This window comes from Pinus tabuliformis, chromosome 1_1 (genome assembly GCF_031772625.1).
Source record: "Pinus tabuliformis cultivar Carrire ecotype Pingquan chromosome 1_1, CPIR1, whole genome shotgun sequence".
In the NCBI taxonomy this organism is placed as follows: domain Eukaryota; kingdom Viridiplantae; phylum Streptophyta; class Pinopsida; order Pinales; family Pinaceae; genus Pinus; species Pinus tabuliformis.
The window spans coordinates 494,676,853-494,748,941 of record NC_142297.1 but is presented as its reverse complement, the minus strand read 5'-3'; the positions used below and the strand labels follow the sequence as shown (position 1 = coordinate 494,748,941).

The window sequence follows — 72,089 nt, the reverse complement described above, 5'->3', positions numbered from 1 at the left end:
AAACTTATAAATACATAAAATTACAAATCACATGCCTAGTGCAATACTAGGAATAATACTTTTTCAGATATAGCCCATTTCGGGGCTCCACAAGTGGGATTCCTTGATAGTCCTAAAGTTCATATACACCTTTTGAGAGGGCCGTGGTGATGACATATGGACCAATCCACAATGGTTCAAGCGTTCCTACCCCCAAGAGGTCGTGTTTTTTTATCATAGAGTAGAACAAGATCACCCTCTTGGTAAGAACGAGACTTGACATTTTTTGTCATATTGAAATTTGACTCAACGCTTATGGGATTCGAGGGCCAGTGTGACATCTCGATGAGTCTCATCTAGCCGATTGAGATATAGTAAGTGTTCTTCGTTGGAAGTGGTGTCGGGCAAGAGTTCAATACTGAGTTTTAGTGAAGGAATTTGGAACTCAATAGGTAGTACTGCTTCGAGGCCATAAGCGAGTTGGAATGGTGTAAATCTTATAGCCATTTTGACTGAAGTTCGGTATGCCCACAATGTAGGATATAACATATGGTACCAGTGGGTTTTTTGGTTGCCTACTAATTGACGGATCATGGTGTTTAGGACATCGTTAATGGCTTCCACTTGCCCATTATCTTGGGGGTAGTAGGAGGAAGATTGTTCCTACCTAAAACCGAGCAACGATGTTAAGTCAGACATTATGTGATTCTGAAAGTTAGAACCATGGTCTGTAACGATTGAGCGGGGCACACTGAAACAAAAGATCACCTGATTGAATAGGAATAATGATTTGGTTTCTCCATCAGCACGGAATGTCGGAATTGCTTCAACCCATTTCATAAAGTATTCCACAGTGACAATAATGTAGTTGTGTCCATCAGAGGAAGTGGGGTTACATGTAGCAAAGTCAATGCCTCATTTGGAAAAGGGGTCGATCGAGATAACCAGGTGTAGGGGGGTCGGTGGTACGTGCATTTTCTTTGTAAATATTTGACAAGGGTGACATTGTTGGCTTGCCTTGATACAATCTTTAAACAAGGTCAGCTAGTAATATCCTGCGCGTAGAATTTTTTGGGCAGTATCCATGCCAGAAATATGATCGCCACATGTACCAAAATGGCAGTCATTTAAAACGTGTTCTTCCTCTTCATGAGTGAGGCAACGTTGAAGAACTATATCAATGTCACGATGACATAAAGTATCATTCAACACTAAATAGTGTCGAGCTTGGTGACGGGTGCGACGATGGTCACATAGCGATAGTTCAGGGCAGAATCGTTGCGCTTGGAGGTACATAAGAATGTCACCATACCAAGGGTCATTTGAGTCGATCAGATAGACAGATTCATCCAAAAGAGGATCATGGGCTATCTCATTTGGATCGACAAGGGGAAGATCTGACAATAGTTCTGCGAAGACTAAGGATTTTTTCGACTTGGCAGTGGAAAAAACCAAATCAAATTGCTAGAGGATAACAATCCATTTGGAATATTTTCTTTCGATGACTTGACGAGACAAAATGTGTCTCATGGGATTCTCGAAAGTGATGATGGTACTCTGGCGTAGTAGTATATAGTGTCAGGAGTGATTGATAGCAAAGACAACGGCCAAGGAGAACTTTTCCACATTCGAATATTCGAGTTCGAGCCCAACGAGGCCTTTTAAGAGATAATAGATCACATGCTCACTAATATTGTTATCACTGTAAAAGTTTTTAAAATTCTGGACAACCCGCATGGTTCCTAAGTTTTTGTGTTAGACATGGTCAAGTCATTGTTTATGTTTTAAGAGTTTCAGTTATAGCATTAGAGTCTCATTTCCATCATTAAATAAAATCCATCAGCATTGTCTGGCCCCTTATGGATCCCATATCATGTTTTAAGTTTCATGTGTCTAGTCATTTCAAAAATTTGAACGTGCTACAAAACTGTCTAGTCGTTTTTGTAGCGCAAAGCCCTGAAATTACACTATGTGCGCTATGAAATCGGGGATTCGTAGCTAGTCGTTTTTGTAGCGCAAAACCCCGAATTTACACTAGATGCGCTACGAAATCAGGGATTCATGATCAATATTGTCTAGCTGTCAAATCCACCAGAAACCATTAAATTTTCATCATTAGGTGTCAGTCCATGAACCTTTCCTCTCACATGCAACCATTCATATCCATCATTAGATTCATTAGGGGTCATTTGTCATTAGTCATTTTAATTTCAAAAAAGGTTAGTTGATCTTGGTCATATTCGTGTTGATCTTGGTCATACTCATGCAAGAGACACTTGGTGTTGTTCTTAGTCCGAGTAAACAAGCCCAGGGTGAGCAGAAACTAGAGTTCTTCTACAGGGTTCAAGCGAGGTAGTTCCTTAGTTAAGCAAGGCAGTTTTCTTCCAGGTTTTCTATCTACAGGGATTTCAAAGGAAAAATGTCAGAAGAAAGAAGAAATCACAGGTCAGGTCAATGTCTAAGAACTGAACCTGAAGGCTTAGATGCTCTCACGAAAGATAAATCCATTGAAGAAGCCTTCAAAAAGGTAGGTTGCTGGAGGTTCTGTGAGAAAATATAGGGAGGACATAACCAAGCGACCAAGGAATTTGCTTTAAATTTCACAAGTTCACATACAAAGTTTGGAGTTTTAGATTTGCAAATTTCTCTTGAAATTATATCTTTAGTGATAGAAATTCCTAGAGGTCAAGAAAGGTGGTTTAAGAATTTCAAGTTTGAAATGGCACCCTGCAAGATATTCTTGAAGCCAGAATTTGTAGACACAGATTTAACTAAAGCAGTGCCAAGGGATTATGTCAAAGATACATATGCCAACCTACTCTCATGCATACAAAGGTACTTCACCTGTGAAGGAAGATACCACAAGGTGTATTCTTATCATTTCAAACTCCTATTGCATTTCACTGGGATAATCTCTCTAGATCTACCTTTCTTTCTGTTTCGAAGTTTAGGCAAGATGTCTGATAAAATACAATTGAAGAAAGAGGCATGTGAAACTTCATTGTTCCATCATGGCTTAGTTAAATTAATCATCTTGCATGAACTTCAGAAGGTAGATAGAGAGTGGTCTGCATTTCTCTTTATGTCTGGTTTTAGAGTTGAAACAGGACTTAGCCCTAGGGCTAAGGAAATATCATCACCAGAGACTAGTTACCCTATAGAAACAAGGTCAAGTAGGTTTGTTAAACTGAAGGCTAGAAAGCAAGTTAAGGAGCCAGTGACTGAAACACCATTGACTGTTCAAGATACTCCTCAACATTCACAGAAGAAGAAAGTTCAAATTAAGGAAGCAGCACAAGAATAGTCCATTGGTGAAACAATCCAGAGAAGGGTAACTAGAAGTCAAATAGCCAAAGAAAAGGGTAAAACAGTGGTCACTGATGAAACCCCAGTCTCAAAGGGTAGTTTGAATGATATTCTTCAGGCTATTGACATTGAAGAGTCCCCTCTGGTCCAAGCAGACTTCATTGAATTGGGTGAGGGAAAGTCAAAAAAGATGAAATCCTCAAAAAAGTTACAATTTGATGATCAGGTTTCAGAATTTGTCTTCAAGCCCAGAAGGCATGTGACTAGGCGGTCAAAAATGTTACAAGAGGTAGAGCTGGAGGTAGATGAAACATGGGAGATATCAGGTTTTCTTGAAGAGCCCATAGTTCCAACATCATCCATGCACAAAGATGATAGAAACAGAGTGGTCAACATTCAAGAAGAAGAAAATAACTATGAGGAAGCTAAGAAGAAATTGAAACTTGCCAATCTTGAGATTGCTAAACTTAAGAAAAGGGAAAGGAAACATGTAGCTGAGAAGGCCAATTTCAACAGAATGAAGGCTCTGTGGGAAGCTGAAAAAGCTTCAAAACCTGAAGTAGTTAGCAGAAAGGCTCAATACTTTACCTGGACTGTCCCTGCAATCAAGGAAGCAAGGTATATAAGATGGATCAATGGAAGATTAAGAACTAATATCAGGAGGATGAAAAGACAAATTGAAGACCTTGAAATTCAGCTGAGCAAGTCTGGAGGTCAGCCTCAACACAAATGAACAGGGCAGTAAGTGATGAAACCCTAATACAATTTTGGTTGAAACAAAGACATTACTTTTTGAAGATGTTTCAAGGATGGGGGATGTTAAGTATATATGGCATATGTACATAGTGGAATAGTTGTAAATAATCCTTAGAAAGAAAAACTTTGGAAGAAAACTGTGTAAATTGATTCACACAGCAGTTTCGTAGCGCGCTATGAAACTGCTGTAGGTGCAGTTTTGATGTTTTGATCAATTCTCAAAGGAAAGAAGCGGTTATTTTTTGGAGAATGATGCTGCTGGAGAATGTGAGGAGGTCACTTATGAAAGTTTAAAGCTCAAGCAAGGAAAAAACTCAAAGGATAAATGATATATGTAAAATCAAGGTTCTGCGCTACAAAAACAATAGTTAGTTTCGTAGCACATCCAAATTGACGTTCTTCATGGACCTTCAAGGAGTTTAATTTTTGCACAAGTGAAAGAGTAGGGTTCTATGGATAACTTAACATATGTTACATGATTAAAGGGGCTAGTTTTGTCATCAAAAGATTCGAGGAACATCATTGAAGACCAAGGCTATAGTGCAGGGGACATATTCCTAGTTTTCAGGGTAGATAAAGGAAAAGTTATTAAAGGCCAGCAGGAGGGTCATGGACATTACCAAGGTCGAAGTTAAGGAGGAGCAGCTGTCAAGCATCGAGTTTAATTCCTAGATTAGTTTGTTGTTATCATAATAAGGAGTTGTACTCCTAATTGTATTAGGACTCTAAGACAGGCAGTTAGCTGTTACTTGTAGTTAATAGTTTATTTTAGGTATGAATAGGTGTCAAGATAGGAAATTCGGATTCCCCTCAGGATGGATCAAGGAATCCAAGATTGTAATCATAACTCTATAAAAGAAAAGAGGTGGAATTCCTCAAGGTTGGAAATTTTCAAAAGAAACAAGCACACTGTGTTATTGTATGAGACTGTATGTTTTCATGTTAATACAGAGATATTGGCTTCACTATTCAAGATTCAGAGAGGGTTTTTAATGTTTGATTTTTCTCATGGCTTTCTTCATTTACTTACTTGCAGTGGTATTAGAACTCATTGATAATGCTCTAACTTCCTTCATGTGTTTATAAGTTGTGTTCCTTGCATTATGTCTCTGTTTTGCTGATATATTAAGATTCTTTATGCCCTGACTTCCATGTTAAGTTGATCTTGCTATTGTACTAAAACATACTTTGACTCCATAGCCCAATATATGTTTGTTGATTGGTATTTCAACCATTTGTACATTTTTGTTTGATTTTTCCATATAGTTAGCCATCTAATCTTTAAATTAAAATCTTTAACCTAGTGAGAGAGCCCTCTCAGGTTGAGGAGGCTAAGCCTCAACCAAAAGATTGGTTTGAAATAGTTACCCAAAGTCTCCCTGATCAAGCAGCCTATCAGGGTCCTATTTTGATATAACAAAGATCATCATGGGTTTGAACCAACACCATAGCAATAAAGGATGGTGAGGTTGCCATTGATAGGAGAAAGTCGTGCGAATAGTTGGGAGCACTAAGCAGTGGGGAAGAGATAAGTGTCTATTTCAAGGCATCAAATTATCATTGGGCTTGATCATCCCATAAGTATGGTACTCTCTTCTTCAGTAGGTGCATAAAGCCTTTCATCAACTTGACATAGTTTATGATGAATTGTCATAAGAAGTTCTCTTTCCCTTGAAAACGTTGGAGCTGTAAAATGGATTGTGGCACGCGGAATTTAGTAATTACCTTTACCTTATTGGGATCAACCCTAATCCCGTGTTTGGAGACAATGAAACCAAGTAGGCATCCAGAATTGACAAAGAAAATGCATTTTTGCAGATTCAGATGTATGTTATAGAACTTGCACCTAAGAAAAATTACTTGAAGATGAACTAGGTGTTGGGCTCGCTTCTTGGAATGGGCTAGAAGGTCGTCTAAGTAAAGCTTGAACAATGTGTCTGATATCATGGAATGCATAGTCCATGGCCCATTGAAAGGTTGCTCCAACATTATTTAGACCAAATGGGAGTTTTCTATATGAAAATATTCCCCAAGGGAAAATGAAGGCAGTTTTGTGTTGGTCCATAGTTTTTATGGCGATCTGGTTATAGTCTAAGAAACCATCCATACATGAGAAGGATTTGAAACCGTCATAATCATCGATTATTTGGTTGATGAACGGTGTCAGATAATTACCTTTCGACATACAATGTTCAAATACCAGTAGTTGACATAGACCCAGATGTTACCCTATTTTTTATATACAGGAATGAGATTGGAAACCCATTCCATCAAAGAAATGAGGTAAATGAATCCAGGACGTAATAATAGGAAAGTGCTAGGGTCTTCTGTGGTCAAGCCATGGAAATGAGATAGGGAAGGCACCCTCAACTCTCTCTCTATTCCCTCTGTCATTTCTGTATTCAACCATTGGTTCAGTAGGAATGGATTCTTCTTCTTCTTCTTCCCCTATAGGTTCTTCAAATATGTCAGGTTGCTCACCTAAGGGTTCCTTCAGTTCACAGCCACCAAAGAAGAGGGAAGGTTGGTTGTTTGATGCAATGGGGGTATTTGGCAAAAATTTCCCTAAGTTATCCCTATTCATATGAGGCATGAAAGGAAATGTTTTTGGGTTGGTTTTGTGTTTTTTTTTCAAACTTGGAAAGTACTTTGCATAATTGAAATTTCTGATTAAATGAAAACTACTGATTGAGTGAAAAACTACTTGCTAAATTGAAATCTTGCTTGAAAAATACAAAGGAAAACAAAAAATGTAGAATGAGAAAGGAAGCAACTAAATTACTTTTGCAGAAATAAAATAATGGCAGAATATTAGAGACAAGAAAATAGAATAAAGAAGTAGTATTCACATATTACTTAGACACCTCCCCGGAAACGGTGCCAAAAAGTGATGAGCACCAGTATTGCAGTAAGAATGCTGCAACTCCTAGGATACTAGCTTTACTTTGTCAACCTCGGATTCGTACAAACTTGGAGGTGACAGTGATGTATACACAAGTAAAAGAGATGGTTCTACCTTTTGTCACAGTTTAGCTGGCGAGAGACCACTGGGGTTTTCAAGCCAGACTTCTATGGAGTTAGAAGAAGCTTGGTTTCTTGATGGAAGAAAGGGAAATCTGCTCTAAGGGAGAGCTACTCTACTGCAATAATGGAAAAGACTGAAATTCAATGCTAAATGACTCCATTTCCTAATTAACTGCCAAGAAACTATGCTTTGCAGTAATTCTAAATTAACATGAACCAAATGCTACTATCTAAGCATGGAAGTAATAAGCATCAAACATCAATAATGTGCAAGTAAAAGGGACTGAAATAAATCTGTTTTTGTCTTTTTGTCTTTTCATGCAAAATCAAGTATCATGCAAACTAATTTCTTTTGGTGATGTGGTGGGTGAATTAAGGATGTTGGAGGATGGATGGAAGGGTTAGGAGATCGTTGTATGGTTTGGGAGACCCTTGGGAGGCTTTTGGTGACTTCCTAGAGGTTTCCCCTCAATTCGGCCTCAAAACAGGCCATTTCAGGAAAACCTACAGGATGTACTAGAAACCTACCGGATTCCCTGTAAACATACAAGATACAACCGAGAGAAAAATGGAAGGTGTTGGAGGTGATGGAAGGCTTAGGGAAGGTGGTAGATGGGTGGAATGAAGTGAGGAAAGGTCTATGATCACTCAGAATCCAACAACAAAGATAGAGGATGGTTGGATTCTCTCAATGTGCTTGGAAGAATTTCTGTGAAAAATGATGAAAACTAGTGAAGGAAATGGTGAAAACAAGGAATGATTATGGTGGATGAAGTGGAAGGTGGTTTCTAGCTATGAAGTATTTTTCTACTCCTAAAGCACCTTCTCTACATAAAACATGTATAATTCCCAAAAAGCTATGTAAACCAAAAGCATTCCCATAAGCTAGAAAAGCAGAATTAATGAACTAACCGCCTATATTATGCATGAGGAAAGTTGTTGAAAGGAATGAAAGAATGGATGAGATCTACTGCAAGAGTGAATATAGAAGAGATGGCAATGAAATCCTACTTTAAAAAACTGATCAAATTCTAATTTAAATTCAGTAAACTCTAAAGCTTATGCAAGAAATAGAAATCTGTGTTTTTGGGGTTGCATAAAGGTCCCTTCCTCAAATCATGATCTTGAAGGGATGAAATGAGGCCAACATACCCACTGACAACCTTGTGGCATTCATTTTATCCCTGCTAACCTACTACTGAAGTAAGGCACAAATGGAAGCAAACTAATAAACAACCAATCCAATCTACACTACTTGCAATGAAAACATATCTAAAACATTTTTAACAATGAAGCTATGAGACTCATCTAAACATACAGATACAAGAAAGAGGAGCCTTGGATGCTAGTTTTGGGCCCTAACCCAAGAGCTTCAGCCCTATAAGTTAACTTAGTGATGGCTCAAAACAAAACTCATTCTTATTACCCAAAATAGAAAATTACATGAGTAAAAATTTCACAAGTTTGGAGCTCAAAAATAGCTTAGAGTTTTACAACAAAAATTAGAATCCTAATGAAGCTCTAGGCCTCTCTACTTATACAATTGAAGTCCCCAAAGAATTCCTTAAAATTAGGGAGGCTCGGCTCCCAAAGTCAAGATAAACTGGCTCTTTGTCTCTCACTTGCTCAGCTGCCTTCTAATCCTCATGGTTTGGTTTCTTGCACTCCAAGCTAGTGTGATGGATGGAGGAATATTCGAATGGGGAAGAAGTAAACGAGGAGGATTTACCTCCTACAATCCCTCTCCCTTATCCCATTCGAGTTTTAACCTTAGTATTTGCCAAAATTCCTTGATTTTCTCCTTCAATCCTGCATTCAATTCATATTAGTCCACTAGGCATAATATCCAACTCTAACTCATCTCATAAACAAAATATAATAAAAAACATGTAATAAGTTGTGAAAAAAGTTGGTTTGACTAAGCTAGTAGGTGAATTAAGGCCCATATAGTTACCCAATGATGAGGCTCATTAATAGGTTCGTCTCTTTAGATACCAGGGCATCCCGCCCCAGTTAGCTTGTGTTCATCCATAAAAGTATGGCCATTATGGTTACCTCAAATCATAGACACTACCGGGAGGGATATGGTTGCAGACAGTACGTTGTGTGGGCAGGATACTTGAGTCCCCGACTCAGCTGCAATACCCCTGAAGGGATCCCCGACACATAAAATACCCAAAGGAGATGTAATGGAAGGCAGGATACCTTCTTTCACATTCCAATTTTTTCTTGCATTTAGCTCCAATTTGACTGGTGTGGTCCCGGATAGTATGAGTGTAGTAGGATTTTCCCTCTTTAACGACACTAGTCTCGATTTTTCTATCTTGGGAAGTTAACTCACAACTGCCTAACCCAAGATCCTAGCCTAGACCAATATGTGTGTATACTCAAAAAAGAGTTGTTGATAGATTATATTACAAGATATATTTTTAATGTACTTTGTTAATGTCTTTAGAAGGGGTGTTGAAGTATGGAATTTTGTGGGACTCTGACGCAAACCATGCAGAAAATGCTTTCAATTTCAGTTCGATGAATGAGCTATTTCTGCAAGCAAAGGATGATTTATACATCAATTAGTACCATGCATCTAGTGCAGTAAAACACAAGCACAACTTGCAGACATGCAATGCTCTCTAACAACTAAACCAAATAAATGCATAATCTAACCAACTAAATAGAAAAAAATTTAACAATTTTTTATTTTTATTTCTTTTCTTGAAAAACATAAGCAGTGAAGCTATTTTTCTAAAAAGAAAAATGCTCAGGAAACAGACAACCAAACAAAAGTGCACAATTACAAATCCTTGATTAGACTATAGGCAGCTTCCCCAACCCAGGAGTTCACAAAACTGGTTGTTGATAAAGATTTGGCTAGCTAATGTGCTTCAGAAGAGGGCATGGAGAGTTAGTGATTGCACTAACGCTATATATGTAAACCAGCAGAGCGTTATAACTCTTTAGTTGCACTGTTGGGGTGCATTAGGGGGGTAGAAGCTCAAAAAGAAGTCTTTTAGGGTTAGAACAAAAGATGAGCATAGTGAGGAGGGTGTTGAATAGTCCTGAATGGTCAAAAGGGAACCAAGAAGTACATGAGGGCCTAGAAGAAAGAAAGATCTGGGAACTTGGTAGGAGAAAACTGAGAACTATGTGTAGTCCCCAACGGAGTCACCAATCCTGCTATAGGGATTAATGGATGGGTGGTTGTGACTAGAACACCCTCAAGGATCTTCTTGAGATCCTTGGCAAACAGATCAGATTAACTGCATATGGAACAAAGAAACATGTACATATCCATATTAATGAAATGATATTCAAAGTAAGCGGGAAGAGATTTCCTCAAGTCTTGATGCAGTTTTGTTGGAGAACCCAATGTAGTAGAGTGGAAGATCTCTCTACTAGCTCCTAGATCAACACCTGCATATAGACAAGACAAGAAGTAATACTACATCATATAACTATGATAATCAAAACAGGAATACATAATGATATCTACTAACATGCATCTAATCTACTCATAAACTGTGGCATTGCATCAATACATAACTGAATCACAACGTAAACACCATAGAGTATACAACACAACTATAGGTCTATATTAATAATAGCAAAGGATGATTACAACCATCAGGTGAATCAAGCTTCCCTTACTCCTCCATCTCCTCTCTCTCTCTCTCTCTCTTCTTAACCTCTTGGTAAACCACTGTCTCATACAAAGTTTCGACAATAATTTGGCAATCCTTTAACCTTTCAACCTCTTTCACAATGACCTAAGCCTCCAATATATAGAATGAGAGGATAATCCTTGCCAACTCTATCACGAGTTTCCTTTGGAAAAATATAGGATTATTCCTTGCTTTATTTCTCCTTCCGTTTCTATTAGACTCCATTAGAAATAGAAATATCCTCAAATAGGTCGAAGATGGATGTTTCCTACTTTTCGGACTAACATATGAGTAAAATGTGGGATATTATTCAGTCAACCCGCTCCTTTGACCTTTAGAACCTCACAAAAGTTGACTAATGTTGCCCCTAAGGCAAAACAAAGAGTTACCCTAGGGACTAACGCCTCTGGTTCATGCATGAGGAGCGTTATAACTCATCTTGCTAGTTCCTAGGGAGCGTTACCCTAGCAAATATGACTTTGAACTTGGTCAAACCTTCACTCAAACGATCTTTCTCATCTGAGCTGATGATGAGGTCATTTTCCTGTATAACAGTACCAGTTCTCTAAATCTCGAAATGAACGATGTGTGCATGAAATTTAGATTTTTTTTCTATTTATGGTCGATTCCTTGGAGCATTGTGCTGGCTAGCAGTGTATGTGATTTCCCTTTTTGGATCATTGGCCCACCATTATTTATCATGCATCCTTCCCTCGTAATCATCACCCACTCCTATACAACTTAACTCGACCACATTTTTGACTTATTTACTTTGACGTGACCTTGCCATGTGGCTTGCTGACTAGCAGTTTACTTTTTGTTTTCAAGCTTAGGGTGGCCAAGTTAACTGGCCTCCAATAGCTTATAAAATCAAATTTTTCATATTCCTACACTTTTATCATATTGGTACTTAAGAAAGAGTGTGGATGAGGTTCCATACTTTTTCCTTCCTTCACTTGGTAGATGCATGCTAGAGGGTGGCTCTGTTGTGCTTCTTCTTGTTCATATACATGTTTTTCTTGGCTCTTGTTTTGTTGATTTCACCCAGCTTATATGTTTGTCTTCTTTGTTGTGGTGTGTAGGTTCTTGGCCTCTTATGCTGATGTTGAGCTCTAGATAGGTGCCATAGTGCCTACAAGGGTCCTGATACTCTTTCTCTACATGGACGCTGAAGGAGGAGCATGGATACTATTGTTTTCATCACACAGGCCACTACAGGGATTCCTGTAGTACTACAAGAAATCATGTAGCTACCTCTTTCTTAATTCTTTTGTTTTTTTTCTTCATGGAGGAATAGTGGTGAGGTAGGAGTGGAAGGGGTGGAAATGGAGTGGTAGGTGAGAGAGGCCACTAATGGTATAGTCCTTGGAATTTAATGTGTGTGTGTTTTTTTTTTCTTTTTTTTTTCTCTTATATATATATATATATATATATATATATATATATATATATATATTTGAGAGGTTTCTTTATGGACACAGAGGGTGGCATGGTCATGAGTTGGTGTTGGGTGAGATGTGGTGAGGTCAATGGTACCCTCTTTTAACCCAAAACAGGCCTTCATTATCATTTATTAACTGAAATTCCATTCCTGTAGAGTTTCAAGACATCCTGTAGTATTACAAGAAACTCCTATAGTAATTACAAGAAATCTTGTAGAAGTTAGAAAATTGCATGCAAACTGGTTTTTGATGTTGGGAAATGAGGATGGATGATGGAGACATGGTAGGCATGGAAGATATGAAGTGAATGAAGGAAGAATGGGGTGTTTCTTGGCTTTCTTCGCTCTAAACTTGGTGTCCTTTGTTGCCTTGAAAACATGAAAAAATCATAGAATTTTATCAGTGGACAGGTTTGAGGTCCCTGCCATAGCAATTTTGTTTTGTTTTCTCTCTTTTTTTTGAAAGATACATATATCAACTCAATGAAGGTTTTCAACCCAAAATTTTTCCTCAGGTACCTCATGGAGGTTTTCAGCTAGGTCCCTCATTGTTTTTTCTCCCTTTTTCATTTTTTCTTCAAAAATAAAATAGTCTTCAATAATTTAGTGAGTTGGAAGTCGAGACACTTCCTTACTAATAGTATTGATAAACTCTTCCTTTGATAAAGGTATTTTGTAGGCTTTCAATCTATACCCATTTACAAGCAAGGGGATACCTTCTTCATCAATGGTTCTTATCTGAACAACCCCATTGTCATGGCACTTTTCTATCACATATGGACCCAACCATCTGGTCATCAATTTGCCTTTGAAATCCTTGAACCTAGAGTCATATAGCAAAGCCCAATCACCCTCTTGAAAAACTTTGTCTTTGATGTTTTTGTCATGCCAAACTTTTCTTTGTACTTGAGTCACCTATGTGTGTAGGAGGGCCTGCATCCTAAATTCATCTAACCCATTGAGCTAGAGTAGCCTCTCTTGTTGTGATCTTGTAACATCCAAATCAAACTATGTTTTCATTCTCAAAGTGTTGTACTCAGACTCAATGGAGAGTAGAGCCTTCTTCCCATAGACCAAATCATAAGGGGTGAAGCTAGTGGTTATCTTCCAAGTTGTATTATAGGCCCAAGTGGCCTCCACTAGTCTATCAGCCCAATATTTCCTATTTCTGCTCACCACCTTTGTGAGAATGCTTTCCAATGCTCTATTGGTAACCTCTACTTGTCCATTGGCCTAAGGATGGTAAGAATTTGACTTCTTGTGCTTGATATTATGCTGGCTCAATAGATTCTCAATCAGGTGTGAGGTGAATTGAGCACCCTGATCAATGACTAGCTCTCTAGGGTACCCAAACTTGTAAAACACATTCTCCCTTAAGAACTCAGCCACTTTCTCTTCTATTGCTACCTTGACCATCTTGGTTTCAGCCCACTTTGTCAAGCAATCAGTGCACACAATTATGTACCTTTTTTCCCCTAATGCTGGATCAATGGGCCCAATGAAATCCATGCCCCACTTTTCAAATGGCTCAAGAGTCACTTGAGGTTGCAAATGAATTTCGTCCTTGGGAGTAGGTTTCCCATTCTTTGGCATTGGTCAAATTGACTGGTATATATTCTTACATCTTGGTGGAGAGTGAGCCAGTAGTAGCCAATTTGTAGTACCTTGAAGGTTTTCCTCTTCATTGCAAAGTGACCTCCACAAGGCACATCATGGCAGGCCATAAGGATGTCAAAAACATCCTCCTCCCTGACACATCTTCTCAGAATTTGATCTGGGCCTGGTTTGAAGAGATTTCCCCCAATCCAAGTGAATGGTGCTTTTTTTCTTATAATTCGTCTCTTTTCATTGGAGGACAAATTTGCAGGGGATAATGCAACCACTAAATAGTTGGATATATCAGCAAACCACAGAGAGAGAACTAAAATAGTAAATAAATTCTCATCTGGTAACTGATCATCAACCATTCCTTCCTCATCTACAGACAAAGCTAATATAGAAAAAAAATATGCAACTACATTTTCTCTACCAAGCTTATCAATGATAGTTAGATCAAACTGTTGTAACAAAAGTAACCATCTAATAATTTTGGCATTCACATTAGGATTGTTCATCAAATATTTAATAGTAGCATGGTCAGAATGTACAAAGGTATGGTAACCAATGATGTAATGTCTAAATTTATTCAAGGAATGGACAACAAATAGGAGCTCTTTTTCAGTCACAGTATAGTTCAATTCAGCCTTGGACAAATTTTTGCTGATGAAGTAAATGGCATAAGGTAACTTGTCCTCTATCTGGCCTAGAGTTTCTCCCATATTTTTGTCAGAGGCATCAGCATGTATGTGGAAAGGAAGAGCCCAATTTGGGCCTCGGTGTATAGGTGTAGTAGTCAACTTGTCCTTTAATGTTTCTAGGGCCTCTTCGCAGCTTTCTAACCATAAACATTCGAAGTACTTGGTCAATAGTCTGCTTCTAAGGAGTAGGGACCCTCTTTATGATAGAAATTTTATTTAGGTCCACTTGCAGTCCTTCCTAGGATATTGAGTGGCCTAGAAGAATCCCGACATTTATCAAGAACTCACACTTCTCAGAACTAAGGGATAAGTTCATTTCAATGCATTTGTTTAATACTTTTCCCAAGTTAGAGAGAGCCTCCAGGAAATCACACCCATAGGGGGTGAAATCATCGATATAAATTTCCACAAAGTCATGGATTAGCTCTTCAAAGATGCTTAGGACTGCCCTCTAAAAAGTGGCACGGGGATTACATAATCCAAAAGGAAGGACCCTATAAAAATAGGTACCCTAAGGATAGGTGAAGGTGGTTTTATCCTAGTCCTCTGGGCTGATCTGGATCTGATTGTAACCACTGAATCCATCTAGAAAGGAGAAGAACTTCTTTCCTTATATACTATCTAATACTTGGTCAATGAAATTTAGAGGGAAATGGCCCTTTTTTATGGATTTGTTTAGCTCTTTGTAGTCCACATAGATCCTCCATTTCCCATTCTTCTTTGGAACTAGAACTAGAGGAGACACCCACTGACTATCTGAGATGGGGTAAATGAACCCTGCATCCAACAACTTATGGAGTTCTTCTTTGACCATATCTTTGAGGGTTGGGTTCATTCCCTTCTAAGGTTGGTGCATTGGCTTGCAACCTTCCTTGATGTAAATGTGGTGAGTACACACCGAAAGGTGCACTCCCTTCATTTCCTTATAACTCCAGGCAAATGCATCTAGATGTTTTCTTAGCATGTCACATAACTCCTCTTCCTAATGTGCAAAGAGAGAGGGGTTGATTTTCAATGTTCTTTCTGGACCAAATTCTATCATCTTGACATGAGTAAGACTTGATTTAGATAGGCACAAATCAGTCCAAGCGTTATCTTCAACTTTATTTACTAACTCCTCAAGAGACATGGTGTTGGGGGGTTGATTCTAGAGGATTTTATCAATCAGGTCATCTTCATCAGGTTGCCCCCCTCCTATAGTAGGATCTAGGGTACATATTGGGGAAAATTAGACTTCATCTTCCTCCTCCTCTCTTAACCATAAAGGTAAGTCATGCTCTAGATATGGTTGAGCAGGGGGGTACAAGACCAATTGTTTGGACAAATGCCCATTTTTAATGGTCATATTCCCATCCCTCAACTTATGTAAGCATCAACAGTGGCTAACCAAGGCCTTCCAAGGATGAGAGGATAACCATTGAACTTTGTCTTAGGTTGGAGAACTAAGAAATCAGCAGGGTATTCCCTGGAATCAATGGAGACCATCACATCCTTGATAACTCCCTCAGGAGCTACTGTGGATCTGTTTGCAAGATGCAAGACTGTTGTGGTCTTCCTTAATGATCCTTGGAGATTCAGTTTAAGCATAGTCTCCTTAGTGATCACATTGATGGAAACCCCAAGATCGATCAACGTATGGGGGGAAATGATACCATCGATGTGCACATCTACCATGCGATTTCCAGGATCTAGATACTTCAGGAAAACCACACGCCCCAACATTAAATCAGACAGATATCCAATGACATTAATGGTAGGGATGTATTTCTTTCTCCTCCCAGGATGTTTGAAGCATTTCTCCTTAATTAACTTGTTTTATATGGGGACATCCTTGATAGCTTGGAGGAGCAGGATTTTAACACACAAGTTTTTCAATTCACGCAGAAGTTTAGTCTCTTATGGGGTGTACTGGATATGATGGAATAATCTCTTGGGAAAAGGAGGTGGATTGGCTTGAGGATCACTCTACACCTTTTCGTCTTAAAGCTCCTTAGGTGGAGATGGAGGTTGATTATTTGGAAGCACTCTTCCAAACCTGAGGTTGATTTCTTGAATTTCCATAGCATAGACAGGGTAAGATGTTTCCCCACTATATACCTGTTGTGCTTGTTCATTGTTTGGGTTCAGATTTGGTTGAAAATCCCTCCGAGGTTGCTTAGGTGGAGGAGGGTGAAGGAGCTATGGTTTAGATGGAGGTGGAGGCAGTAAAGCTGGATATTGGTTGTATGTGGGCCTCCACCCCTGGGATGGTGTATTCCACTGAGGTTGTGGAGGAGCAAATGGCTAAAATGATTGATTGGCAAGTTGGGAATTGGATTGAGTGAAAAATACCAGGGAGAAGGTGTGGACCATGAATGATGAGCAAGAGGACACTAAGGGGGAATAGATGCATTCTAGTTAGGGTTGTAATATGAATAGGACACCCCTTGCATACCTTGTTGGTATGGTCAAGGTCCTTGAGGCCTTCTTTGGTTGATATAGTAGAGTTGTTTAGTCACCCCTTCAGTTCCTTGATACACAACTTTCAACCTAGGCAGAGAAGGGAACTTGTCTATGGAGTGGTTCTCCTCAAAGAGCGAGAAGATCTCTATAAGATTCAATGGACATTCATTTCTAGGGTGCCTTCTATTGTATCTAGGGAAAAAGACAATTAAGGCTCTTTCCGATTCCTCCTTTTTCCTCTTTATCTTCATGGTGTCCATTTGCAGAGCAAGGGTATGCACCATTTCACTCTTGAAATCTTCCAATATGCTCCTAATTTCACTTTTGATGGATGTGTTGGAGGAGTATGAACTGGCCAAAGATTGACTAGCCCTACCCTTCTTTATGTCTGCCCTAGAATGATTTTTGAAAACTGTCTTGATATCATCATAGGGTAACTGATAGATGTCCCCCCCTGAAATTATGTTTAGGGTTTCTAGGAGATCTTCCCTAATCCCTCTAATAAGGAATAGCTTGAGTGATTCAGGATCAAGGGTGCATCTAGCCCTTTTGTAGCTGAGTTGGAACCTTTCCTCATAATCTTCCAAAGACTCATCATATCCCAAGGTCATTCTAAATATTTCCTCTTTGGTATCTTTGGACCTGAAATAATCCCTATAATTATTGTTGTAGTATTATTGCATTTTATCCCAGGGAGTGATGTTGTCCCTAGGTAAACCCATGAACTAGTGAAAGGCTTCATCTTTGAGGGTGGATGGGAATAATTTCAACTTCTGTTCATTAGAGGTATAATCATAAGTTCTGCATATGACATCAAACTCAAACAAAAAGGTATTCGGGTCCTCTGAGGTTAAGCTATGGAAGTGAGGAAGGGCAGAGGGGATTATGTTTTTCATCCTAGAATCTCCATTAGTTTTTTTGATGGGAAAAGCACCCTCAGCTCTATTTTCGTCTCCTTCTCTATTTTCAATCCCATTTATATTTTCATCCATGGTGTAGGTTGGTGGAATGGTTTCTTCTTCTTCTTCTTCTCCAATAGGCTCTTCAAATATCTCTGGTTGTTCTCCTAAAGGGATTCTCTAGCTCACAACCACCGAAGAAGAGTTAAGGTTGGTTATGAGACGCGGTGGGGGTATTTGGCAAAAATTTTCCTAAGTTGTCTCTAGTCCTACGAAGCATGAAAGGAATTTGTTTCTTTCTTTTCTAGGGTTTTTTTTTAGAATTACTTGCATAATGGAAATAAAGCAGGATTTGCAACTATTTTTTGATGGAACTACTTGCAAAATGGAAAGAAAGCAAATATTTGCAACTATTTGTTGAATGGAACTTCTTGTAGAATTGAAAGAAAGCAAGGATTGCAACTATCTATTGAATGAAAAACAAAAAGGAAAGAAGAAACCACATCTACTTAGACACCTCCCTAGCAAACATCGCCAAAAAGTGATGAGCTCTAGTATTGTAACAATGATGTTGCAACTCCTAGGGATACCAACTTTACTTCATCAACTCGGGGTTCATACAAACTTGGAGGTGATGCCACGATCTACTCTTGTCACTTTTCAACTGGGGTGATAGACCACTATGTTTTTTCAAACAAATATTCTATTGAATAGAAGGAGTCTAACCACCAAATAGTAAAGGGAAAACTATTCTTAATGCAAGAAGGAAATGTTGCCTACTCTAGGAAATGAAAGTGTTGAAGTGGAAAGTACTATAAAGTGACATGAAATCATGTAGCTAAGAATCTACACATATTTCTTACAAAAGTGACCTAACTTAACCTTGCATCTAACATCTAGTTATCTGGACTAAATAAGCATGGAAATTATCTTAAAACTATTGTTACTACTGCATGCATGTACTAACTAGAAATTGCAGAAAAGCCTTTTTTATTTTCAATTTTATGAATGTAAATGCTAATTGAAACTAATTTGATCTTTGGCAGGGGAGACAGGTATAGTGAAACAGGTCTAGAATGGTGTTGATGGTATGGAAGCTAAGTGGAGGCCTAACCTAAGATCAAATGATCATTTATGCTCAATTTAGGCTTAAAATAGGCTACTACAAGGTTTCCTGTAGTACTATAGGATGTCCTAGTTCTACTACAGGATGCCCTATTTTACTACAGGAAACAGGCCAAAAGCTTTAGGGAGGTAGGAAAGGTATAATGAAGTGTGTGAAAGGTGTCTAATGGGGGAATAAGGCCCAGAGGAAGTGTACACTACCCAAGGCTCAATCGAAGTCTTCAAGATGGTTGTACTTGCTCAAGGAAAATGTCCACTTTGCTACAAAACAAAAATTTGGATTAGGGTTTGGTGGAATTTGGCAGCATAGGTGGAGAAGACTTGGATGAGGATGGTGAGATGAGGTCTCCCTGCAGATCAGAAACTCCTGCAACAACATACATTCTTTTCTTCATTTATGCACAACTTCATTTATATATAGGAAAGATGAGTTGAATTTTAGAAAAACAGAGTTATTAATAGCTAATGGCTAAGTCTATGAATGGAAGTGCTTCTAAACCATAGCAAACTCAAGAAACCAAAATGACAATTGCAAGTACTTCTAAGGAATTGAGAAATAATGATCTATGCAACAAGAATCCTAAGGTATGAAGTGCTCAAACAATAAATATGTTTTTGGGCTGTGAGAATGGAACCCGCAAACCATGATCCTATAAGGGAGATGAGGCAGAGGCCACTACCACAAGTGCTTCTGAAGTATTTACTTTCACTATTGTACCAATGATCTATCTATTCACAAATGGAAGCAAACTAAGTAATCATTCAAATACTTGCAGATTAAACAAAATAGAAACCACTTCAAAAACTAACTATGAATGTAATCTAAGCATACATGTATAAAAAGAGGAACCTTTGCTGCTAGGGTTGGGTCCTAACCCAAGAGCTCCAGCCCTCTGAGTCAACTCAGTTCTGGATCAAGGGAATGCTTCTCATTCTTATCAAAATGTCAAAAATACATAAGAGTAATTAGTCACAATGTATTAGGTTAAAAATGTCTCTTGGATACAAAAAAAGTCAAATCCTAATGAGGCCCTAGGCCTTCTTATTTATACAGCTGAAGCTACCAACAACTTCCTTAAAATTAGGGAGGCTTGGCTCCAAAACTTGAGATTAACTTGTCTTCAACTATCACTGGTTTGGCTGCCAATGACCTCGACGCGCTTGGCTGCTTGTAACTTTGAGTTGATGAGATCTGGTGGAGGAATCTTCGAGTGATTGAGGAGTTAATGAAAGAGATCCAATCTCCTAAAACCCCTCTTTCTTGTCTACTTCAAGTTCCTACACTTAAATTAGCCAAAATTGCTCTGAATCCTGCAATTAATGCACATTAGGCCACATGACATAACATCTAATCTTTACCCTTCTCACTAAGCAAAATATAATAAAATATGTAAAGAAATGTGAGAAAAGTTTATTTGCATAAGCTGGAGAGGGGCATTAAGGTCCATATAATTTACCTATTGATGAGCCTCATCAACTACCTTGAGAGAGTTTCATGCAAAACTGTATTCACGTCATCTAGGATATCAAAAGACATTAACAATCGTGAAGAAGTTTTATTATTGGGAAAATCTAACGTGGCCGAGTTTGTGGCTAGATGCTTGGAGTGTCAACAGGTGAAGTCATAATGTAAGCATTCGGGTGGACTACTACAACCGATTATGATTCCAAAGTGGAAATGGGAAGTCATTTCCATGGATTTAATTACAGGTTTACCGAGGAAATCTAGACAACATGATTCCATCATGGTTGTGGTGGAAAGGTTGATAATGGTAATGCACTTCATTCCATTGAAGTCTACTTATTAAACTAGTGATGTAGCACAAGTCTTCATCAGATATGTGCTCAAATTACATGGTGTTCCGAAGAAGATTGTGTTAGAAAAGGATGATAAGTTCACTTCCAAGTTTTTGAAGGAGTTGTTTGTAGGATTGGGGATAGAGTTGGCCTTCAATATGTTGGGTGTGTGTTATATTCTTTCCATGTCTAGTTCTATGCATGGAAGGGGGAGGGTGGAGGGGGTGAGATCATAAGGGGAAGGGTAGCCCTCCCGACAGAGGGGGGTGGTAGAAACCAAAAATGTTTTTATTTTTAAGGGATTGCAAAAGAAAGTGCAAAAAAATTGTTATTTTATTCAGAGTTAATTTTTGTTTAGCTATTCTTAGATGGTTTTCTTTATCCTCAATTGTTTCCAAACTAATAAAGTTTAGATATTGCGTTATTTTTCAGAGATAACTGCTTCTCCCAATGAATCACCAATTGTTGTGCTATACAACAACCCTCCTCATTTCAAAATTTTTCATAAAAAAACTTTAATAAGAATGGGTACCCTTTAGAATATAAATAAAATCAATAAAAAGTTTGAAAGTAAATTTTATAATCAGTTATATAAAATTTTCTTTTTAGGATAGGTTAAATCGCAATTGCAATTGGCAATCTATCCAACCCAACAAAGTCTTCTTGATAAGGTCCAAACCAGTTTCAATTGCAATAAAACCTTATCATAAAGCTTTCTCGAACAAAAACAATTATAAAGGGAAAATATCGCATCGTGCACAACCTTTGTTTCAATGGTGGACTTAAGGTGTTCCATTGACATTCACCGATGTGATAACTCCATCGAAATATCACATATTGCTACTTATCAAGAAGCACTTCCAAGTGTTCATATAAATCCTCAGATGTGATAAACCGATCGCAATCGCACATCGCTGAAATCATAAAACACATACCAAAGACCCCTTTGAAAAAACTCCATACCAAAGAACCATCTGGAAAGAGGCCATGGTTGATGAAATTGCATCTTTGCACAAAAATAAGGCTTGGGATTTGGTGGAGTTACTGGCTGGAAGGAAACCCATTGGTAGCAAATGGGTGTTCAAGAAGAAGACAAATGCAGAAGGAAAGGTGGATAAATACAAATCTCGGTTGGTAGCAAAAGGTTATTCCCAGGTGTTGGGAATTGATTTTGGTGATATTTTTTCTCCTGTTGCCAAGGTAACTTCTATTAGATTACTTTTATCTGTTGTTGCTGCTTTTGATTTTGAGGTAGAATAGATGGATGTGAAGACAACATTTCTTCACGGGGATCTGGAAGAGGAGATCTACATGAAGCAACCTGAAGGCTTTGCGGTGAAGGGTAAGAAAGAACTGGTATGCAAGTTAAATAAGTCTCTGTACGGGTTAAAATAGTCACCAAGGATGTGGTATCAAAAATTTGATACATTTATACGGGGACTTGGCTTCACCAGAAGCAAAGCACATCATGGTGTGTATTTTAAATTAATTGGTGACCATGTTATTTATCTGATCTTGTATGTGGATGATATGTCGCTGGTTGGAAATGACAAAGAAACTATCCAGGATTTGAAGACCCATTTGTCCTCCAAATTCGACATGAAAGATATTGGTGTTGCAAACTATAATTTGGGCATGGAAATTAAAAGAGATCGGAGAAAGAGGAAGCTCTGGTTAAACCAAAGGAAGTATGTCGAGACAATATTACAGAGGTTTAATATACAGGATAGTAAACTGGTGAAGGTTCCTATTCCTGTAGGTGTAAAGTTATCAGCTGAACAGTGTCCCAAGACACAAGAAGAGGAAAAGGACATGTCCTGTGTTCCATATGAAAGTGCAGTCGGTAGCCTGATGTATGTGATGGTCTGTACAATATATTCTATTCCATCTTTAGTGAGTTGATAGTTATTCTCATCTCTATATAAAATAGCTTTTTTATCATACAAGTATGGGCTTCCCAAAACAATACCACATATATCCAATGGAACTATATCTAACTCAACCTCATCTACAAATGTTGATCCAATAGCAAACCTAAGTTTACATTGTCTTGTTACTTGTAGATTTGTTTTATCACACACCCAACCTAATGGATATGGCTTCTCATGAGGTTTTGTTTGTAATCCCAACTTCTTTACAATTGTTTCAGAAATCAAATTTACTTGTGATCCACTATCAAATAAAGTATCAATCTTATTGTGCTTGGAAATTACTCTAATACAAAAAAGCTCATTTCTTTCCCTCTCATTATTTTCATTATCAACAGATTGTGCAGAATTACTTGTGGATGCTTCAGAATCTTTACCTTTAATACTTGTGGCTGTAACTGTTGTTTCATCGCCTGAATCTGATCCCAAGTCCTGCTGAATAGCAGCAACATTCTTTCTCTCCTTACCACCGAACTTCTTAGGTTTCCGTTCTGGATGCAAAGACCAGCAGTGTGCCTCATCGTGTCCTTCTTTCTTGCAATGAGTGCATGAAGTTTTATCCTTCTTTACAGTGTTTGCTTTCCTCTCCTTCCATTTCAATTTCTTCTTTTTCATGCTCTTGCTTACAGAATATTTAGATGATCCCCCAACCTCTGGGTTTATATTATTTAAAACTATTAATTGATTTTTACATAAGAGGTTGGCACTAAGCTGCAATGTTGCATATTACACTTGTTTTACCATGCTATTATCTAGTAGAGTCTCTCAAGAATGAATATTTTGGTTTTTTTACTGAATGATAATCAAGAAACTTTTTCACCTTCCTTTAATAAGTTGTGCATGATTTAAAAAGTATCATCATTTTCTTTCTTTTTTTGTTTTTGTTTTTTAAAATGTTTAATATTTATGTGAATAGACATGTTTATTTTGAAATAAGACTTATAAAATATTAATTTAATTATCAATAATTAAATTAAAAAGAGTGGAGGAAGCTTTAATTCAATAGTTCATATATTTGTTAAGATTTTGCAAATGGGTAAAAACAAGCTAAGTGGGCTTGATTGTGGGAAAAGCTCCACAGTTAAGTGTGTTTATGCATAATCCTACTTCTTCACCCCTATGAGCATCACCCAATGTAGTGAGTGCTATATGGATCATTTAAAATCTATCCAAAATCATAAGAAATTTGGTTAGCAATACTCATGGATATGATCAGAGTTTGATGATGTATTCTCCATTAATCTCCCAAAAATGATATCAATAATTATTAAGTGGGTTCCATCCTCTCGGTGAGAATATCCCAAGAAAGTCTTAGAGGTGTGAGTTTGCAGTGTTCATTTTGGATTTCGTTTCCCTACTTCGGTGCTATTTCTTGCTACAACGAGAGTTATGTGCGTTTAAATACAGGATAAGCCACATGGTGAGTTGAATTTCCCATGCTCCGCCTTTTGTGCTGGCTCTGCATTGCAGTGGCGCTCTTAGAGGATGGCTACGGGAACCTGAGGCAGTGGGCTTGTACGTTTAGGGTGGGTGGTGGAAATTATGTTAATAATCTAACAATGAGCGAGAAGCAACCACTCTTGGTTCCGGTGACTCCTATGGTATGTGTGCAATATGCCTAGGAGCTCGTAGAGATTAAAACATAGCTCTTTGACATTAAGGTTTTCTGCACCGTCAAAATGTGATAGCCTGTGAAAACTCTGATGTAATAGAGCACAAATGCAAGTAGATTGCCAAGCTTGAGGACGAGGTCAGTTCACTGTGTAGCATGATCAGGGATCTCCATCTCCAAATGGCCAAGTCTAGCATCCTCCCAGAAGAACAAAGCTCCCCTTTTAAAGTCCAGAACTTGGGCATTGATCTAAACCCCGTGCTGATCTTAATGCTTAAACTTCCAATGTAATGATTGGTTTTTACTGTGTTTTCCTTCTGTCTCAATTTTGTGGGGTATATCTTAGTATAGAATAAATAAAGTATTGTCTCTTTTTGTAATGATCAGAGAGAATTGGACATGGATTCACTTTCTGCAAATGACAAAATTGAAGCCCATTGATGTATATGAATTGTAAATCTCTTTTGCTAGTGCGGAATTAATATAAAAAGTACTCATTGTTAAAAAAAATACTAAATTTTATATGGTTGTGTAGGTTTTATAATAATAATATATATTATTTGATTTGTAATGTAAAATTAGGTTTATAGAAATTCTATTCAGTCTAACAATATAATTAACTATGTTAATATATATGTGTTATGGGTATATTGTGATTAAAATAATTATTGTATAATAAATCTTCAAACTACTAAAACATTTTATTATAAGTTATCTATAATTTAACATTTTCAGATATTATATATTAATTTAACAAAACTGATTAATATTCGATTAGTGATGAGTCTCAATGAACGTGTATCAATAATCACTGATTTGAAATTCGCTTACCAGTGAGTCTCAATGAACATGTATTATAATCCATGATTAGGATTATTTTTTATTTGGATACCAAAGAAACTAGTAAAAACAATATGGTTGCTGTGACCATTTTAAATACAATGGTGCAGAATATAAATGGGGAAAATGGAATCTTTCCTAACTGGATCAAAAGTTAGTTGCGACAAGTTTCATTTTCCCTTTCGATATTCTTATGCACAGCTTTCTGCATTCAGATTTCCCCTTCACCTCTAACGACGATGGCAACGTGTCAAGACCCGGCAGCTCCTCTAGTTCGTTACACCCGCTGATGTCCAGTAGTCCCCAGGAAACCCACTTATTTTTTCCAATGCAGTGCTTCCTTGCAAGTTCAAAGATATTAGTCATGTTGGCAACGCTCCAACCTCCATTAGTTCTTGACAACAACTAATGTTGAGATGCTTTAGGGCTGGACAAAACTCTTCAGGAAATGACACTTCCTTTATTTTCGTCCCCCGCAGATCTAAGTGTTCCAGTTGAAGAAGGTTACAGGGGCAAGACTGCAACAATTCGAACCTTGAACATCGACCATTCAAGATAATATGCTGAACTTTTCCTGAATCCCCGTGTGCAAATCCGCACACGGAAACAACTTGAACAAGGATCCTGCAATGCCCTCCGTTTAATTATCCTAAAATTATTACGGACCCAGGTCTATCTTCACATAGCTCTATTAAATGTCAACAAATTAAAAACGTATACCACAACTTTTATTGGCAACTGAATTTTTTTAACATAAATATACATTATGTATCTGCTATCTTTGAACTCTTTTCAATTTAATTTAATAACACATCTACAAACATCAACACCCCTCTGCGAATTATCAGAAAACCAAAAAAACATAAACATATATTAATAATAAAAAAATATTCTTTACCACACTTTCCCTATGGCTATGGCATGATGTTGTTTCCAATTAGCGGGGCGAATACGCGCGAACTCTCAAATTCTGGGTTGGAAGCCAAGTAGGCAAGGAAGTGTCCGGACACTTATCCCAGCATAGCCATAGAAGCTGATCGGCTTCCCTCAGAAACTCGGATATGTTTTCCAAACAGTCACCTTCAGCCCTCAACAGGTTCAACGTGCTCATGTCAACGGGAGGGCGATACCGAGAGTTGTGGAATGATCGGTCAGATACTCCTTCAACCCTGTTAATCCCGCGCACCTGAATTGTTATCTGAAAACTGTTAGAAAACAATATGGACATACTTGCAGAGCTAAACAGTATTAACAATATACCTTTAAATTTTTCAGAACATTTCTGTGAATATAACTTTGAAAATTAGATTCAAACGCGTACACTTGGTTGAACAGACGCATGATGAAAAATGTCTTTATCGCGGCGCCAAAGACGACGAGGATATTTAGGAAGTTCGTGTTCAGCTAAAGTTCTGCCCAAGTCCCTGAGGTGATTGTGCATTTTTATACGGTTTTGACTGTGGATCTGCACAATACACTTTTCCTCTAGGTTCTGAAGATTCACACTTCCTGCCCATCCAGACCCTACACCTGCGGTAGTCTTTCAACCGCTTATAGCGAGGTGCGGCACTAACAATAATTTTCTTTTCACCAATACTTACGATTGTAGACTACACCTAACATTCCACTTATCCTACTTAGTTTGTGTTTCGCAACCAAGTATTCTTAATGTGTTCCTTTATACAAATGAAAGCCCATAACATTCACATAAAGAACACTATATAAGAGAAATGCACAATAGTATAAAGGGAGGGGCAACTCCCTGCAATATGAGTCTGCCCGAATATCAATATATATAATTTTTTCCACTTTTACAAAGTACAGACTAAGTCCTTGGGAAACCCCAAATTTATACTTAGCCAAATTTTTACAACTTCGGCAAACTTGGTTGCCCAGCTCGTCGGCACCTCCGCACGGTCGCCGCACGATTCTCCAACTCTTCGTTCACCTCGTCGCACGATCGTGTTGTTTGCCCAACTCGGGCGTGCCTCCAAGTCGCCACACACGGGCACCTCCACCTGAGACACACCTCCGTTCACAATCTCAACACTTCACCAAGTCACTGTGCACACTTGCACGACGGGCGGGCATTCACCCGAACCACCCAAGAACCCGTGCCAAGTCGTCGCACAAACCGGGCGCCCACCAACGTTTCACCGTCAGGCACTCTGTCGCACAATGCGGGCGCCACACACCCGTGCACACCCTTCTCCAACCGACGGGCGACCCTGCCCGCGCCCTTCACCCAAACTCAAGATATGCGTTCACCTCCGTGCGGCTTCGCCCAAGAACGAGCGCATCTCCAAATCTGCGCCCTTCCCTTACTATGCCTCCACCTTGTTCTGCGCACTTCCTCTTGATGACCGAATGTTGGATGATGATGGAAATGCCTCAACGCATCTCCAATATATAAACAAGGCTAGGGCGAAGTCTTGGCTGCCCAACCGACTTGCCCAACGCCCACAACCCATCGCAAACTCACCCAAACACATGTCGACTTGCTCCTTGTTGTAGGTCGGCCTTCACGCGGTTTAACACCACGGCATATGCATATATACATGCTCGCCCACTCCTTTGTACTTCGCATTATAACGCTTCTGCACAATCAAGTCGAACTCGCACTACCACCGAACGTCGTCGCACATCGTTCAGCGTCCCGACCATGCGCGCACATCGTTCACCCGCGGTCGCACTTCAAACGAACTGCAGGACGTTACATCCTCCTCCACCTGAAATTGTTGTCGTCCTCGACAACATACCATCCTGGTAGCCATCCACCAAGATCATCAACAACTGTCTCAACCATGATGTCAACTCCTCCACATACTGCAAGCATCCCTGCAACATATGTAGAACCACCGTCTCCATCATGTCTCGTCCCGGCAACCATCTGTCACCAAGATCACCATACCAAGGTATACACCTCATCGGTATGTCATACATCGGAAATCATCTCAATCCATGACCATCGACCACCCTGTCACAATCTCCACATGCTGCTCCCCGTCGTGGAAGGCTGGTCCCTCCATCTCAAGCTACATGCTTCCTGCAACCTCCCGTGTCGACCTCATCATGTGTCGTCCTCATGTGAACTGCTGCCATGATACTCCAACATAATTCTAACACATCTTTGTACATGTCGGCCCTCATATCTGAACTAGTCGGGTGATCAGTCCAACTATCACGCTCAAACCATGAGAATGCACAACCTCATGCCACCATCAATCGTTTCTCAAAACATCCCGTCACATCCTCAACTCGATCAAGAATCCATCTCCATACAAGTGTAAGCCATGCTCAGGTCAATGAAGTAGTCCCTATCTCATCTGCAACATGCTGTCCATGATGTTTGGTGTCAATGTGCTGCATGAAATCAGCGGCATCTACCACAACATCACCATCCATATGTGTATCTCCTCAATATGAAGAGATCATCTCATCAAACCGACTCTCGATGTGCCACATCCAGGTCCATGAAGCAACCTCCATCATATCTACAATGTGCCATCCCTCAAGTCTGCCATAGAAACAAGTATACACTTGTCTCATCTATCCATGTGCTGCCCATGATCATAGATCAATCAGCTCCCATGTGTCAAAGGTGGTTGAATCTCGGCTCAACCCATGCCCAAGTGTAGTCACCAAGGCATCATCATCGTCGTAACTCCATCACTCCAAAGTGTCTCATATCGATCTTCCACATCAAGTCACTCTTCCAAGCCACACCCATACATGTACTCGGAAGTATGCACCCCATCCTGCATCAAAGTCTCTGACCTCAGCTCCTCAATGCATCAGATCCTCCAAGTCCACCATATATGAAATCCCTAAAAGTCACAACAATCTCATATCATCATGAGCTCCATGAGTCATCTCCAACCAACATCTAGCAAGCATACAAATCTCGGCCCAAGGGTCTCTGCAAGATGCCTCAGCTCTCCATGTAGTAGGAATGCTCTATGGTCTGCTCACAACTCCATCCAAGTCCATGGCCTTGTTGTACAAGAGTGCACAACCTCTCCATCGGCTCATAAGTAAAACATCTCCATGTCACACCAGCAAATCTACTTGCACAACATCCCTGCCTTGGCACTCCCCATTGGATGCCCATAAGTGACACCTCTACAAGTGCTCCCGCATAATGTCCCTGCATAACACTACCATGCTCCATGTCTTCAACCTGATGCCTATGACTAAATTGCCCATGTAGTCCAACCAAGTAGACCCATCACAACAATCGGCCATCCTCATCCAAGTCTGCAATCTTCGGTCACTCAACCATATCACCATCATCACGAGTCCCTTCCATCATAGCTCCCCCACTAAAGGTTCCACCAAGACTTTCTCTTGGTCTCGGCCATGAGAAGTCCACCCAAGCATCATCATACCTCAAGTGTATGCCCTCCAATCTGTCCATGAGTCATGCCGGGCACTTAGCCAGTTCTCCATGTGGCTAAAGCATGACCCAATCCTTCACAACGATCATCATGTTCCTCCCTTGTCACGGGCCTTTGTACCTTCTATCATAAGGTCACAAACAACCCCACAAGTCCTGCAACAATCAACAATCCTTGCTTCTCCATACAAGGTCTCATCATAGTCATCCATGGTAAGATGCTCCCTTGCATCGGCAAACTGGCTTTGCCCTTCTCTCCATACGGTCCATCTACCAAATGCTCAAATGAAACACAAGTATCAATAGTACTTACATCATCATCATGAGGCTCCTCCATATGAGTATCCTCATCCATCCATGTCTGCAAATTGCACGATCCTGGTCCAACTTGATCAATCTCAAGTTCATCCTCCATCGTTGTCACATCTGCAACATCTTCAACTATCACGGCTTCCTCTTCCTTGTCAGCACAATCTGCAACTTCATCTTGCCCCATTGTCCATCCAAGTTGAAGAAGTTCGTCTTCAACATTCTTTTCCAAGACTTCAAGCTTCTCTCAAATCCGGGGATTCTCTTATTTCATCCACTTCAACTTGTATAAGGTAAGCAAGAGCTTCCCTTCGCATTCTTCCAAACCTGCCATGTCTTGTCGTTTAGTTTGGTCCAAGCATGAGGCTTCACCTCTGCTAAATCTATTTCACCGTTCACCTGAATCGCCCTGATATTCCACCTGTCATCTGCAAAACTTGAGCTCTCTGCCAAGTCTTCGGTCTTTGTAGAATCAGCTCTTTGATTCGGTTCACCAGCTCTGATACCATCTGTCACGCCCCTACACTTGTGGTAGTCTTTCAAACGCTTATAGCGAGGTGCGGCACTACCAATTATTTTCTTTTCACCAATACTTACGATTGTAGACTACGCCTAACATTCCACTTATCCTACTTAATTTGTGTTTCGCAACCAAGTATTCTTAATGTGTTCCTTTATACAAGTGAAAGCCCATAACATTCACATAAACAATATTATATAAAAAAAATGCACAATAGTATAAAGGAGGGGCAACTCCCTCCAATATGAATCTGTCCGAATATCAATATATATAATTTTTCCCACTTTTACAAAGTACAGACTAAGTCCTTGGGAAACCCCAAATTTATACTTAGCCAAATTTTCACAACTTCGGCAAACTCGGTTGCCCATCTTGTCGGCACCTCCGCACGGTCGCCGCACGACTCTCCAACCCTTCGTTCACCTCGTCGCACGATCGTGTTGTTTGCCCAACTCGGGCGCGCCTCCAAGTCGCCACACACGGGCGCCTCCACCGGAGACACACCTCCGTTCACAATCTCAACACTTCACCAAGTCACCGTGCACACTTGCACGACGGGTGAACGTTCACCCGAACCACCCAAGAACCGATGCCAAGTCGTTGCACAAACCAAGCGCCCACCAACGTTTCACCGTCGAGCACTCTGTGGCACAATGCCTGCCCCACACACCCACACGGGGTTGAGGCTCTTGAAAAGCAAGCATGCAGAAAAGGCTTTGTGACTGTTCTCTGTCGAGGCCTGACAGCGTGTAAACAAAGGAGACGCCATTTCTTGAAAGAAGATCCCAATCGCGAGATGTAAGATTGATTAAGCTATTAGAATTAAGGGCCTCTTTCAGAGGTGAAAGTAATTCATTTAACTGCCTGGCATCACCGACATCATCCAAAACTACGAGAGCTTGAGAACGTGAGAGACGATGAGAAAGCACGGATATAGCTTCAGCACTGTTACTTACTCTCAAATCCCGTGAAATCAAGACTTTGAGGAGCTTATTCTGCAAGTCAAGCAAACAAGATCGATGGTAGGCTGACCTTTTGCGGTTAAAGAGCTCAGTTGCCAGAGTTGTCTTCCCTACGCCACCAGACCCCACAATCCCCACAACCTTGGGCTCCACGCTGTGTGGCTGCCGCAGCATCACTGTTTCCTCAAAATCTTGTAGCTTTTTATCCAAACCAGTTGGATATTTAGCCACATACAACTGTGGTTTTTTAACATTTTCCTCCACCCGTTGAAGTACGCTATCCAAGAGTTTGCCTTCGTCACTGGTTATGCACAGCAAAACCAAACATAAGTACTAAAAACCTCGTTTATCAATACATTTAAACTATTAGGAACAGTAAGACTAAAAGTTCTAACCCATTATGCGTCTTTAGCTCCAAACCGCTTAATAGTGAAACTTCAGACAATGCGTTTTCCCAATCTGCAATTTTTTTTCCCGGGTATCTCTTTACATGACGTTCAACGCTTCAGCATAGACTCCATTGTTGCGCGGGGAGTACCCAAAGCATTTCAAGATTTGACCCAACAGTCCATGTTGGCCGTCATCCGTCCTGATCCGCAGAGCACAAGGTTCAACATTATAAAAGATTGGAATAATTGTAGTTTTTCTTTCCTGCATCTGATTGCGCATCTCCACAAGCTCATCAAGGCACCATTTTGATTGGGCATATCTTGGAGAAAATATTGCTATATGAACATCGGCGGTTGCAATGACTCCTTTTAGTTGAGAAACTATGCTTTCTCCTACCCGCATATCGTCGCGGTCCAGAAAGGCGCTGAATCCACGGTCATCGAGACGCCGGCGGAGTTGACTGGCCAAGGTATTATACGCATCTGGCCCGCGGTGATTTATAAACACCGCGTAATTGTAACTGGAATTTGAATTGGTGCTGCGAGATACATCCATGGAAGTGCCCGCAGAGGAGGAGGGATCGAATGAGTGATGAGGAATGTTTGTTGAATCAGCCATTAATTAACAGGATGGATACACACAAATAAGGTGATGAAAATTTCGATAGGCAGATAGAGCAGAAGAAATTATTTCTGGATGTGAAGCTGGTTCGGAATGTGAAGCTGGTTGGGAAAGGCTATGGATGTGACGCTGGTTCGGAATGGCTGGAAAATAACGTAATTAATTCCAACCCACATCCTTGTTGAATTAAAAAGTAAATGTACATGCATTTAAATATGCATATGGGTGCCTGAGAAAAAAAACAAGCCATCCTGCTCCCGTAGAGGATGTTGGCTCTGGTCAACACGCAATCCTATTTGAAGGGCGCGGAAAAAAAATCACAAAGGAAAGGCATCAACGAATATTATATAGAAAGGAACAACACATTTATTGTGCATTACATTCAAGGAAGGAATGCACACATAAGGGATGTGTTGAGCAAGCGCAAAAAGTAAAGTGGAAAAAGCATTCGAAAGTGAAAGAGAGCATAGCCGGAGATAGAGTCTTTTTTGGATTCATGTGTGATGTGTCAAGTGGAGTATTTTAAGGTGTTATAAATTAGTTTAGATTAATTTTAATTCTAGATCAAATTTTTTGATGTATAATTTTTTTTAGAGATTTGATTTTTTTGGATGTTTGATAAATCCGAAGTTAAGTAAGTTGGTTTCAGTTGTGTGTAGCAAAGAAAATTTAATGAATATATGATTAATTTTATTAGTAATATGTAAATTCATCTAATATTAATATAATCATTTTAAAAATGCTAAATATATCATTTTAATTTTACATTTGCTTAGTTACCAAGTTTTGTTGAGATGATAAATATTGTTAATAACTTTAATTATGTAAAATGATGAAATCAAAATTTTGAATGTAAAATAACAATGTAATGGTGTTGAATGATAGAAAATATGAATAATAAGAATATAATCAACTACAAATAGTATTTATTGTGATTAATCTCAAACTATTTTTTCTACTATTCTTATTATCACCCTTGTTACTTTTGTCATCTTTTCATATCGATTATATGAAAATGACAGGTTAAATCGTAAACCATTTAAATCTTTAGCTTGAGCTATTGTAGTAAACATCATACCTTGTATCTTTATCAAATGTTATTATGTTGAATTACTATAACACAAAAATCAATATACATTGTCAATAATTTTTTTTGTTTACACAGAAATAAATGCACAATCTTAATCCAATGACTTTAAAATTAATGTACCATCATACATCCAATTACTTCAAATCAGAAATCAACATCTACACTGAAACTAATGCATCTAATGCAAACAATCAAATAAGATTAGAAAACAACATCTACACTGAAATCAATGCATCTAATGCAAGCAATCAAATAGGATTAGAAATCAACATTTACACTCAAATCAATGCATCTAGTGCAAGTAATCAAATATGATTAGAAATCAACATCTACACTGAAATCAATGCATTTAGTGCAGGTAATCAAATACGATTGGAAATCATCTACATTGAAATCAATGCATCTAGTGGAAGCAATCAAATGTTATTAGAAATCAACATCTACATTGAAATCAATGTATCTATTGCAAGCAATCAAAAAGCATTAAAAATAGCCATCTACAATGAAATCAATTCATTTAGAGCAAGTAATCAAATAAGATTATAAACATCTACATTGAAATCAATGCATCTAGTGCAAGCAATCAAATATCATTATAAAACAACATTTACAATAAAATCAATGCATCTAGTGCAAGCAATCAAATATGATTAGAAATCATAATCTACACTGGAATCAATGCATCTAGTGCAAGAAATATTCTTCCCTCTCTCCCCCCTCCATCTATATCTATATCTCCCTCCATCTCTTATTCTTTGTCTCTATATCTCCCTCTATCTCTCTTTCCCTCCTCTCTCTATTGAAAGGTGTAACTAGGTTCACTCTTCATAATGACATGTAATTACGTAAAGAGATGTAAATAAGAAAAATGAAATTGTTATATTGACTTGATTCATGGGTTTCATGACCAAGGGATTTTGTTTTTGAGTCAAGACTCCCATTGAGATTATTTAAGATTTATTTTTCGTCTAATCATAAAATACAAGGGTCATTGTCAAGTAAATGAAGTCATGTTACACTTTGTAAAAGGGCATCTTGCTTATGTAAAGTATCATCAAAAGAACTTGTCACCTAACCTCTTCAAGTCGGCCTACATTCAGTTGACAAGTTGGCCTAAAGACCCGGTAAATAGGGGTATAAATAGAGGAACTTGCCCTCCATTCTAAGCATTAACTCTGAACTCAAATCCAACGAAGAGAAGTGCAAGAGGAAGTGCGAAAAAGAGGCAGTGACAAAGGGTTTTCTCTAAAGCTAAAAGGACACTCTTCTAGGGTAACAAAGACATAATATTATGGGGCAAACAAAGTAGAATATGCTTGGGCAGTGAAGTAGGATCTTTTGGGGCAGCAAAAAGATATCTTTTGGGGCAGCGAAGAAGTATCTTTTAGGGCAATGAAGAAGGGCTCTTCTGGGAGGAAGTGAATAGGTATCTTCTAGGATAGTGAAGGAAGGGATCTTCTGGGATAAGGAAGTAGAGGCCGAGTTTCTCTATAAGACCTAGAGACCAAGATTCTCTAGGGTAGTTGTGAAGATTCAATATAAGAAATAGAGACCCATTTTCTCTAGAAGGAACAAGAGAAGGAAGAGCAAGGAAGACCAGGTTGATGACAAGGTTCTTGAAGAGGATACTGGAGTCAAGGAACAGTGTCATCATCTTGGTACTTATCAATTGAAGGTCTGGAAGAAGAATTTTATCGAGTTTTCTCTCAAGAGGTGAGAGGTTTTGGCCCTAGCTAGAGAAGCTTATATTGTGTGTCACTTGTCGTTATTTATTTTGATAATTGTTTTGATGAAAATAACACATTAGTAAGCTAACAAATTGAAAGATCATAAGAAAAGAAGAACGAACATATCACAAGAAATTATCAAGCAAAGAAATTTGTTAACATTAAACGCCCTATATTTCTCAACATGTTTTCATAGATTAGGTGTTGAAAACAAGAAGGGGTAGCCAAAGCAAGCTGACACACAAATCAAGATTCAAAGAAGGAATCAAAGAAAGTCAAAGGTTATCAGTAAGTCCAATATCTACATCATAGAAACCCTAGATCGAAGAAGGAAGCATGAAGAAAAATTGGAACCCTAGAAGCACTTCAGATCATCAAAGGATCATAAATCAAGGTCTCTCTTATCAATAAAGAAGAAGGCCCTATATCAACATCGAGAAGAAGGAGGAAACAAGCAACAATCTAACAATTAAGTCCATAACTATATCTGATAATATCGAAATGTCTTTTTGCAAGGAAAGAAATAAAATGGATGGGGTTGTAAACTTCCTTGCAGGGAAGAAAAGGGCTGACCTCAATCTTATTGAGAATGAGGTCATGGTTCACATTAAGGGATCAATAACCCAACCTCCAAAAGAAGATACTCAAGCTCATGCTAGATACATGAAGGGAGAAGTGAGAGCCCAAAGGTTTCTAATTCCATATGTATCAAAATTAAAAACTGCAAAAGCTATGTTTAGCCAATTTAGTGTCCTAAATTGCTTGCATAAATTATCAACCGAGATTTGTAAGCTGATGAAGTGTAGTGCACTATATGTGCTTATTTAACCTTTCTTACTTCGTTGTTTTGTATTTTATATTATTTTGGGGGTTTCTATATTTGATTCCTAATGATGTACAATCTGAATTATGAGAAACTTAAGTGAATCTAATGGACCTTTTTTTAAAAGAAGAAAAATGTTCCTAAGTTAATCTAACTTCCTAAAGGTGAACCAAGAGTTGAAGCTAATCAAAACCTAATTTAAAGAAAGGAAAAACAGAGCATTTATCCTATCTCATCATTAATCCTAAGTCATGAATCTATTTCTTAAAATTAAGGATGAAGTTGGAATGCATGTTGAAAGAATGAAATCAACTGAAGTACTTCTAGTTACTCTAACCTTCAATTTTGAAAGATAACCTTCTTGAGATGGGATACCGACAACTTTCTGTACTTTATGATCTAGAGAACTAAATGAAACATGCAGAAGGTCATTGATTGATTTCAACCATTGTGTGAAGTGGATGTTTAACCATTTAGTTTAGGATGAGTATCAACTTGAAATGGTGTTCAAAGACATTCATTAACATAGTGGATTGACAAATTTGGCTTAGGAAATAAATAACAAAACAATGAGTAAGCTAGACAACAGTGCATTCTTAATATTTCCACCTTACTCTGTTTAGAAAAAAAATCGTTTCCTTTCATGAAATGTGTTGGAAGAACAGGACTGCACAATTGAGTTTTAACATTATGCTATTGATCAAAACTAAAATAAATCAACCTAAGTTAGAAAAACTGCTAAAAGCAAAGTAATGAAATTAAAACTAAACAGAAAATGAATGGAAAGAAAACCTCCTTCAGTGCAGGGGCCCTCTGCAACTGACTGGTTTGAGTTGCTAACTAATTAAAAATTCTCTCTTAAATGATTAGTGGTCAACACACAACTTATATTATAGAAAAGAACAAAGTCCAAAATACAAAGCTGAAAGTATGAACTTAATACATAAAATCCTTCTAACCCCCCTCTGTTCTGTACAACCAGTATTTAAAAGGAAATAATCATAACTGTCTTTGAGGAAATTTAGCTACAAGTGGCTTATATGTATTACAACAGAACTATGTAAACATCTGATCAGCTACAGGTGGCTTAAATTCGAGCGAGATGTTTGCAACATAACCGTTAACATAGGTGGTTGATCTGAGTTAATGTTTGCAACAGAACTATTAGATTTATTGATTAACCACGAAAAAACAGACGAAGAGTCCTACTACTTCCGGGTATCATATATTTGACTCCACCTTTGACTACGATCTTGAGCTTGCTTCCTTGTCGATCTGGGCTGGGTGAATAGGATAGAATCCATGTGGAGATGATTCTAGAGATGCCCATGTGGCCAAATTCTTCATTTGACACCTGGAACCTGCTAGACCATGGAAGTAGCTACGGAATACATGGTTAGCTGCAGAATAGGCTGCGTTCTGTAGCTAATTTTCAAAAATTTATTCAAATAGCAAAAACATAGAAATATAACATGTCAATAATTTAATGCCTTCCTTAAGACAAAATCTATCATTTATCATTGATTGGGATCTATAATTTTATGGAAAAGCAAGGGAAAAAGGTAAGAAAAGTTGTCAAGGAGAGGGTAATTATGAAGTTCAACATACCCCCACTGCAAAATCATTGCATGTCCTCATGCAATTTGTCAAAAATATGAATTCCTTTTTCCTATTGCATTTGCTCAGACACCTCTGCTAGCACATCTAATTTTCTTCTTTTGTTCTTCCTTGAGGTGACTGTCATCCTGGGCTTTTTCATAAGAAGCTTGTACTTGAGATTGATGATTGTTTTGTTCAAAATCTTATTCTTCCTTTTCAATTTTCTGTTTTTCTTGTACCACAGTCCTAAATGCAGAATAATATTGTCATGAATTGCTTTGTCCATTTTATTTTGTTCCTTCAAGGTTTCATTCTCCTCTATGATATGTCTATTCAATATCTCTAATTCATGGATTTCTTGTTTGAGAGCACCAATTAGAGGTTCTTGTGGTTTGACAGAAGGCTTTGGATCCACTGAGGCACTTTTCTTCTCCAGTGATTCTATATAGTCATATATTTGTTGCTGCACTGGGTCTATGCCTAGAGATCTTCTGCTGGGGCTGCCTTCGAAATAATTTTGCAGGAGAATTTCGAGGACCGTGTGTAGAGGAATGTTATCAGAAGATGGTACTTGGGTTTCTTCTTCTAAATTTATGAACGTTGTTCCCTTTGATGATGTCTTCTTTACCATACCTCGGAGTCTAGAGCTCCTTCTAAGTTGTAGAGGACTTACATTCTCCTCCTTTGTACCATTTTTCTCCTTTCTTATCTTTTCTCTTCTCTTGATTTGTTTCCTAATCTCTGTCAGTTTTTCAGAGATTAGCTCTTCACCATTTTTCTGTGTTGAGGATTTAGGTTTGCTTTGAATGGTTATACCGGTCTTCTTTCTCCTACTCCTTCTGACATTACCTTCTTCAGGTGACTCTAGTGCCTCTTGGAAATGGTTTCTTATCAGAAAATTTTCCCAGGTATCTCCTATGCTTTTCAAATGAAACTCAATCAGTGTTTTTACCAACCCATGATGGTACATGGTTGTGTCTATGAATTCTATTTTCTTTTGCACATTTGAAGCCATCCTTCTTAAATTGTTTAGCAGGAAGAAAGGAAGATTGATTTCTCCATTTTCTAGAAATTTCATCAATAAACGTATATGGTAGACATACATGCACCTGAATCTCCCCTCGTAGGTGATAAATTTCTATAATATCAAAAGCATGCTTCTCTATTTACTTTTAAGAGCTAAAATAGGAATTCCTTTTCTAAACACAGAGACATCCATACCTAGATTCCTGAGGATTACTTTCCATGTTTCACTATGGAATTCTTTGTTTTTGAACCATCTTTCACCATGTCTTGGAAGTTCTGTAGCCTCTGTTATGAAGGATTCTGTTACTGCAAACTTAATATCCCCAATTTCTACTTTTGTACCATCAAAAGCTCTAGTAAAAGATTTTGTGATCCCTTTATGAAAACCATCAAATTTTTCAATGAAGTTGAACCATCCAGCCTTTTGCAACATTTCCTTGAGTTGTGGGTATCCTTCCATATATTTTACTCCTACTAGCTTTGTCCTGACAATAAGTCCCACGCCTTCTACTTCCCAAAATTTCTTAACCTTCAGAATTACTCTCTTGGTCTATGAAATGGATTGACTACGAGTATGGTGAAAAACGAACTTACGGGTTTGTGTGGAATAAGTAGATGGTGAGGGTTTGGAGAGACATTTACAAGTTGGTCACATCATAGCCATTACCGTTAACAATCACTGATGGAGTTATTATGGACCGTTAGGCATAGAGTATGGAGGATGTGGTATGATGAAGTTATTATGGACCGTTAGGCACAAAGTATGGAGGATGTGGCAGAGATGTGGTATGATGAAGTTATTATGGACCGTTAGGCATAGAGTATGGAGGGCGTGGCAGATATGCAGTACGATATAGATCGAAATCAAATCAAATGATGATTTGTTAAGGAGACATATGATTATCCATATTATAGATGCCTTATGTTTCTAAGTTGTTGTTTGAAATAAATTTTGCATTTTACCTTTAGAACGTAACCTTTCTATTTGATGATTCTTTTGGTGTTGATACGTAGGTACTTTTTAGCATGTTTGGCCTCCAAAACTAGATTCTCCAATTTCCTGCATTCATGATTTATTGGTGAGCTGTACAATTATGCCAAAGCTGATAAATAGGTTGTAGCTGCAGAATCAAATTAGCTGCAGAATGGAATCAGCTGCAGAATATAAAAAGGAGGAACAGTGAAGTATGACTATGGAATATGAGTGTAAAGATGAAATGGAAATGGGTTATGATGGTGAAATGGAATGAAATGTAAAATAAAATGGAAAATAGGGTGAGATGGAGAAAAACTGTAAAAATAAAATGTAAATGAAATATGACAGTGAGATGAAATGGAACTATAAAATAAAATGAAAACAGAATGAGATAGAATGAGACTATGAATTTGCAGATTCTGAACTACAAATGAATGTAGCTTTTTGTCACTACTTATTACAGAAAGGAAATAGAAAATATAGGATGTCAGAAATCTCTGATTTTCACCCTGTATTTTCTGTATAAGTATGCCAATCAATGATTGGTTTTCAAACTTATACAATTTATTATATTTTATATATATATTTTTTATGTTTTATATATATATATATATAGAGAGAGAGAGAGAGATTTTAGGAAAAATAAAGGCTAAGTTAGTGGAGAAGAAGAATTCTTCTTCACTAGCTTCATTTCAGAGTTATTCTGGAAAATCTTAATAAACTCCTCTCTTGAAATTGGCTTCTGATATATTTTCAACCGATGACCATTCACAAGAAGAGGTACCTTTTTCTCATCTATTGTCCTTATTCTCACTACTCCATTGTTAAAGACTTCTTCAATCTCATATGACCTAAGCCAATGAGTCTGAAACTTCCCTTGAAAATCTTTAGATTTTGAATCGAACAAAAGTGCCCGATCTTCTGCTTGAAACTTCTTCTCCTTGATATATTTATCATGCCATTTACCCCTTTTCTGTTGGACTATACTAGTTCTTTGAACTGCATCTTTCTTGATTTCATCAAGCTCATTGAGTTGCTCCAATTTATGTTTATGTGCTTCTGATGAATCCAATCCCAATTGGACTGCCATCTTGAAGGTTCTGATTTGAAACTCTATAGGGAACAAGACTTGTTTCCCATAAACAAGTTCATAGGGCATATGTCCTGTCGTGTTCCTCCATGTAGTCCTATAGGCCCATAAGGCTTCAAAAATCCTTTCTTCCCAATATCTTCTATGTAGATGAATAGTCTTAGTGAGAATTCCTTCAATCACCTTATTGGTAGATTCAACTTGATCATTTTCTTGTCAATGATAGGGGTAGATTTCCTATGTTTGATCTTGTAATCTTCCATGAGACTTCTCACAATTTTAGATGTAAATTGAGATCCTTGATCTGTCACAATTTCTCTTGGAACACCAAAACGATTGAAAATTTCCTCAAAAAGAAAATTAACTACAGATTTTTCATTAGAAAGAGGTAATGCTTAGCCTCTACCCATTTAGTGACATAATCAGTGCATACCAATATATACTTCTTTTTCTTAGATGGGGGATTAATTGGTCCAACAAAAGCCAAGGCCCATTTTTCAAAAGGTTCAATGAGTACCTGAATTTGTAGTGGCATTTCATTTGAAGAAGTAGGTTTTCCTACCCTTTGGCAATTGTCACACCTCTTGACATATTATTTGGCATCTTTGAAGATGGATGGCCAATAATATCCTAAATAAAGGATTTTATAGGCTGCCCTTTTCTCAGCAAAGTGTCCACCACACGGTTCATCATGACATGCCTTAAGAATCTTAAGCATTTCATCTTCGCTAACACATCTTCTGATCATGAGATCTGGACCTGTTTTATACAATTCATTAGTGATCCATGAGTATCTTGCACTTATTTGAATGATTTTTTTTTCTCTCTAGGAAACAAATGTGAAGGCAATTTCCCTGTGACTAAGTAATTGGCAATATCTGCAAACCAAGGGGTCTGAGTAGTCACTGCAAAAAGATATTCATCAGGAAACTTATCTTCAACCGGAGTGTCATCTTTGATATTTTGAATTATGGACAAGAAATCAGCAACTGTGTTTTGTTTTCTAGGTCTATCTAGCACAATAATGTTGAATTCTTGCAACAGTAATAGCCATATTGTAACTCTTCCATTAGTAATAGGTTTATTCATTAAGTATCTGATTGTAGAGTGGTCTCTATGAACAAAGGTTTCATAGCCTGTTATGTAATGTCTGAACTTATTTATAGCATGAACAACAACTAAAAATTCCTTTTCAGTTACAGTATAATTTAACTCGGTGGGAGTCAAATTCTTACTTGTATAGTAGATGGCATAGGGAATTCAATCTTTTTTTTCTAATACAGCTCCCAGAGCTGTATTTGAAGCATTTGTTGAAATGTGAAAAGGTAATTTCCAATTTGGACCTCTCAAGATGGGTGCTTCAGAAATTTTTTCTTTTAAAGTCTCGAATGCTACCTGGCAATCAGGATTCCAACTGAATTCAAAATCCTTGGTGAGTAATTTGAAGAGTGGGGATGCTATTTTAGTGAAATTTTCTATAAATATTCTATAGTATCTTGTAAATCCTAAAAAACTTCTAACATCCTTTTGACAATTTGGAATTGATAATTGAGAGATGACTTCAACTTTAGATTTATCAACTTTAATTCCATCTCCTGAAATGTGATGTCCTAAAACAATCCCTTCTGTAAACATCATAAAACATTTTTCATGGCTTAGTGAAAGGTTTGCTTCCTTACATATTTTAAGAACCTTTTCCAAATTTTCTAAAGCTTCTTCAAATGTATTCCCATAGACTGTAAAATCATCCATATATACCTCTACACAATCATGTATTAGATTAGAAAAAATTCCTAGTACTGCTCTTTGGAATGTTGTAGGTGCATTACACAATCCAAAAGGAAGTACTCAGTATGCATAGGTTCCCCATGGAAAAGTAAATTTGGTTTTATCTTGATCTTCAGGTGCCACTTGAATTTGATTATAACCACTAAAACCATCCAAGAATGATAAATACTTCTTACCTGCTAATGTATCTAACACTTGATCTATAAAGGGCAAAGGAAAATGATCTTTAAGGGTATATTTATTCAATTCTCGATAATCAATGCGTACCCTCCATTTACCATTCTTTTTAGGCACAATCACTAGAGGGGAAACCCATTGGCTATCTGAAATTGGGTAAATGAAGTTTACATTCAATAGTTTTTGTAGCGCTTCTTTCATAATTTCCCTAAGATTTGGATTCATCCTTCTCTGAGGTTGTCTGATAGGTTTACAATTTTCCTTAATGTAGATGTGATGTACACAAGTCTTAGGACTAATTCCTTTCATGTCAATATATTCCCATGCATATGCAACAGAATGTTGTTGTGATGTTTTGATTAGCTTTTCATGTTGTAATTTCTCCAAGTTATTGTTTATGTTCAATGTTCTCCCTGGAAAAATTTCAACAGTAGAGCTACCAAATTCTTCCATAGAATAAATAGACATCTTCCTAGATGAAAAATATTCAATATTGAATTTTTCTTGAAATTGATCATGTTCATATTCTGGAGATGATTCAAAATTTTCCATTATATTCAAGATTTGACTCTCTTCACTAATGTCTGAAATAGTGAAGAGAGGTTGAATGTCATTTTCATCATCAATCCATTCTTTTTCATATATTTATGTGATTGTTCTTGCTGGAGGATAAAGTGAATTTCTTAGTTGAATTACCATAAGAAATATACATATCACCAGATCTACAGCTAATGAATGCATCAACTGTGGCCAGCCAAGGTCTTCCTAGTATAAGTGGATGTCCTCCTAGATTGATCTTTGGGGTTAGGATCATAAAATCAACAAGGTACTCCCAAGAGTCTAAGGACACTGAAATATTTTCTAACACACCATCTGGTTTGATTGCAGATCTATCTGTTAATTGCAGTAATGTGGGTGTGTAAAGAAGATTAGGAAGCTTGAGCTGTTCCATGGTTTGTTTGCTCAATATGTTTATTGCTGCTCCTAAATTAATCAATGTATTCAGAATTTCAACTCCATTGATATGTGTTTTTACAGTTGGACTTCCTAGATCTACATATTTTTATATGGAAATTTTTCCCATCATTATGTCTGCTATTTTTCCACCCAGCTGAATTCTTTTTATTTCTTTTGTTTTTCTTCCTGGTTTCTTTATGCTCAACTCCTTTATTATTTTAGCTAGAATTGGAATCTCCTTAATGGCTTGTAACAAAGAGATTTTAACACAGACATTTTCCAATTCATCTAGAAAATCATAATTAGGCAACATAATCTACTTTTCTACCCCTCTATAAACTTGTAATCTTTCAGGAAAAGGAGGTGCAGAAGTAGATATTGGTTGCTCAATGATAGGAGTTGAGTTTATTGGTTCTTTCTGTTTTTTATTTTCAGTATTTTGGTTTTGGAGAGATGTTCCTTCAAAACTTTTATTGGGCTGTAGAGAATCTTCCTCATAATTGTCTTGTTCCTGTATAGTTACAGAAGGCTTTTCCTTTTCTAATATCCTACCAGATCTTAGTTGAACATCATTGAGATCTAGAGGAGTGATCATATAAGTTGGAAATTGTTGTCCTTCTACCATGTAGGTATTTTGAGGATTTTTATTGTTGGGGTTTGGTAATGGTTGGGCAGGTAGCTAATTTGGTCTCTGCTGAAATGGTAGTAAGAGTTAAGGATTTTCATTTTGAAGTTGAGGTTGTTGGTTTTTTCGTGGAATTTGTTGTGGGAATGGTAGTGAAAGTTGAGGATTCTGATTTTGAAGTTGTGACTATTGATTTTGTGGGGGAGAATAATTCTGATATGGTGGAGGATATTGATAGTATTGAGAAAATCTTCCATAAGGATTTTGTATTCCTTGAGCCCAAGGTTGATTTTGAGGTTGAAATTGAGGTCAAGGTTGTTGCCATGAATTCCAATTTGGAGGGGGCTGCATATACATTTGGTTGTTAAAACCCTGATTTTGTTGCCCTTGCCAAGGTCTTCTAGAGACAAAGCAAAGAGACTCTATTGGATTTGAAATTGTTTCTTCTTGAAAACTGTAGAAATTTTGAATAATATGACACATATTCAACAGAGATTATCCTGATCATACAATTTAAGCGGAACATGTATAATACATAATCTCCTCTACGTTGATCATCAATTTACAGAAGCAGAAACATTCACAGGCACACATAGAAGCATCAATCAAACTCATAAACACAGTATGTATCCCAGGGAAAGCATCTCGCTAAAAACCCCACACTATCTGTATATTATATTGATTGAATCATGTAACATTACAAAGCATAATACTTCTCACAAGTATCTCCACCTGTTACACACAATACAGCTCAGATTTGATCTCCAAATCTCTCCCGCTGCTTGCCTGCCTCCACTGCTCAAACCTGCTCGAGAACTTATGAGAATAGCTTCCCAAACTCGATTTTACATGAAAAATAGTCACCCACACTATGTTGGACGTGAGCAACAGCTATAATATCATGAAGATACATGAGCAAACTCATTGGCATACTCAATCCTTTGATTGTGCAAGATCTGGTGCACAACTATAGTCACAACTGATAGCAATCTGATTCTCTACCACTTGTCCCTGTTGAACTGAACATGCACTGACATGCAACTGAGTTAACTGATGTATTCTTTAGTTGTATTATGAGTTAATAATTAGTTTAACAACTCATCATTAGTCTATCTGCAGTTAGACTAACTACAACCAGTTTAACTAAGTCAAACTGAACACAACTCCATCAACTGTACCTCCAGTCCACTAAACTCAACTCACTTGAGTTCTAACTGAAGTCATGCATGCAACAACTCAACTGACTCATAAGAAAAACGAATTTCCTTCTGACAGCTGCATGTGCCACTTCCGTAGCTCAAACTGAAGTGCTCCAAGAGAATAAGGTTAAGTTTATAGTCCAAATATTATTGTGAGATAATAATATTTGACTTTTCTATTTTTGACAGCCAGTCTAAAAATAGACTTGATCACTCACACTGTGATCACTCACACTTTCATCAAAAATAGAAGTCCATCTATTTTTCCCAACTTGATCAATCATCCATAGACATGATCCATATGTCTAAAAATAGACATAGTCTAAAAATAGACTTGCGCCAAAAATAGCCTGCGGGCCCACTTAGTGAAGGCGTCTCTTTTCACTAAGCTCCATCATCTTGTTGCACTCTCAACAAGCATTTCTTGTTGCACACTTTTCAACAAAAACCAGCCTTAAGACCAAGGATTGAAGGACAACTTCTAGTCTCATGGTTTTCTGAAAAAATCACACAAGTCTATATGAATTTTGCATCTAAAGGGAATTCTCTTAAAGCGTGCTTCTTTCTGCATTTGGGACAGAAAATAGCCAGAGCATCAACCTCGGTTTTCTACTTGTTTTGTAACTTAAGGGTGTCTATTTGTTCACTAAGGCTCCCTAGAATATTTGTTTTGAATTCATCAAGCATATTGCCAAATTTTTCCCTACTCACTGATCTAGTTGCAGATTTATTCACTCTAACAAGAGAAGGATCTCTTAGACCTTTCCTAGTTTTGGATTTTCCTCTTCAGAGATGAACACATAATTCTCCTATGTCACTTAATGGGAGTTGAGAGATATCTCCCTTCCCCATCATGTTAAGGATATCTATCCACTCATCTCTAATGGCTTTTAACATACGAGATTTTAAGGTATCTTCATCTAAGTTATCCATCTTTTCTCTTTTTAAGTTATAGTTGAATCTCTCAATTAAATCCTCTAAATTTTCATCCTCTCTTTGCATCATTTTGAACACTTCATCCTTATGATTGATGGGCATGCAATAATCCAAATATCTGTCCAAAAACACTTTCTTCATGTCATTCCATGTTCTAATGGACTGAGTGACCAACCCTATGAACCACTTTAAAGAAGCTCCTTTCAACGTTGAAGGAAACAACTTAAGTTTTTGAGAGTCTTGTAAATAATCATAAGTTCTGCACAAGACTTCAAATTCAAATAAAAATGTTTCACGATATTCACTTTTTAACCCATGGAAATCTGGGAGGACAGAAGGTGAGATATTTTTTATTGTGGCATTTGTTTCTTCATCAACTATAGGGAATCCAAAAGAATTATCAACTTCCCTATTTCCTCTACCTCCTCCATTATTTCATCTGCCTTCTCCGTTATTTCCTCTACCTCTTCCTCTACCTCCTCCTCCAAACAATGTGAATTCTCCATCCTCTCCTTCTTCTGCCATTATAGTTTCTTCAGAGTCAATATAAGATTCAACCTGTAAGGTTAATTATTCTTCCTCTGGTTCCTCTATTAATGGTATGTGGGAGAGAGGTTCTACTTCTTCTTCCTCACTAGGTATTCTTAATTCTTCAACTAAAATATGTTCCCTTGTGGAGGTGAAAAAGGCTACTCCTTCTATTGGATATCCAAGACTTTTCTCCTCTAGGACTGCCTCAGTAGATGAAGTAGGAGATCCTCTTGATTGAATCTCTGACCTTAGAACTTCAGGAGGTCTATGGCTAGGAGTATAAGCTTGAGATGGAGGTGTATCTCTTCTTAGTCTTGGTGGAGTAGGTGTTGTTGTAGGAATTAAGCTCCTGCCTCTAGCTATAAATCTACCCCTAGAGTCTCTTTCTCTACGCATATCATTTTTTTAGATGTAAGAGATGTGGTTACCTAATTTACACTTCCCCGGCAATGGCGCCAAAATGTTTAGCCAATTTAGTGTCCTAAATTTCTTGCATAAATTATCAACTGAGGTTTGTAAGCTGATGAAGTGTAGTGCACTATATGTGCTTAGTTAACCTTTCTTACTTCATTGTTTTGTATTTTATATTGTTTTGGGGGTTTTTGTTCTTTGATTCCTAATGATGTACAATCTGAATTATGAGAAACTTAAGTGAATCTAATGGACCATTTTCTTAAAAGAAGAAAAATGTTCCTATGTTAATCTAACTTCCTAAAGGTGAACCAAGAGCTAAAACTACTCAAAACCTAATTTAAAGAAAGGAAAAACAGAGCATCTATCCTATCTCATCATTAATCCTAAGTCATGAATCTATTTCTTAAAACTAAGTATGAAGTTGGAATGCATGTTGAAATAAATACAGAGAATGAAATCAACTGAAGTACTTCTAGTTACTCTAACCTTCAATTTTGAAAGATAACCTTCGTAAGATGGGATACCAACAAATTTCTGTACTTTATGATCTAGAGAACTAAATAAAACATGTAGAAGGTAATTGATTGATTTCAACTATTGTGTGAAGTGGATGTTTAACAATTTAGTTTAGGATGAGTATCAACTTGAAATGGTGTTCAAAGACATTCATTAACACAGTGGATTGACAAATTTTTCCTAGGAAATAAATAACAAAACAGTGAGTAAGCTAGACAACAATGCATTCTTATTATTTCAACCTTACTTTGTTTATAAACAAAATCGTTTCCTTTCATGAAATGTGTTGGAAGAACAAGACTACACAATTGAGTTTTAACATTATGCTATTGATCAAAACTAAAATAAATCAACCTAAGTTAGAAAAACTGCTAAAAGAAAAGTAATGAAATTAAAACTAAACAGAAAATGAATGGAAAGAAAACCTCCTTCAGTGCAGGGGCCCTCTGCAACTGACTGGGTTGAGCTGCTAACTAAATAAAAATGCCCTCTTAAACGATCATTGGTCAACACATGGCTTATATTATAGAAAAGAACGAAGTACAAAATACAAAGCTGAAAGTATGAACTTAATACATAAAATTCTTCGAACCCCCATCGGTTTTGTACAACCAGTATTTAAAAGGAAATAATTATAACTGTCTTTGAGGAAAATTAGCTACAGGTGGCTTATACATATTACAACAGAGCTGTGTAAATGTCTGATCAGCTACAAATGGCTTAAATTTGAGCGATATGTTTGCAACGGAACCGTTAACACAGGTGGCTGATCCGAGTTAATGCTTGCAACATAACTATTAGATTTATTGATTAACCACAAAAATGCAGACGAAGTGTCCTACTGCTTTCGGGTATCATACGTTTGACTCCACCTTTGACTATAATTTTGAGCTTGCTTCCTTGTCGATTTGGGCTCGATGAATAGGATAAAATCCATGTGGAGATGATTCTAGATATGCCCATGTGGCCAGATTCTTCATTTGACACCTAGAACCTGCTAGACCATGGAAGTAGCTACGGAATACACGGTTAGCTGCAGAATAGGCTGCATTCTATAGCTAATTTGCACAAATTTATTCAAATAGGAAAAACATAGAAATATAACATGTCAATCATTTAATTCCTTCCTTAAGACAAAACCTATCATTTATCATTGATTGGGATCTGTAATTTTATGGAAAAGAAAGGGAAAAAGGTAAGAAAAGTTGTCAAGGAGAGGGTAGTTTTGAGGTTCAACAAGCTATACATGACAAACTAGTAGAGTTGTTTTATGTATGTACCATAGGAAAAGTAATCTCCTTAAGGCAATAACTCTACAAACTAAATGTGTCCAAGGAAGATGGAATAGCCTCATACTTCATGAGGATATAAGAAATTCGGTATCAACTACAAGAACTAGGAGAAGTTATGTTTGACAGAGAGATGACCACATTGGTACTAAATGCACTACCGGAAGAATGGGGTACCTTCACTTCAAGCTTATATGGGAAAAAAGAGACTACTCCATTTCAAGATTTATGGTGACTGTGTAAGATCGAAGAAACCAGACTAAAGGAAAAAATTGATGTCAGACCAAGCTAACAGAATCAAGTATATGCTACAATGACAAGAAGAAAGGGAAAAATTTTAAAGTTTGGTCCTTCAAAGAAAAGGAAGAACATGGATAAGATAATATGATTCGAATGTAATGAACTTGGACACTTCAAAAGAGATAGTCCTAATTTTGGTAAGGAAAAGAGGAATAGAGAAGGAGCACACATTACTGAAGAAGTGAAAGAGCCTGAGTCCAAGAAGCCTAAGAATGAAGAAGTAAAAGATATTTACTATGACTACGATGATATTCTTCTCAAGTAGGTACTTTTCACTTGTAAATTATGGTCTTGATGCAGTTTAAATTAGATAAGATACATCTCATTAGAAAAATAACATTAGAAGTTAGATCTCGTGACATGTGAAGAAAGTATGTCTGGTACAAATCTTGTTGATTAGGAAGCTCTTAGAAAACATCATGAGTATTTATAAGAAGAATAAGTCATCATCGACTGGGATAATCATAGAAGAAAACATCTGCTAGGTTAGGATATAAAACATCCTCAAGTTTCTCTCATAGAATTCTCGTTAAAAGTTTCACCGATGAAGAAAGGAAGCAAAAGGTTTTCATCAAGAATTCCAACTTATGGGATTCAATGAATAATACTATGATGACACAATAGGGAAGTAGGTCTGAAGGATAAAGTCCTTTCTAATGAACCTACTACAAGAAGTTTGGATTACTGAAAGAGAGATGAGGCATGTATGCTCACAGAGATTATGGTAAAAAATCATGTCACATGGTTGAAGATATTAAGAATCACTATTTCCATCTTGGGAAACATGATCAAGAAATTAAAGGATATCCTCCTCCGAAGAATTGCAGAATAGCATAAGTCACAGTGGATGAAATCAACATAATATATGCAACATGAGGACGTTAACTACAATCAAGGAACTCTGATTAGAAGCTCCTGGGAATGAAGTGTGCAAGAAAAGAAGGAAGAGATTATGATAATATATTATAGAAGGCATTCATCATCCGAAGTCCAAGAAGATTTGAATAGAATATCTCCTGAAAGGATATGAAGACTCTGATAGATGTCAGAAAAGATAGAGACCCTTGATACTGAATATCTAGGAGATGTGTCAATCTACATATAGGATGCCGATATGTATAGGAGGATTTCATGGTGAAATATCATCACAAAGGAAACACTGATTTGAAGTGTTCATTGATGGTTTTTGAACTAACATCTGGATGGGCTTAGGTTGGACTGTCAAAGGGAAGATCTGTGAATGACTTCCAAGCAGACCATATAGAAGGATGTAATGTCATTCTGATAAATAAGGCATGAAATTAGAATGACATGAAGTAAAGATAGATGGAAAATATGATAGATCACTTTATGATGAGTTGAGGACATGACTGACCCATGAACAAAAGTGATGAGTGGTCTATGCCCTATATATAGAAGTTCCCAAAAAGATGAAGACTCCTTATCATAGAATAAATTCATGACATCGAAGAAAGGAGCTAGTCATGCAACTAATTGTTTTAGATCTCCACATGAAGAGCTGTTATAGATCCCTGGTTAAGAGGGAACCTGAGAAGAAATTTATTACTAGGAAGAAACACGAAAATTCCTAAGCTGAAATCTTAGGTACATTCCTATGTGATAGGAATGGGTACATTCCTCTAATGGAATAAAACATCTTGGTATAAGAAGGAGCGATAGACATGTTGTTTTTTTCTTCACCTGAGAAGACAAAATCGAGGATTGTGTAATCATTTGGCATCTGATGTTGTTGTGGGATGAGATAGGGAATCCCATGAAAGAGTAGTCATGGAGGACCGATATTATTTTGGGAATGGGGAGTCTATGAAAATAATAGTCCTTATGGAGCATATCCTCATAGAACCTGAGTGGGGTATGTTATGAGAGAGACAATGATGAGTATGCCTATAAATCATTGGTCTTGCCAGTATTGTTCTCTTATCTTATGGAGAGATAGATATGTTAGTCAAGGCCTTGCTATATAAATTTTTCTTGGTATGATGATATACAAATGAGTTACAAATCCGAATTCTTCTTATGAGATATTCTTCAAATTGAGAGAGTCCAAGGTACCATTATGAATACCTCCCTAGTTAAGAGGGAGTGTTGAAAGGTGTAACTAGGTTCGGTCTTCATAATGACATCTAATTATGATTTTATGTAAAGAGATGTAAATAATAAAAATGAAATTATTATATTGACTTGCTTCATGGGTTTCATGAGCAAGGGATTTTTTTTTTGAGTCAAGACTCCCATTGAGAGTCCTTAGGATTTATTTTTCATCTATTCATAAAATATAAGGGTCATTGTCATGTAAATGAAGTCATGTTACACTTTGTAAAAGGTCATATTGTCTATATAAAGTATCCTCCAAAGAACTTGTCACCTAACCTCTTCAAGTTGGCCTACAAACATTGAAGAAGCTTCCAGAACAAGTTGGCCTACATCCAACTGCTAATTCTCCCTAAAGACCCAGTGAGGAGGGGTATAAATAGTGGAACTTAGCCTCCATTCTAATCATTAAGTCCATACTCAAATCCAATGAAGAGAAGTGCAGAAGGAAGTGTAAAAAAGAGGCAGTGAAAAGGGATTTTATCTAAAGCTAAAAGGACACTCTTCTACAGTAATAAACAAAGAATATTCTAGGGTAAACGAAATAGAATATTTTTGGGCAGCGAAGTAGGATCTTCTGGGGCAGCAAAAAGATATCTTCTAGGGCAGCGAAGAAGTATCTTCTGGGGCAGCGAATAAGGGATATTCTGGGAGGCAATGAATAGGTCTCTTCTAGGATATTGAAGGAAGGGATCTTTTGGGATAGAGAATTAGAGACCGAGTTTCTCTAGAATACATAGAGACCAAGATTCTCTAGGGAAGTTGTGAAGGTGCAGTATAAGAATTAGAGACCCAGTTTCTCTAGAAGGAACAAGAGAAGGAAGAGCAAGAAAGACTAGGTTGGTGACAAGGTTATGGAAGAGGATACTAGAGTCAAGGGTCAGTGTCATGGCCTTGGTACTTATCAATCGAAGATCTAGAAGAAGAATTTTATTGGGTTTTCCTCTCAAGAGGTGAGAGGTTTTGGCCCTAGCTAGAGAAGCCTATATTTTGTGTCACTCATCGTTATTTATTTTGATAATTGTCTTGATGAAAAGAACACACTAATAAGCTAACAAAGTGAAATATCATAAATAAAGAAGAACAAACATATCACAAGCAATTATCAAGCAGAGAAATTTATTAACATTGAATGCCCTAGATTTCTCAACGCTCTCCACTCTCTCACATCCTCTCTCTCTCTCTCTCCAACTTTATTACTATATCCCTCCCTCTCTCCTCTCTCCTTCTCTCTCCCATTCTCTACATATCTCTTTCTTTGTCTCTTTATCTCACCCTGAAACATACAAACTCTCTCTCCATATCTCCCTTGTCACTTCCTCTCTCCCCTTCCAACTCCATCTCCCTATCCCTCCCTCTCTCCTCCTCTCTCCCACCCTCTCTCCATCACTCTCTCAAGCACGTTCTCTTGTACTTTCTCTCCATTTCTCTCCTACTTACCTCTCTCTTCTCCCATCACTCTCTCTCTCTCTCTCAAATATTGTCTTTCATTCTTCCTCTCTCTCTCTCTCTATCTTTCTCTCCTACCTCCCTCTCTATTCTCCCGTCACTCTCTATCTCTCTCTATGTTTCTATCTCTATATCTATTTATCTTTATCTTTTCCCTCCAATCCTCTTTCTTCCCTCGTCACTCTCTATCTCTCTCTCTGTTTCTATCTCTCTATCTATTTATCTTTATCTTTTCCCTCCAATCCTCTTTCTTCCCCCGTCTCTCTCTCTCTCTCTCTCTCTCTCTCTCTCTCTCTCTCTCTCCCCAACTATATTACTATATCCCTCCCTCTCTCATTCGCTCTCCTTCTCTCCCCCTTTCTCTCTATCTCTCCTTCTTTGTCTCTTTATCTCACCTCTAAACATACACACTCTCTCTCTCCAACTCTCGCTTGTCACTCTCTCTCTCTCTCTCCACTTCTCACTCTTTATGTCTTTATTCTCCCCTCCCTCTTTTGCCTCCAACTCCATATCTCTATACCTCCCTCTCTCCTCCTATCTCTCAAGTACTCTCTCTCATCCTTCCTCTCTCTTGATTTCTCTCCTACCCCCCTCTTTCTTCCTCTCTCTCTCTCTCTCTCTCTCTCTCTCTCTCTCTCTCTCTCTCTCTCTCCTTCAATCCTCTCACTATCTCTCTCCATTTCTCCTTCTCTCCCCCCTCCCCCTCCATCTTTGTGTCTCTCTCTCCCTCTCCTCTCTCGCTCCTCTCCCTCTCTCTCTTCATTCTCCTCTCCCCTCTCATTCAGTTTAGATCCATCTCTCCCTTGTCTCTCCTCACCTTTATCACTCTACGTCTTTGTTGTTATCTCCCATATATATCTAGAGTTAATATATATCATGATATATTAATATATATTATGATATAACAAATTTAATATTGAATTAATCCAAATTTATTAAATTTAATAATATTAATAGTATAATATATTAATATTAATATTAGATTTAATAATAATAATAATAATGCTAATCTTTGAATATTAATATTAGGGTTAATCATGTTTTTTTTGCATGGTATTAATACTAATTTGGCCCATAGCCTTCACTTAAATAGAACCTTTTTTTTAGTGTTAGTAAGTATAAAGAGGTTTATGAAGTAAATATAAAAATAGGTTTTATTTATTTAAGTATTGAGAGGTTTCCAGAGTGCATTATATTAGATATCATTTTTTGGGATTCAATTGCGTTAAGTAAGTCATTCATCTATGACCATTTTCATGAGAGGTAGTCGTAACTGACTAATTTCGCATGATTTTTTAATAGTCCACTTAGCACTCATTGCATGCGGTGATGGTTTATTTATATTTTCACTTATTTATCATATGTCTTTTATTTACCATGGTATTTGACTCATAGGCTTGGTATATAATTAGATGTTTATTTCTAATCCTATTTGATACATTTTTATTCATTTACGATACCTATTTTTACCTCTTTTATATTTATTTATTTACCATACCTCTTTTATAAATATGGTATTTGGCCCACGGCACATGGCCCATGGTATTAATAATTATTTCTTCCATGGTATTTGGTCCATAGGCTTCACCTAAATAAAAACTCTTTTTTGAGTTTTCTTTAAATATAAAGAGGTTTATGGAGTAAATATAAAAAGAAGCTTTATTTATTTACCACACCTCTAGTTTATTTATATTTTTATTTATTTACCATACTTATGGAATAAATATAAAAAAACTTTTATTATTTACCATACCTCGTAAACCTCTTTATATTTTGATTTATAGTGTTTATATGTAATAATAATTAGATTGATTTTTATATAGGGCTGACATTAGATTAAAAATGTTAAATGTTAAATGTTAAACATTACTTTTGCATTTACATTTACATTTACATGTTTATGTTTTTAAGTGAGATCTACCCCCATATTGGGATGTAGAGCGCTTCTCGGTGCAATTAGGTGGAGACTAGTTCTTTGGACTCTTGTGTGTTGTCAATCAGGTGGAGACTAGTTCCATGTATCAGTGAGTGTTTTGTTTAATAGGTGTAGACCAATATCTTTGGATCCTCATGGAGCCTATTAAGTGGAGACAATGTGTTATAGATTCCTGTAGGGGACAAGTGGAGGCAGTGTGGGCTTCAGAACCCTAAAGTGTGAAATGAGTGGAGGTCCTCTAGAGTATATATGTCTTTGGTGGTTGATTGGGTGGACCACTATGTGCTTTGCATTCTATGAAGTGTGGTTTGGGTGGACACATTATGTACTCTACACTCTTGGTTGTCACGTGGAGGCACTATGTAATCTAGATTCCCATGTGATTGCTCACATGACTGCTGTTGATTTCTTTTGAACGCTCCACTCCCGAGGATCTGAATTTGGCTCACAGGTGGTCATCGACTGAAATAATGGCAGTGTAGTGACCTATCATTGGGAGGAGAGTTGAATTCTCTCCCTCAGTTTTTAGTGATCCAACTATTAAGATTAGTGACTTACTTGTATTGTTGTGCATATCTATGCAATATGAATATTGATTAATGTTGTTATATAATAATGTTGTATCAATACTTTTAAGGAGGAATGTGTATTCCTATATGTTTCATTGAGAAGGTTGTGTTGATGATTATGTGTATTCCTATATGTTGCATTGAGAAGGTTGTGTGGATGATTATGTGTATTTCTATATGTTGCATTAAGAAGGTTGTGTGGATGATTTCCATGGTTGTGAGGGATTGCAGATCCCTAGGCTATTGATATGTTATTCAACTATAGAGTCCTTATATGCTTATGATTTATTGTTGACATGAACAACTGACTCATACTATTAATGATTTCCATCTATGATATGTATGAATATCTTGAATAGTTGTTGCTTAAAGTTTGTTGAAGGCCTATGGCCAATATTGTGTATGAATTCTTAATAAACCAAGTTAAACCATATGATATGGTTAATTCCATGGTTATGTGCTATAAATTCCAAGGGGCCTCCATGTCTTAGAACTAATGAGTTGTTGTATAGGTATTGTAGTTTGCTTATTGGGAATCAACCTGGATTCCTATTGTACAAATCTGAATCTTTCCTTATTTGTTTTGGATATGCATTTACTATAGCACATGATATCCATTATACACATAATCATGGATGTATGACTCATCGAGGCTGATGTTTGTCCTTATGTTCCAATATGTGTTATTAGTAGATCTGGTGACCTGGTGTGTAGTATACTCCGTGGCATGATGTGTTGTCATTGGACTTGTATTCATTGAATAAAAAAATTATTGTTGATATATTAGGAGGCCCTTTGTTTTCCTCATTGCGCATATCATGGTATTATAGTGATTGGGTTTAGCCAAAAACTTCTATCTCAATTTTCACAACATAGAAGGCTTGGACTTAGGCCAAATAAGCCATGTTCAATTCATGAAAGAACTTTGGGAACACAAAAGAATGAGGGAAATCATAGATTTCATTAATCACGAGCTAATCATAGTTTAAACCACCTAATTACAAAAATTAGCAAAGGGATTAATCAGTAACGCGGAGATTAGTGATTAATCCCACACTGCACCCATTTCCAAGTGGTAACATGTTAAAGGATGAGAGCTATGACAGAAAGTGCGAGATGAATATCCCTTTCCATATCTTGGTGTGGAATTTTTCATTGCACCACATGTCATTTGGGAATGAGTTTCCATCATGCCTTGGTATGATGCCATTGTCGCATTGATGTGGAAGCACCATGGGAGAAGTTTATCTTTGAATCCAAAAATTTCATATAATGGGAAAGTATTGAGTTACACAAAGGTCTGTAACCTAGTTGGAAAAAGGCTTGGGCTGAGGTGGATAAATGATGTGGAAATTTTGCTGATGTGGCGCCTACATGGCATGACATGTGGTAGGTGGATTTGGCCCTATTGGATGGCCAAGTGACTAATTTTTTGGTGACATGTGGTACCCTCAAAGGGTACCATGTGGCACAACAAAATCATCATGACATCAACGTGATGTTAATAGAGCAATTTGGGCATTGATTGACAGAAGGCACAATGTCCATTATTGGCAGCAATAGATGGAGAAACCTCCATTATGACTTTTACATAGTGGTAATAATCCATTGTGGCATTCTGAGGTGTTGAGTGCGCTTAACATAAAGTACGTAACAGATGGTCATGCTGTCAACAATTATCTAGAAATTAATGAGCATGGACCCCCACCCCCCATTATCTACTAGAAGGAAGGGGGCACCACACTTAATATAGGTCATTGGTGTGGGTTGGTGGCCACATGGAAAAGGCAGAGAAGGGGGAATTAACAAGAATTTTAGTCACATATACGACAAATTTTGGATCCCCCTTGTTAACTATCAAGAAAGGGGAGGGGCATATAATGAATATAGGCTATTGATGTGTTTAGGCTCTATCACAACGGTTGGAAAATTGCAATGGGTTTAACTCCATGTTTTATATAAAATGATTATAATGTAAAACAATGATTTTTCATGCTAAGGGTTGGATATGTTCTATGTGTCGGGGTGACGAAGATATTTCTATTAATTAACAAGGTGTTGGTTCTTAAATTGTTCCCTTATAGAAATAGTTCAAGAATACATTCAATGAGGAACTTGTCCTCTTGCTTCAAGTGTTTGGGGTTAGTATCCTGTACACCACATGGGGTATTCCATGATTAGAATTACATGTATTTTTAATAGACAAATTGAATAAGACCAATTATTGATGAGAATGTAATGACGTAATAATAAAATCCCATGACAGAACGAATTACAATTCATGAAGATAAAATATCATTGACTGAATGACACAGTTCATACATTTAACATAAATATCTAAGACAAAGAAACAATTAACAAAATAAGAAACTTACAAAAAATTAAAACCTGAAGTATTGTGTTTGTGTCTAGGATTCAAGTAAATGTGCTTATAAATTTGTGAGAAATGCTACAACAAGTGCAGACGCTCTCTCTATGCCGTCATCAATTTAGTAATAAACACTGTGTCAATACTATAGATATTGAGACAAGAATATCACCAACAACTTGTTATGAATTATATTTTAGCAAGTCAAAATAATTCAACAAAGGAATTTGATTCATAAACACAGGAAACTAGCATAACCCTAAAAACAACAAACGTTAAGCAGTTAAAAATTGATCTAATAAATGAAAAATGTGAAGTTCTAGAGGCACACTCGTGATGCTTCAATATGTAAGTCGAGAACTAAACACTTTAATCGTTTGACTTCCAATAATATAATATTATAAAATTTAGGAAATTAAGTATAATATATATTATAAAATCACAAATTGAGTTTAGAATTTATAACATCATGTACTTCTTAGACACACAACATCTAAAAGCAAATGTTTCATTCATTAAAGTTGCTTGAAATGAGGCATTCAGTCAATAATGGATTTATGTAACAGGTACATGCAGATCTTTAGTATCCAAAACAAATCCTTTTGCCACGAATCCCCTCAAAGCAAGAAACAGCATCATTTATAAGAGTTTAAAAAAAATAATGGCTCAATAGTAACTGTCTTTTAAGTCTAAAAAATTGTAGAATGTAAATAACTCTAATGATAAAAGAAGTCTTCATGAGTCTTTGATGTGGAAGCTAGCAACGGGCTTGGTTATCCCCACATTTTAGGTTGAGGTAAAAAAGAAATGTTAAATCCCGCCTCTACCTATTCTTCAAGCTTATTGGTGACTGACTGCATGGGAGGAACTGCTTGCATTGTAAATGCAACTTGCTCTATAACAATATTCCGATTTAAATGTTTTTAGACTTTGTAAATCTTATCTCAATCTGTTGAAGGTAACCATGGCACATTTCTATATTTCATTACTACCACCATTAACTAAGATTTAAGCTAGTAGTGGGTTGTGGGGATAATTTATATGATTTTATCTATGACAATCGATATATTAAAATCTCTACATAAAGTGTTGATTTTCGGCTGGGGTGAAATAACTTCTTCGCTAAAAATAGAAAGGAAGCCGAGATTTTGCTGGGTGGCCTTTAGATTCTCGTGAAATTCAACATCTGAGATCAACTTATTATCGTTCCCCCAAAATGAATGAACTCCAAATATTCCTAAATAATTCCATTCAGTTTTGAATTTCTCAATTTCCATTTTGGCCTTACTGAATTCTTCTTTCATGAGTAACATGCACTTTTGTTTTTATTTTATCATAAATAAAGACTAAATACAATCATCCCTATTAGGAAGGTTCATGTATGAAAGTGTTTCGTCCTCCAGAGTATTAGTAAAATCTACTAGTTGGTTAACATATTTAAGCCTTTTTTCAAGCATGGGGAGATATTTTTAACATCTAGGTTGGCATTTTTCATTATCACCTTTTCACAATATTTCAAGATCATAACACAATAATGCATTGTCGAATTTTATTTATTTATCTCCCTCCAGATCTCTTCCTTATTCTGGATGAGAACCTCTCTGCGAGTTGATGTAACTTTAATGTCATCTTGTAGGGAAAAAATTTCTCTTTGTTTGTCCTCCAGGGTGTTTTGTATTTGCTCAATCATTTCATTTTTACTTTGTACCTGTATGAACCCCCTTTTTTCACCTTGTTCTTTTTCAAGCCTTAAATCATTTAGGTCTTGCTCTAACTGCAAGGATTTCAGTTGGAAATAGTTTAGGCATTCTGGATTAGAGGTCTTGGGGGCAGTGAGAGTCTCGTCAACAGCTGTCTTATATTCTCCAATTGTAATACGATATTGCTTCTCTCTGGTTCCAAATTCCTCCCTTAAATTTTTCATCTGATTGTGTTATTCTCTAAGCTCTTTATCCTTTGCTTCAACCGAGCTCTGCATTACCTGCAGTTGAATCTCAATTTCATCTCACTTTTCAAATGCTTCTATCAAGACATTATCATCATAATTCGAGATTTTGGCGATCACCTTAAGGCTTATTATCTCCTTTTCCTTTTCTTCTAATAAATTATTAAAGGGAGTGATGTCTTTGGGTTTCCCAAATTGTTTTACTATTTTGTCTTCAAGTTATTTTATCCTATTAGCCTTGGTATTCAAGAAGACTCATGCACTGTAGAGTAGTTCAGAGACTTTTCAAGCATGGCTTGCATTTTTTCTGTTACCGATAGTGGAGTCTAATAACCATATGGAAACAATTTCACCAATCTACCTGTGCTAGTTCAACATATCTAAACATTTTTTTTTCCATATCTATGGCCATGGAGGAATCCCTAGAATGAATCAATTGTTGGTTCTCATCTATTTCTAATTGTACTACAATAAGATTGAAAGTATTAGTTTTGAAATTGGTAGATGAAATGAATCTTGGTCTAGCAGTGGGGAGAATATCATCTAATACCACCTTCTTTACCATTTGGGCTTATTAAGGCAACAACATCAATTATTTTCCCGACGTTTCCACTGAACTTTCTTAAATGAATCTATGCTTGAAATTTAAGGCTTTTCCTCCTGCATATTTTGGTTGAGCCTCATTGATAGTTTGTTTCATTTCCTTATTTAATTACTCCAAGCCTCCTCAAAGGCTTTGATGTCTACATCTTGACTTTCTCCAGCCTTTGGCTTTCTCCGGCCTTAACAATACACCCAAATTCTTCTAGTTTTAGAGAGCATGATTTCCTTTTCATAACATAGGCAAGTGTTGCTACTAAAGGTTGAACAAGTTTTGAATCAGAAGCTCAAGTTGTTACCGGTGTCAGAGCTTGATTTTCCTTTTCATTCCCGTGGGCCTATGATTGATTCAAATCCATAGTCACCTTCATAACCACTTGAATTTGACCATTTGGAGGTGGAGAAAGGGGATTGGCCATTTTATCAACTTATTTCCTTGTCTCATGGATGTAGGTGGAAAGACCTACTTGTTTTCTCAAACTAGAAATTATTCCATGGGGATCATAGCGCCAATAATCATCATGTACTAAACCAAATATAAGCATCTATTTATTGATAATATAAATAACATTTCTATGTTTGGAAATAAGTGATAGAATTGAATATGGATAATTAAAGAGTACTTTTTTTATTTTTCAAAGCAAAATGAGACTTGTTCATAGTAATTCTTTGTCTCAAAACTTCATACACAAATATTATAGGAGTGATAAATTTAGACAATCGGTAAGGTTCATTTTCAAAACCATACATTCTAATTATAGAATAATCATAGTAAAGGAACCAAATCTCAATTCTATCCTCTTCAATCAATCTTAAAATCATTCTTTGCTTTTCATAAATTCTATTAGGGGATTCTCCCACTAGTTTGATTCTAAAATAAAAGAAAAAGAAATCAATGAACTAAACATAATCATATGGGATCCGACTTGGATATATGGCATTTGTTCATTGGTATACCTACATTTATTTTTCATCTTAGTCTTTAATGGTTTAAAACAACTTGGTATACACAAAATAGATAGAATAATTGAATGTGATCAGAGGTACCAAATATGTAAAGTGTTGACATGCCTTAAATGGAACTACAATGGTAAGTTCAACAACAATATATTTGGCTAGATATTTAGCAAAATTAATGTCTATCTTGTTAGGGTTGGTAGTTATAAGTCGAATAGATAAAAATATAGTTTTCTTCATTTTAGAGTCATATGTGAGGTTGAATACCATAGCTAGAAGGAATGGCAGAGTTTGGAAATATGGTTTCAGTAAACTAGTCGACAAGGGAAATTTAAATTTTGAGTCCTCACTAGGGGTTTTAGCAGGATTTTGATGAACTGAAGTTTCTCTTCTTCAGCCCATGTTATAAACTCTTGGTTGAATCCTTTATCTATAATATAAGCTCCGGAGGTGGGTAAATTTAACATTTTGGAAATGTTGGTTGCATTAATCTGTAAGAAAATATGATTTTTAATTGGTGAGACAATGGTTTGAGAATCTTAGTTGAAGTATTGCGCTAGAACTAGAATAGAATCAAGGTAACAGTGAATCAGGGGCAAGGTAGCAGCTAAAACCTCATATTGAAGTAAACAATCATCGTCTTGGAATATTTTTGAGGGGAGATTTAACTTTTGTTTTAAGGTTAAAATGTTTGTAAAGAGGGATTGAGTATCCCTAACCCCGACTAGCTCATTGATATACACTTCTTTCGATAATTATTTGGTCATTCTTATAGAATTAAGTCGATTTGGGTTAAGAAATGAAGTAGGGGAACTGGGTATGAAAGGGGTACTTACCTGGTGATGAGTGGGAAATTAGACTTGGTTTGATTTTGAAACTCGTGCAAGAGCAATCATGGCTATAGAGGAGTTTCTACGAGAGTGACATGTAGGAATACCAAACCACACTGAAGAAAAATGGAGTGAAGTTGGCAAAAAAATGAATTAAATTCAAAAAAAATTATGTTTAATGTATGTTGTACATTTATGATAAGTTGATTTAATTAAATTAATTATGATTAAAAACCAATGTACCATCCCATCCATCGGGCCTAGTGGATAGATTAACCTGCTTGCGTCTATATGCCTGATGATTTCTGTGGGTCGTTGATTAGATAAAGGGTGGGTGGTGAGATTTCATTGGGAGGGGAAAGGTGCATTAAGGCAAGTGATCTTTCCTGCCCGACAGAGACGATAACCGTTGTATTAAAAAGGATCGGACGACCATAGTTCATCGGGACTTGATGAGCCGATTAAGTGGTGATTATACGAGCACTTGATGGTGTATCACATCCATTTAAAATGGATGGCTAGATAATCATGGGTTGTGCTTGTGGTATAACTCATCGAGTAAATACCGGCTGGTTAAATAAGTTATGATTAAAATCCTGATGGAGGAGTATGAGTCGTCGATTAATATCATCTATCCCTTGATTAAAGTCAAAGTAGGATGTTAGCAATTCAATATATAATTTATATAATAATGCATCAAACCATAGCTTTCGGTATGTTGAAAAAATTCCATTCCTGAACATTAGATTAAAAATTATATAATAAAAGGGGCATATAGGGTTATAACATAAGGGTTATGCCTTTTGTCTTCCTAGGTTTGGGTGTGTTGGCTTAGAGGGTCCTGACCCAGGTTCATAGTTAAGTGTGCCAAACAGATCCCTACATTACTGGCCCTTTCAGCATCAATCCGCAGAGCACGGACTGAAGTCTCACCCGAAGTAGTAAGGGGGGATGCTAGAACCAAGTTTCCACACCCAAAGATTAGTGTAATTTTGTTTTATGCCCTAAGTCTGCCTTCACGCAAATCGATAACCCTTTTAGGGCTTATCGATATACTTCTTTTAGTCAACTTCCATACCTTTGCGAAGGTCTATGACTATCTTTCACAGAACCTAAACAGGTGAATCAACTACTTACGCACCTCTGTGATTACTCCTACTTTTGTATTTACCTAGATCGGCCTAAGTATCCAATATCTTTAACATGCATTAAGATATTCTTCGCATAAATAGATATTAGTACTTGCATTCATATAACAGTGTAGGCCATATAGAATCATGCATCAATACATTACTAAATCATAAACCCATTATTCATCATGACATAATGGCGCATTCATTCATAACCGGAGAAGATAGACAAAACACACATATTTCTAGAATAATCTTCTTTATTGATACTTCAGTTCTTCTTACAGACTCAACCCTTCCCTATGCACTCAACTGCAGGGGTCCACGCACTCAGCTACGCACTGTACTCTATGCCTCTGCGCACTCATATGTAGAGCCTCTCTTTTACTCTAAGAATTCTTCATTCTTACTACTAATGACCCTTTACATTCATCTTCATCATAAACTTATGAACTGCCTTAGACTCTCTAAGACTCTCCTTTTTATACAATCCCATGGTCCACGGACCATGGGTAGATCTACTAAAGCCGACACAAATGACATAAAATAAGGGAAAAACCCTTTACGACACTTTACTATCTATGTACTCCACAGCCACAACTTGCAGAGAATTTACATTTTACATACCAAAACATGGGTTTTTTCCCCAAAACTTGGGATTTTGCCCCAAAATTGACCCTAGGGGACCCTATCCCAATAGGGTGCAATGGTCCTAGCATGTTGATGAGGGAAGACACATGCTAATATGGAGTGTGATGTGGAAACACCACATATGCCACTTGGTGGTCCACATGGAGGGCTTTTTGATGTGGCAAGGGAATTAAAATGTTGATCTTTAAATTGTTGTAAGTTTTGATCTAGGAATGAGATTGAAATAAAATTTATATTGCTAGAAATCTCTTGACGATCCCGATCCAACAATGATATCAAAATTTAATTGTAAGAACTGTAGGAATAAAGGATTTTCATAACTCCATCTTCATAATTAGACCATGGAGGTCAAGTTAATTGAAAGTAACACCTCCCATTCATCATGGATTATCTAAGGGGGTGGTAAGGAGCATTACATTATGGTATCAATGCACTCAAGTTCAACACTTGGACTAAATGGGCCTAGAAGGATAATTTTTAAACTTAGTTACAAAGTGTTGTAAGTCATAATGATTTTTTTTGTATGAAATCATGTGCGACTTGTAACATTTTGATCATGGACTACATGTTGTATGCAAGTACTGGTTTTGATATGATTATAGTCTTCTAACAACTATACTAACTTGAAATGTTGTGGTTCAGATAGTCTCATAGTCATATACTTATGGTAGGTTTTCCAATGTGATGATGAGAATGTTTTATTTGTATTATTTATTGGCTAATAGTTATGTGTGTATGAAAACACATTCGAAGACACTAGGGAACAACAAAGAGAAAAAGTGATGAGAAACATAATAGTGCAGTATAACACTAAAAAATCTCAACATGGTTAGGAGGAGGAGTAAGTTAAGAAAAGAAGAGAGAAATATTCCCCTAATTGGATGGACACTCTTAGTAAGTCTAAGAGGTGCGCTGAGAATTTATGAGGATAATAATGAAAATATTGTCAAAGTGAAAGAAAATTAGGAAGAAGTAAATGCAGTCATAATGAAAATCCTATCATATTTAAAAAGACATAAATAACATGAAATATGTACCAACTACAAATTTAGGTAGGGTTCATTAGGACTTTGGAAGCATGAATTGAGGAATGATGGTGCAAAAGGTAGAAAAGCTAAGAAAATACACAAGAAGCCAAGCGAGGATATAATGAGAGGTGGAACTCCACTAAGTACTCTGGAGAGAAGGATAGGTAGTCATGAGCAGTTTTCCAATACTACAACTAAAATATATTATCAATAGAAAAAGAAAGAAAAAAATTGATCTTGAAAGAATTTAAGAAGGGAAAGGATCCTACATTCGATGGAGAGGTGAAGAAGGCCGAGGAAGAAAAGGAATGGATATAAGGGATGACGAAGTATTTCAAGGGCCATAATTACTCTAAAAATATGAAGGCAAGGGTATCCATCTTTAGCTTGAAGGGAAAGGCTGATATCTAGTGGGCAGATTGGAGGAACGTAAAATACGTAAGAGAGAAGGAATTGTCATGGAGGAGGCTTGAGAGGAATTACAGGTAAAACTACCTATCTCAAATGTACTATGACAACAAGGCCAAAGAATTCTATGAGCATAAACTAGGGAAACTTTCAACGGATGAATATACAACTAGATTTTTGGAGTTCATGAGGTATGTCCCTTACATTAAGGATGAGAAAGAAAAGATTGAAAGGTAACTCAGTGGGATGCTACAAGCATTCATGCACAAATAAAATTTGATGAACCTAAAAAATTGGAGGATTCCATTAGGAAAATAAAGTATTGTTCCAAATAATCCAAGAACAAGTATGATTTCAAGACTGATTGGAGAACAAAGGGAAAAGCTACTTCTAAAAGGAAGGGAAAAAAGTGTGCAATACATCAGCCAAGAAGAGGAAATGTGAAGTTTGTCATTGCTTCCAAGGGTGAGTTTCAACAGAAGACCACAACTATTGATAAGCAATAATTCACCAAACCTACAAATAAATAAGTCAAGAGGTTCAAAGGAGGACCTATGCAGTGTTGTACTTCTGGAGAAAATCATTGATAAAGGGATTGTCCTCAATGATAGTGGAGTGGTCCAATATCATACAGTGTAGAAGCAGAGATCTTGATGGATGTGGCTTAGAGTATGCCACAAATTTATGCTACATTGGAAAACAAGTAAGCCAATCACCAAGCCTCAGTGATTAAAATGGAAGGTATAGTAAAAAACTAGCTTGTTTCAACTTTAATCGACCCTAGCTCCAATTTCGGTTATGTAAGTCCAAAAGTTGTAGAAAAATGTATGTGGAAAATAACTACCTATGATATGTCATGGTTGGTCTAGTTGGCCATGGGGACTAGGAAATAAGTTGAACATGTGCTGAATTCACTCCTACTCATGATAGATGACATGCCCATCTATACATATCTAAACCTATTAATGTTGGTCTCATATGACTTGTTGTTCGGGATGGAGTGGTTGGCAACCCATAAATCCATGGTTCATTACTAGAAAAAGTTGATAGACTGTCTCAATGAGGAATGGGAAACGATGACATTGCAGGAAAATAGAAAACCTGTGACAATTCAAAAAATCATTGTACTGCAATTGAAGAGGTGCAACAAGAATGAATGTTAGTTGTTTGTTGTCCAAGTAACCGATAATCATGAAAGTAGCAACAAATATTTGGAAATACATCCAATCTTGAAAAAATTTGCATAAGTGTTCCTTGAGGAAATCCTAGGACCGTCACCAAGGAGGGAAATTGAATTTTCAATCAAGTTACTACCAAGAATATTTTTTTTTTCAATATGCCCATACCAAATGCATAAACGAGAGCCAGTAGAGCTAAAATTACAATAAAAGGAAATGTTGGATGAAGATTACATTAGGGCTAGCATATCACCATAGGGGGGCTAGTTGTTATTCAAGCACACTAACATTGTGCTTTGACTATAGTTAGTTAAACAAACCATGATAAAGGACATTTATCCCCTACCAAGGATTGATGACCTATTTGATTAGACGAGGGGAGATGTGGTATTCTAGAAGATAAATTTAAGGTTTGGGTATTGTGAGGTACATATCAAATATGTAGACATTCCAAAAAATATATTTAGAACCATATATGGGCATTATGAATTTATGGTTTTGTTGTTTGGGCTCACACATTCCACAACAACATTTATGTTCCTAATGCATAACACACTTAGTCCATACATGGATAAGTTCGAGCTAGTTTTCATGGGTGATATACTAGTTTATTCCATAGCTAAGGAGGAACAGGAGGAAAATTTAGCAACAATGTTGAAATTGTTGAGAGAGAACAAGCTCTATTCCAAACTCAACTAATGTGAATTATTCTAGTCACAAATTCAATATTTGAGAGATATTGTTTCCAAGGAAGATGTGGCAGTAGACCTAAAGAAGATTAAAGACATTATGGAGTGGCCTACTCCTTAGTATGTGACAAAATTTAGATCCTTCATGGGCTTGGTTGACTATTACCATAGATTCATTTAGAATTTATCAAATATTGGGCATCCAATCATAGTGTTGCAAAAGAAAGGAATGAAATTCTAGTGGAAAATATAATGTGTGGCTAGATTTGAGAAGTTGAAGCACTTGCTCACGCATGCACCAATACTGAGGATAACACACCTATAAAATGATTTTTTGGTGTGAATAAATGCTTTCAAGGAAGGACTTGTTGGAGTACTTATGTAGGAGGATATGTGGTTTGTTGTGACTTGAGAAACATGAATGAGCACGAGCATAATTATGTCACTCATGATTTGTAATTAGTAGCTATAGTGGATGCAGTAAAAATATGGAGGCACTATTTACTAGGAACAAAGTTTATCTTAATGTCAGATCATGGATGGATGAGGTATCTATTTGATTGATGCAAGTTGAATGCATGAAAGGAAAGGTGGTTAGCCTTGATTGGTAAAATTGATTTTGAAATCAAGTACATCATAGGAAATGAAAACAAAGTAGTTGATGTGCTCATCAGAAGGCTACAAGTGGCTCATGCGGTAGCTATAAGTTCTTGTGAAGTTGACATCCAAGAAAATATTAAGGAGTCAATATAGGATCCAAAAGAAATATTGAGCAACATATTCTCACTTACACATGTTGGTTTGTTGAAATTTAAAGGCTAATGGTATATACCTTTCATGGTCGACTTGAAGAAGCTCATCTTGGATGAATTTAATAAAAGACCATATTTTGGTCATCTTGGTTATCAAAAGATAATAACAACCATGAAAAAGACATATTATTGGCTAGGTATGGAAAAGAAGGTGGCTGAATATATTGTTAGATGCTTCGAGTGCCAGTAAGTAAAAGTGGAACATAGGCACCTAGCTAGATTGTTATAGCCAATCCCCATTCCTGAGTGGAAATGGGAAGTCATTTAAATGGACTTCATCACCAAGTTTCCAAGCACATCTAGGCAACATGATGCCATCAGGGAGGTGGTAGACAATTTGAGCATGGTACCTCATATTGTAGTTATTAAACCACCTACAAAGCAATTAATATTGCTCAAAATTTAATGAAGGAGATATTTATATTGAATTTTACACACAAGAAGATTATATTGAATTAAGATGCAAAATTTACTTTAAAAATTTGGAAAGCATAATTTTCTAGTTTTCGGACAAAATTGGTTTTCAACACATGCACCATCCTCAAACAAATGGAAACACTAAAAGGGTTAATAGGGTGTTGAAGGGTTTGATTACAATGTATGTCATGCATCAACAAAAAAGGTGAGGATAATTTCTTCCTTTGGTGGAATTCACGTACAATAATGGTTACCAACAATAATTCAAAACGAGTCCTTTTGAGGCTATATATGGTAGGAAATGCAACACACATATTAGTTGGAATGATCCAGTGAATAGGGTATTTCTTGCACCTAATATGTTGAAGGAAATGGAGCAAGAAATGGATAATATTAGGAAAAATTTAAATATAGCTCAAGATAGGAAAAAAAGTTATGCATATCAACAAAGGATGCATAAGACATTCCAAGTGGGAGAACATGTTTACTTCTACTTCAGACCAAGAAAGAGTTTGTTAAGAGTTGGGTCCTATGTAAAGCTAACACCAATATTTTGTGGACCATTTAAGATTTTAGAAAGAGTGGGGCCAATTTCCTAGAAATTGGCCTTACTACCCATAGTGAAATAACATGATATTTTCCATATTTTTTTATTAAAAATTATGTGCATGATGTTAATCATGTTGTTGATTAGTTTGTGATGTAGGTGAAATTTGGGGTAGAATTCCATCCAAAATCATATTGAATTGTAGATCAGATGTAGATCATGCTCCATAATTGAGTAATTGAGCAGATCAAATGTAGATCATGCTCCATTTTTTTTGCTGAGTAAGGAAATGTGAATGTAATTGTAATTATGAATAGACTTGTGCACATGAAACTAACTGTAAATTCCATGTTCAGGTGTAGAACTCTGAGGATGGTGTTCCTCTAGGTGGTGGGGTCTATTATCCAATATGGATACTAAATAAAGAAGAAAAGGTATTACAGACTCGTGTTCAGGGATGCCTACATTATTTAGTGCAATGAATCGAAAAGATTACGAATAATATAGACAATGAACAATTATAAAACATAATAAACACACATCGACACAATCAAAATAATGAAGGAGTTCACCAGACCCACTGGCTACGTCTCCTGGTCCAAGATTTCAGTGTTGACCTCTATATTATGTCTTTAAGAGCAGAATATTACAAATGTGAGCTCAAACAAATCCATAACACAACAACAATGATATTACATAGGGATTTCACTCGAAAGCCTCGAGTCTAAAGAGTGCACAGACTCTTCCTCTTAGTGCCTCTGATCAACTGTTCATAGCTGTATGTTTTCTCTGGCTCTCTGTCTCCTCTCTCTCTCTACCATTGGATGGATTTTAAGCCTATCAGCGCTATCAGTTCACCTCCATTTCGGGATCTCTGGATCCCGACCACTGTCCCTTCATCTCCCTGTTGAGTGTTAAACAATAATAATAATAACGCTCAAGGCATTGAGGCCACCTATTTACAACGGAAAGGGCCACTAGCATGGGTGAAATCCCTAGGAATACACTTCTCTGTTTACACAGAGAAATACACGGGAAGTACATTAAAATAGAGGAAAATATGCCAAGCCGGACTTCAAAATATATCAAGTCCACCCTATAATCCTCTTGGGTCCATGTTTTATCATTGTCGCAAGCCCTTTGTATTCCACACCGTTGATTTGCTTTCAATCCAACGGTTCACATCCAACCGATCATCCAACCATGTTGGGTCCCTATAATACTAGTGATTACCCCATTACTATTGTAGTTATACCCCTTATTAATATTGTTGTGCCCCTATTGCCCCCATATTGTTATTACTGTGCCCCATATAATCCCTCTATTGTTATTTTTGTGGCTTTATATTATTATTGTTAGGTCGGTTGGATTATATTGTGACTCCTTAGACTCCTATATATAGAAAGGAGGTTTTTTCATTTGTATCATCCAAGAATTGTTCATTTATGTAATGTAAAGGAGGTTGCCCCCTCGAAGAGGCTGAATTCTAAGGCGTTGATCTATCTTTTCTATGTTTCCTTGAGGTGGTTTCATAATATTTGGTATCAGAGGTTTGGATTCTAGGGTTTCGTTGCTCCAAACAGGTCATCGTGGAAGTTTCGCTATAAATTTTTTTCTGTGACGTTTCAGAAGTCGCAAACAAAACCCATTTGAGAAGAAATTGTGTTGAACATTGGGTCTGAATTTCAGAGCTTTTAGCGTGATAGTTACGGAGATATGATCTGAGGAAGTTGGTCTTTTTGCAGACTCCTGAATTACATTCAAAATAGGTAACCTGGGAAAAATCGTCATAACTTTCTCTCTGGGGATCAGATTGAAGTTTCATACGAAGGTACAGAAAGAGGACAAACTATAGTTTCTTGTGTGTGGTTTTCAGATCCAAAGATCAAAACAGTGACTCGTGGCACGTCGTACAAGTTCCCTCTACTGAACTAGTCTATAATCAAGTCACTGTGGGAGATTTCGCATAACTCTTCCTTGGAGAATCCAATTTGGGTTAGAATTGTGGCATTGGAAAGAGGACACAGAGGGCTACTATAGATCACAAATTTAGAACTAGATAATTAGAAAGTACAGAGATACATCAGAGGCAATATCGAGCTCCTACAAAGTGAAAAAAAGTGTGTAGATTTTCTTTAATTTTTGCTTAAGCTTGGTTTGAAAATTTATTTTGAAGGAATTCAAAGGGCATATTAGAGAATTATTATCGGTAACTGATTCCCCGAGGAAAGAAAATGCAAACACCTAGTAAGGAACCTAAAATCTCTAGCATGACTCATGAAGAAGAAGAAGAAATGCTATATGATATATCAAAATTACAAGAACAAGTGCAACAAGTGTCACTTGCACAAAAAACAACAGAATATAAGATGGATGGTTTAAGGAAAGATGTAGAAGCTAAGATGGATGGTTTAAAGAAGGGTGTAGAAGCTAAGATGGATTGTTTAAAGAAAGGTGTAGAAGCTAAGATAGATGGCATGGAAGCTAAGGTGAATGGCATGGACGCTAAAATTGATGGCATGGATGATAAGATGGAAGAATTGAAGATAAATATAAATAAGTTGCTACAAGAAATGGTCACTAAGGGTGAAAGGGTACTAAAGGAAACTCATGATGAGAACAAAAAAAATGTTAATCATGATTCCATAGACTCTAATGTTGGATCGAAGACTCACCATATTCCAAAAATCGATATGAGGAAGTTTGATGGCAGGGATCCCGCCACATGGATATTACAAATGGAGCAATTCTTCGATCTCAATAATGTGCAAAACACACAAAAGGTACGTATGGAAACTTTATATTTGGAACCAAATCAGTTTGTATGGTATCAATGGCTTTTCTCTCGTAAACAATTTATCACTTGGGCAATTTTTACGGAAGAATTGATAGCACATTATGAGGATACAAAAAGTAACACTTTTTTTAGCCAATTGATAAGTCTCAAACAAAAGGGTTCAATAATGGAGCACATTGAGGAGTTCCAAAAATTGAACATAAGGGTAAAAGATATTCCAGAGGAGCATAGGATTGATGTGTTCATAGGGTCTTTAAAGGATAATATCCAACATGATGTTCACCTTTGGGAACCGGA

The 72,089-nt window shown here is 37.0% G+C and overlaps 2 protein-coding genes across 2 annotated transcripts; both read right to left on the bottom strand.

Annotated features, from left to right (window-relative positions):
* Positions 1–26,045: 26,045 nt before the first annotated feature.
* LOC149213944 (uncharacterized) lies at positions 26,046–31,760 on the bottom strand. Its single transcript, XM_089389219.1, has 5 exons — positions 31,691–31,760; positions 30,904–31,596; positions 30,141–30,378; positions 27,181–27,347; positions 26,046–26,313 (listed from the first exon to the last, which is right to left on the bottom strand). Exons 2-5 carry the CDS (start codon positions 31,467–31,469, stop codon positions 26,046–26,048), a joined length of 1,239 nt encoding a protein of 412 aa, XP_089245345.1. The 5' UTR covers positions 31,470–31,596; positions 31,691–31,760.
* A 21-nt stretch (positions 31,761–31,781) lies between these two features.
* On the bottom strand, positions 31,782–32,303 carry LOC149213943 (putative 2' cyclic ADP-D-ribose synthase BdTIR). Its single transcript, XM_089389218.1, has one exon. The coding sequence runs from the start codon at positions 32,301–32,303 to the stop codon at positions 31,782–31,784; it is 522 nt and encodes a 173-aa protein (XP_089245344.1).
* Positions 32,304–72,089: the final 39,786 nt, after the last annotated feature.

What these genes read in the sequence shown, in the direction of transcription:
- LOC149213943 (XM_089389218.1), bottom strand. Translation starts at nt 32,303, where the DNA reads ATGGCTGATTCAACAAACATTCCTCATCACTCATTCGATCCCTCCTCC.
- LOC149213944 (XM_089389219.1), bottom strand. Translation starts at nt 31,469, where the DNA reads ATGCTGCGGCAGCCACACAGCGTGGAGCCCAAGGTTGTGGGGATTGTG. An exon ending in TCGGTTCTTGGGTGGTTCGG is followed by an intron (nt 30,379 to 30,903) that starts GTGAACGTTCAC and finishes AATAATTGGTAG; the next exon opens with TGCCGCACCTCGCTATAAGC. An exon ending in TAAACGACAAGACATGGCAG is followed by an intron (nt 27,348 to 30,140) that starts GTTTGGAAGAAT and finishes GTTTGGGTGAAG; the next exon opens with GGCGCGGGCAGGGTCGCCCG.